This window comes from Salvelinus sp. IW2-2015, linkage group LG31 (genome assembly GCF_002910315.2).
Source record: "Salvelinus sp. IW2-2015 linkage group LG31, ASM291031v2, whole genome shotgun sequence".
Lineage (NCBI taxonomy): Eukaryota > Metazoa > Chordata > Actinopteri > Salmoniformes > Salmonidae > Salvelinus > Salvelinus sp. IW2-2015.
The window spans coordinates 8,707,481-8,775,336 of record NC_036870.1 but is presented as its reverse complement, the minus strand read 5'-3'; the positions used below and the strand labels follow the sequence as shown (position 1 = coordinate 8,775,336).

Here is a 67,856-nt window from a genome sequence, read left to right as displayed (position 1 = left end):
AATCAGAACAATAAAGTTTTCAGCTGCTGCTAACATAATGTTGCCAAAAAGGGTTTTCTAATGATGAATTAGCCTTTTAAAAATGTTATCAACTTTGGATTAGCTAACACAAATGGTGCCAGCTTTGGAACACAGAGTGTGGTTTGCTGATTAATGGGCCTCTCTGTACGCCTATGTAGATATTCCATCGTAAAATCTGGCCGTTTCCAGCTACAATTGTACATATTACAACATTAACAATGGTCTTACACTGTAATTATTCTGATCATTTTTGAATGATGTTATTTTAAGGGCAAAAAAATATGCTTTTCTTTTCAAAAAACAGGAAATTTTTAGTGACTCCCAAATTTTGAAACACAGTAGTGTATGTATGTATGTGTGTGTATAATACAGTTGAAGTCGGAAGTTTACATACAATATAGGTTGGAGTCATTAAAACTCGTTTTTTTCAACCACTCCATAAATTCCTTGGCAACAAACTATAGTTTTGGCAAGTCGGTTAGGACATCTACTTTGTGCATGACACAAAGTCATTTTTTCCAACAACTGTTTACAGACAGATTATTTCACTTATATTCACTGTATCACAATTCCAGTGGGTCAGAAGTTTACACTACACTACAGGTTGACTGCCTTTTAAACAGCTTGGAAAATTTCCAGAAAAGGATTCATGGCTTTAGAGCTTCTGTTAGGCTAATTGACATCATTTGAGTCAATTGGAGGTGTACCTGTGGATGTATTTCAAGGACTTACCTTCAAACTCAGTGCCTATTTGCTTGACATCAATGGGAAAAATCAAATGAAATCAGCCAAGACCTCAGAAAGAAAATTGTAGACCTCCACAAGTCTGGTTCATCATTCCAAACGCCTGGGGTACCACATTCATCTGTACAAACAATAGTACGCAAGTACCAGTGTCCTCTGGTCTGATGAAACAAAAATAGAACTGTTTGGCCATAATGACCATCGTTATGTTTGGTGAAAAAGGGGGAGGCTTGCAAGCCGAAGAACACCATCCCAACCATGAAGAGCATGGGGTGGAGCATCATGTTGTGGGGGTGCTTTGCTGCAGGAGGGACTGGTGCACTTCACAAAATAGATGGCATCATGAGGTAGGAAACTTATGTGGCTATATTGAAGCAACATCTCAAGAACATCAGTCAGGAAGTTAAAGCTTGGTACACCAATGGGTCTTCCAAATGGACAAATGACCCCCAAAGCATACTTCGAAAGTTGTGGCAAAAATTTCTTCAGGACAACAAAGTCAGGGTATGGAGTGGCCACATCAAAGCCCTGACCTCAATCCCATAGAATATTTGTGGGCAGAACTGAAAAAGCGTGTGCGAGCAAGGAGGCCTACAAACCTGACTCAGTTACACCAGCTCTGTCAGGAGGAATGGGCCAAAAATTACCCACAACTTATTGTGGGAAGCTTTAACCAAGCTTAACTTCCTGACTGATTTTGCTTCAATATATCCACATAATTTTTCCTCTTCCCGCTGAAATAAATAATTCTCTCTATTATTCTGACATTTCACATTCTTAAAATAAAGTGGTGATCCTAACTGACCGAAGACAGGGAATTTTTACTTGGATTAAATGTCAGGAATTGTGAAAAACTGAGTTTAAATGTATTTGGCTAAGGTGTATGTAAACTTKTGACTTCAACTGTATGTATGTATACTGGAGGGGAGGCGAGGCTCTATTTCTGTCTTTAATAAAGCCCTTTTGTGGGGAAAAACTCATTCTTATTTTCTGGGCCTGGCTCCCCAGTGGGAAGGCCTATATCATCCCAGGCCCACCCCTGCCCAGTCATGTGAAATCAATAGATTAGGGCCTAATGAATTAATTTCAATTGACTGATTTCCTTATATGAACTGTAACTCAGTAAAATCTTTGAAATTGGTGCATGTTGTGTTTATATTTTTGCTCAGTGTGTACATACAGTGCATTCGTTAAGTGTTCAGACCTCTTGACTTTTTCCACATTTTATTCTAAAATGGCTTAAATTGTATGTTTCCCACCGCAATCTACACACAATACCCCATAATGACAAAAGCAATAACAGGTTCTTAGAAATTTGGGCAAAAAAAACTATTTACATAAGTATTCAGACCCTTTACTCAGTACTTTGTTGAAGCACCTTTGGCAGCGGTTACAGCCTCGGGTCTTCTTGGGTATGACAAGCCTGGCACACCTGTATTTGGGGAGTTTCTCGAACTCTTCTCTGCAGGTCCTCTCAAGCTCGGTCAGGTTGGATGGTGACCGTTGCTGCACAACTAATTTCAGGTCTCTCCAGAGATGATCGACCGGGCTCTGGCTGGGCCAGTCAAGTACGTTCAGAGACTTGTCCCAAAGCCACTCCTGCGTTGTCTTGGCTGTGTGCGTTGTCCATTATAACTATCCTTGTTTTGCAGACTTTAACCACACGCATCAAACAACTATTTGACTTAATCTATTTGTCACTCAGCTAGTACCTCTCTATTAAACCATGGAGCTCCACGACGAAGAGTTTTTAAACTGAGGCAGTAACTGTATAATCTGCATGTTGTATGTTTCAGGTAAGTCCCTTCTCTTGAAATAGTTGGAAAGTGTCCAGAGAGGAATATCAAAACTAGATGCAGTACCAAAGTTGGAAACATGCTGTCAGAAAGACAAGTAGTGAAGGAACAAAATGGCTGCTTTGAAACTACAGTCCGCTTTTGAGTAAATAGTGTTTAAATCCACGCTATCTCTTGGCAWGGTGAAAATGCTAAATATAACTACTTGGTTAGTGATGGGTGGAGTTCCTAGTTTTCTCAATGTCATGTCCCGTACTATTTATTTAACTTTCACTGAATCCAGAGCAAGCAATGCAAACACTTCTGAGAAACAGAAGATGTATAGCAATGTCCTTCAGTACGTTTATCTGCCCTGGGCTGTTTAATCATTTCCATATGGCGCAAAGGAGAACCCTGCTCGTCATGAGGGATTAATGAGGGTCTGTAGCAAAGTCAGCAGGCTTTTATGTATGTATTTTATGCATGCTTTTTCATTAATATTAAATGGTAACAACCGTCCTAACAAGTATAATTTTCCCAGAGACGAATAGCGCTGAGACAAGTTGACGAAACCAGTGGAACCAGTATTTGAAGTGGTTGGACAAAGTGAATGAATACGAATGTACACTWGTAACCTCTCCGTTGGAAGGTTGAGGGTTACTTTGTTACATCTTATTGCCACTAGAGGGAGGTATGCCATCTGTTTTGAGCGGAGCTCATCACTCAAGTCCCATTTTGATTGGTGATCTAAAATGGATCTCATTTCAATGAAACGAAGTGATGAAATGAAGAACCACTGGCTTTAGAGTCTCCATGTGGGAAACAGCAGTGGAGAGATTTGAGCACAGCAAATGGCAGTGTGTTGGTTTGTGTGATTTGATTAAGTGAAAAGAATAGTTCTTCGAGTGAGTTTCCCTGAAACAAAGATCATCTTTAGCGTTAAAGATCACTGTTCATCCATTGTATAGTGCATACCAATGGACTGATCTTACTGGTAAATATGATCTTTAGGTTTTTTGGTGAAACTCAACCCTGGATGGAGAACCTAACTCCACGAATAATTGAGTAAGCAAAGAGCCACAAATGGCCTCCACGGACAAATGAAGGTCCTAGTTCACCTCCATATCTTCAACAGAATGATGTGTAGTGCTATCTTATGCAACAGTCAATGTGTATCAGTCTGACATACTGGTCTCTAGTCTCTTTCACCGTACCTCCATCTCAGACGGGTTTCCCTCCATTACTAAGCTAAACTAGAGCCACTGCACTTTACCTTACATGTTCTTCTCTTTTGTGAATTGAACGTCTTTTAACGTCACAATAGGGTCATTGAAGGTAAAGTCTCTGTCTTTTAAAAAATATATTTTTTTATTTATTTAACTAGGCAAGTCATTTAAGAACAAATTCTTATTTTACAATGAGGGCCTACCCCTGGCCAAACCATCCCCTAACCCGGACGACGCTGGGCCAATTGTGCGCCGCCCTATGGGACTCCCYATCACAGCCGGATGTGAGATACAGCCTGTCCTCACAAGTGAGGCTACACTCAAGATCTCTGTCCTAACGTAAGCCTCTTAACAGCCTGTACCCACTCCTAATGTAGGCCTATGTGTAAATCATTGGGAATGCAAAGTGCTCAGTATAATCCCATCCTGTCATCAGTGAGTGTAGAACCTATACTCTTACTACCCCTGTATCTTCAGTTGGTGCATTTCTAAAGCATCGATCATGATTACTGTGTCTCTGTTATCCAAATACAACGGTCCGGAGAGTCACTCGCCACACAGCCCAAGTGTCTTGATGTGGTTGTGTCTGGTCCACTTAGTGAATGCTACCATGGGCTACTTCGCCTACAAAAACATGTATTGATAGTTGCCTTCCTGTGACTTGTGTAGGACAACCAACTACCTGTCAAATACAATCAAGAGAAGTACAGATGTCAGCTCCCTTTTAGAACTAAGTCGATGAGCTTGATGTTAAGGATTCAAGAAGGGTCTGGTGAAATAAGGGGTCCTTAGTTATCCATAGACGTGTCAGCCTCCTTGTGTGGTCATGTGGGTGGTGTTAGCCGGTGTCACATTGACTGCTGTATGACCCACACTGCCTGAGTCAGATTGGTTAGCGCATATTATGGGTGGCACTTTGCCTCATTATAAGAAGTTGTCAGGGCACAGTGTGTGTGTGTGTGTGGGGGGGAAGAAAAAGGAATAATGGGATAAAAACCTGACCTCTCATTCGAGGACATACGGTTTGCCTAAACAAAAGTACGTCAAACATATTGAAATAGAAGGCATATGTCGATCTTCTTGCATCCAAAGGACAGTACTGTTTACATTGGTGATATAGCATTACATTCATAAAAACATACATGGAGACATCTACAATACACGGTTAACAATGCATTACTTGTTCACCTATGGGGAAATATAATTGTATGTGAACTGCTAAGGCTCATGCGTTGGTTTGTATGTCGAAGTACAGTCAAGCGTCACAGTCCCTCTATCTCTGACATAACCGGTTACCATGATACGGTGACGGGAGGCAGCCAATGTGATATTTGGGATGTTCTTTGTTTGGTCATACGATGGTCCTGGGAAGGGGGGGGGCCGGGGTGGGTAGAATAATGTGACGTGTGTAGGCTCTTGAGTGGACTGGGAGCAGAGAGAAAGCAACCTTCCCCTGGATGTAAGGATCAGCAGATCTCCATGGCATTCTCATAGATAGGGCATTACACATTTACCCATTCAGCCTGTATTGCCTTGGCCACTCCCTTAGGTGACTCTCAAGACAGTCAGGTTTAAACAGCACCCAGATAGCACAACCTGAGAAACACCACAGATTGTGACATGCCACAACTTGAAAATGGGGCCCGATGTAGCCTATGTCTGCGTGGTGGTCAACATACCATACTTGGTTTTATAAAGGCTGCTGAATAAAAGAGAGAAAAAGAAGAAGAACCCTTGGCAGATGAAGTCGTTGCAGACGTCAAAAGTGTATTTTGAGCTTTGGGGCTCCTGTGTGCCCCAGCTTATAAAATTGAAGACACTGTACTCTGTAAGGAGTGCTATGAACAGTAGAGACAGAGCTGGGGAGGGCGAATTAGTCTCCGATTATTATGGGAGTGGCAGGGTTGGGGAGGGAGAGGAGGATGGTGGGCAGCAGCTCTGCATATTATGGGATGCCGGGTGTTGTTAGGGGGGGGAGGTGGGGGGGAACTAAGGGGGAGGAGAGAGGGGGGGGGGGGTGAGAGAGAGGAGGCGGGGTGGTGTGAAGCGGGAAAGGGAAGGGGGGATTAGGGAGGGAGGGGGTGGTTGGTTGAATATTATGGTCTGGCCTAGGGCTGTTTTTGAGTGTTGTGCTGTAGGCCTCCCTCCTCCCTGCCTGAGAATGTGTCTGTGTTACCAAGGCCCTGAGTACGCATCGAGATCAAGGCTCCACTACATGTTGCGTATTATGGGATGTTTATCCTCAGGTGTGGGTTGAATAAAAAAAGGAGACAGACCTGAGAGACAGAGAGGGACTCAGAAGAGAGACATTTGTCTGTCTGGGAAACTCAGTCTGGGCTTGTGGGAAGAAATCTGCCAAAGTACGTCCTCTCCTCATACCGTCTCACTATTCTTCACATAGACCTTGAGCAAGGGTTGGAGATCTCTGCTCTATGAAACCAGAATGTATATATTCATGCGTTCGCCCCATTGATAAGAACAAAGGAAAACATTTAACAAGCCAACGAAATGCCATGTACAATAGCAGGGTGAAACCTTGACACTGAATTCCAGAAGTTATATTGACCAGAAAGAGACATGATCATTGCACTGGTTTTCAGAGTTCTTGTACCACAGAGGAAATTGAACTTGGCATCAACGGTATTCTATTCCTTGGCTATCTGTCTCTGCTATTGTCCTATCTCCATAGATTCATTCAGATGAATTACATCCGTCCTATTTTTGAAGACACATACAGCTCAGGATGCTGGAAATGAATGATCATAATGGCTATGCAAATAGGTAGGCTATACCTATTTTTGTCCATGACAGAAATATGGCACATTGTACTCTTTTCACAATGCAGTATGTGCATTGTCTGGTTATCAAGTCAATACCTCCTAAATACACACCATCACGTGTGTCTACCTGTCCAACTGTCCGTCAAGTAGTTGCTTTCTTATCTCTCTGTCGGTGAGCTTTCTGCTTATATCAGTGGGTGTGCATGATCATGTCCATATGCACTCCTTTGCCTAGTAACAGTGAAACATTAAAGGATGTCTGGAATGGAGAGGGTGTGGGGGTGTGGAGGGAGGGGGGACTGGTGTGGGTGGGGGGGGTGAAGGAGTATTATGGTCTGTATTTTGGCTTACGTGGTAATCTGACCCCGCCTGTAACCCCCACCCCCTCGCGAGTGTTTATCTCCATAGCGACAACCAGGACAAGAAGGAATATTATGGTCTGTACTTTCTTTTTACTCTGAAATTATATTATGGGATGTTTAGTGGTGCGTCCCCCGGTGTGGGGGAGGGGCAGGCTGCGTGCGGGTATCCTTGACAACCACCCCATATCCTTATGATGGGTGATTATGGGATGTTACCCCCCCCCACCGCCCCCTCCCTGCACACATGAACACTGTGTCCACAGTGAAGGAGAGAAAGGGGGGAGGGGAGGAAAGAGAGAGAGAGAGCAAGTAAGATAGAAGAGATAGAGAATGTGCTTGTGCTTCATTTCCGCTGTTCTTTGTGCCAGCACTCTGCCTCACCGTGAGAGAGAGAGCAAGAAACCAGGAAGAGGTGTGAGTGAGAGAGAGAGAGAGAGAGAGAGAGAGAGAGAGAGAGAGAGAGAGAGAGAGAGAGAAAGAGAGAGAGAGAGAAAAAAAATGAAGGTGTGCTTAGTGAGAGTGGAACTGTAGGCTAAAATAGGGAGAGTGAAAGCTGCCAAGAAAGAACTGCAGTGAATCCATCAATCACATGGTTACTTACGGGCTCTTCCCAGCAATACAGAGAGAAAATAAAAAAATAATAACTACATGAGGAATAAATACACAATAAGTAATGACAACTTGGCTATATACACGGGGTACCAGTAGGGTCAATGCAGATAGTCCGGGTAGCTATTGGTTAACTATTTAACTAACTATTTAGCAGGAGTCTGACCATTTTTAGGGCCTTCCTCTGACAGCGCCTGGTATAGAGGTCCTGAATGGCAGGGAGCTCGGTCCCAGTGATGTACTAGTCCGTACTAGTCCACCTTGCGGTCACTTTCAATGGTGCAGCTGTAGAACTTTGAGGAACTGAGGGACCATGCCGAATCTTTTCAGCCTAAGGGGAAGAGGTGTTGTTGTGCCCTCTTCACGACTGTGTTGGTGTATGTGGACCATGATGGTTCCTTAGTGATGTGGACACCGAGGAACTTGAAGCTCTCGACCTGCTCCACTACAGCCCCATCGATGTGGATGAGGGCGTTCTTGGCCCTCCGTTTTCTGTAGTCCAAGATCAGCTCCTTTGTCTTGCTGACGTTGAGGGAGAGGTTGATGTCCTGGGACCACCCTGCCAGGTTTCTGACTTCCTCCCTGTAGGCTGTCTCATCGTCGTCGTGTTGTCGGCTAACKTTAACGATGATGTTGGAGTTGTGCGCGGCCATGCAGTCGTGGGTGAACAGGGAGAACAGGAGGGGACTAAGCACACACCCCTGAGGGGCCCCGGTGCTGAGGGTCAGCGTGGCAGATGTGTTGTGTCCTACCATCACCACCTGTGGGCAGCCAGTCAGGAAGTCCAGGATCCAGTTACAGAGGGAGGTGTTTAATCCCAGGGTCCTTAGCTTAGTTCTTAAAAAAAAATATATATATATATATATTTCACCTTTATTTAACCAGGTAGACCAGTTGAGAACAAGTTCTCATTTACAACGGCGACCTGGCCAAGATAAAGCAAAGCAGTGCGACAACYACAACAACACAGAGTTACACATAAACAAACGTACAGTCAATAACACAAAATAAAATAAAAATAGAAAAATCTATGTACAGTGTGTGCAAATGTAGAAGAGTAGGGAGGTAGGCAATAAATAGGCACTAGAGGTGAAAATAATTACAATTTAGCATTAATACTGGAGTGATAGATACTGGGGTGCAAAAGAGCAAGAGGGTAAGTAATAATATGAGGATGAGGTAGTTGGGTGTGCTATATACAGATGGGCTGTGTACAGGTACAGTGATCGGTAAGCTGTTCTGACAGCTGATGCTTAAAGTTAGAGACTCCAGCTTCAGAGATTTTTGCAATTCGTTCCAGTGATGAGCTAAGGGTGAGAGAGAGGGTTGAAGGATAGACAGAAAGACTGTGGAAGGGTCCATTGGAAATGGATTGTGTGAAAAACTAAATGTAGGCCTAGAGTTTATACAATTCTAACATAAGGTATTGATATAGTTGAATGGCTCTCCACTTACAAAACCCAGAATCTGATCTGGAAAAGTACATGGTTGAAGGTTCATACACAAATCATATCCACACGGGTGGGGTGAAATAATTGAAATTCAAGGCCATCCAAGAAAACTCATTCAAATTCAATTCATGACTTGAAGAATAATAGGATATGTCAGAATGGGAAATGTTCCATTTCAGTTCACTTCCTGAATAGGCTGGAGTTTAATTAGAATGGTTTGAACCCTGACTATATCAGTAATTAATAAAACCGTAACCCCTTTAATTTATGTACATTTCAGGATGGATTTCTGTGAAGGTCTACCCTTTGGCTGTGCTAAATGCGGTGTTTCACACCAACTACATTTGCCACAATGCAACACAAATGGTGGTAGATGCAGTCTGTCTTTTTGCCAGTACTGAAAAAGGCCCATTGCATCACTTATGAGCTAATTGCGTAAGCCTGCATTTCATATCCACATTGTACATTATCAATGCTTTGGCTTAGCTTCATATGCAGTACTTTGRACTCTAATAACCATGCAGTACGTAGCACTACAGAATCATGTTAGGATTCAAACTATTTTCCCACCATTGAGTGCAGTACAGTATAGGCCTTCACAAGGCCTCCTTTGCAGACCCTGGGTCTCAGCTGTTGGTTACGCTTTATAGGCTAGATCTAGGAAGATACAGAGGGCTGATTGAGACATAGCTTTGAATAAGGCTTCATTAGTCTGTGTCTATGATGCATGGTGACCTATCAATATACCTAAGGCCATCATTACACCAGGGTTTCCCTGAGTTAATGGCACTTCTGTCTTTGTGTCTGCTTTGACTGYAAACAACATGTTTTATTTGACGCGTGGTGGTTTGGTTTGTGTGTAGATTCAATTATTGGAGGTTGAGCAAATCATTGGAATCATTCAATGGTTTTCAAGTGGGTCTCCCCAAGTTCACAGTAGAGRGTTTACCTGAGTGTGCCCTGTGGTGACCCTCCACAAGGAATGTATGGTTTATAAGTGTTCATATGGCTCCTATATATCATATGTGTCTGCATGCTTTGTGTCAGTAGATGCTGAAATATGCTCCTAGGCTGTACAGTACAGTGTCTCTACATACATGTAGATTGTGACACAGAAGTTACATGCAGTCATGTGGAGGAGTTGCCATGTGACGTCTTTTTTTCATCCCTCTCTCTTTTTGGAGTTATGCTTATTGTGGGATGTCAGTGACTATGCTCATTATTATTATGGGATGTTGGGTGGGGGTGAGTGTTCCCATAGTAACGTTGGTTGCTAGGGGGGCACGGAGGAATGGGGAAGAGACTCCATGTGAGGGAGGAGGGGGGTGGATTATTATGGTCTGTATGTTGCAAGGTAACTATGCAGAGTGGGGGAGGGGTGTGCGTGTGTGTATGTGTGTGTGGGGGGGGTTATTATGGGATGTCTGCCCCCTGATCTCTTTGTGTGTGTGTGCGCGGGTGTTTAATGCGAGAGAGGGATACGGCGACGTCGTGTGCATCGCCAGGCAACATAAGACAAATACTGCATTTTAATTATTGGAACTAACGTTAGCTAGCTATTGTAACCCAAAAAGAAAAACTGTTAAAAGAAAGGCAAACGTCCCCTTTCGTTGTTTCTGTTTTCAAACAGTGGAACCATTCAACTTGTGAGTAACGTTACTGTAGTTTGTTTATAATTGTATTTGTGATATTAGACCATTCAATTATCAAATTAAACAATTGAAATTCTTCATTTATTGATATGTTTTGGGACGAATGTGTGACTCGTTCCTGAACCTAGCCGGTGATTGAGCTGGAGTTAGCGGGCTAGCTAACCAAGTGTGGGACGGAAAACTAGTAGCACGACGATGGCATGTCTAATGGCTAACTACCTAGCTATATGTAGCGAGACTACGCATAGATTGAAAGGCTGATAATCTTGAGTATCCTAGTATTGGCTAAAACATTTGACATCAGAAGTTATTTTACCTACTTAAGAGGCAATTCATGTATTTATATTGTTCAATGCACAAAATCAGTTCTGAATATTCACTTCTGTTTTGTTGTTTCTTTTATTTCCACCTCCTTGCCGACCTGTCCTCCCCGACTCCACGCTCGACCTGGACGGACTCAATACTGGGACAGGACTCTGGAGGCAACACGGATTTAAACTTTTTTTTAGTTAGCTAACTAAATTTTAAAGTTAGCTAGCATTATGTCTGGAAGCGAGGACGATAGGGATGATTTTGGAGCCCCAGAGGACCGGTCTCTAATGCAAGGTAGGACCACTTCAACAAATGTGTTTATTGCAACGAAATTAATTTATAGAAATGTTATATACTTTATGTAAATAATGCGAGTTAATCGTAAAACTGAGCCAAAGATGCCATGTATGGCTTTGCACTGAGTAAAGAACTTGAAGGTGACGTGAATTTGAATATGGATAACTAGTTAACATACCGTAGGTTGTTAGTTGATACTGGTTGTGGTTAGTTAACTTGGCAGTTTGTGGTAAGTTAGTTAAGCAAGCAGAATCACAATGATTACGGTTAGTTGGTCAACCAGTTATGGAAAAGTTAACTAACTAGTTAAGTAGTTGCTGGAACAGTGGACACCAGCCTCTAAGCTGTGATAGTTGAGTGACTGACTGCTGTAGCTAGCTGGCTGAAGCTAACACGTTATCCTAGCTTGCGTGTGCTAACAATGCTAGTTAACGTTTTGTTTTATTGCAAGCTGTAGCCGTTTAAATGTAAGTTTGTAAAATGGACAGATGTTTTTCCACACCGAAGCAATTTACAGAACTTCAACTTTTGGTTYCAAAAATCATGCCGACCCACCGGCATATTCTTGCGGCCTAGCAAATGTTACCGGTATTTTTACGTGCCGATGACAAGATGGAGCCAGCCAGTTAGCTTGAAAGATGGCAGATGACGACGGTGACTTTCTCCTCCTATCATCGGGTGCTTGGTAGCGCCGCTTTGCGTGGTAGAAACAAATGCAATCATTCACTCTATCTGTACATTTATGGAACGTTTCACTGAATTGTACTTATATAACGTAGATGGCTACATTAGCTGGCAAGGACAATAAAACCGTTAGGCTAGCTGGCTACTTTGTTTACACAACAGGTTCGGATATGACGGTAATGCATATTCCATTAGAATCCTTGATAGGGAAGTTAAGGCGATGGAATTTTCCGATTTTAGACATAGCAGGCGTCACTAGGCCACCTTTTAGATAGTCGTTAGTAATTACATGTTTTTTCTTCATTCAAACCTCTCACGTGAAAATCATTGACCATATATAACCCTACTCTAATCCAAATAATAACTTGGAAGAGCCATCTTTTCCAATTTGTTTGTGGGACATCAAATTCTACAATTGGYCTAACTGGACTCAACCATAACCCAGATAATGATGACACGGCATTCAGGTGGCATTTAATTAGACACCCAGCACCCCTCATTTTGACTTGCAGACAGCTTATCACACGTCAGACCATGGTAACTTGGTGCTGATTTCATTGCCAACAGTCATTTGCTTACATCTACCATGAGCAATTACATAATAGGTCTTGGAACCCGATTCCATATGACTTTGCAGCTACCAAGGTTGCAAGGATATTCAATTGACATTCTTCGTTACAGCTATTATTAAGCTGTGTCTCTGACCTCATTGCAGATGAGGAAGAGGAGATGTCAGAGAGTGAGGCCCCGAAGGTGAAGAAGAAGAAGGCCAAGAAGAGCCGGGAGAACAAAAGCAGCAAGAGGCGGACCTCTCGCAGAGAGGTAGGCTACAGTGACATGACCACGTCTCTAATCATATCTGTACGTTCTTGGGACGCACCATGTTCCGTTTGTCTGCCAGTGGAGAGACCCGCCACCTGTCGGAAGACAACGGGCTTACTCATAAGCCCCCCCCCCCATGTGTCCTCTCCAGGATGTGCCTATGAGCTCCCCTGAGCCCATGGAGACCCCCGAGGTGGACAGGAACGAGGAGCGAGCGGCACCCCGCTCGGACAGCGAGGGCAGCGACTACAACCCGGGGAAGAAGAAYAAGAAGAACAGGGGGAGCACCTCCAAGGAGAAGAAAAGGAGCAGCACCAGCACTGACAGAAACGGCGGAGGAAAGGACAAGAGGAAGGACCCTGAACCTGAGGAAGAGGAGGATGAGGACGATGACGATGATAGCTTGGTGAGTTTTCAGTTCAAGGATGGAGAGAGTTGTGGAGGGGGGGAGGTGCCATTAAAGTTGACCAAATAATTTGTCATGGTGTTAATTGAATTGTCATTATGCAACTAAAACTCAGAGCTCCATAGAAAGTGATTGAATAAGCTACCTGTAATCTCTAGATGTAGATAAGTTATCAATACTACCATGCTGAGTTGACTACCACTAGGGTGACTGGTAGTGGTAAGTGCACTTATGGAAGGACATACTGTCACCGTGGCAACACCGAACTACCTGCCATTGGCCCTTTGTCAAGGCAAGCACTTGCCACATGGTATAACTGCATGCGGCTTAAAATAGTCGATGGTCCCCAATGGTGGGAGGAAAGTGCTTTGTCCAAAGCCATGCGAGAGTTAACAAAGCCCTAGTAGCAATTGAACACAATGGCAACACTCAGAGGGCAAGAAATAGTCCCACCACAATAGGCCAGTCAGTAAGGAACAGACTGGAAAGAACCACATTTTAAGCAAACGTTCATGTTGAATTGTCTCATCTAGGAGCCTAAGACGTCGTCCCAGCTCCTGGATGACTGGGGAATGGAGGACATTGACCACGTCTTCAGCGACGAGGACTACCGCTCCCTCACCAACTACAAGGCCTTCAGCCAATATGTCAGGTAATGAGCTTGTCCTCGTCAATGCTTGCTGCATGAATTGTATTTTAAGCTTTCTCTTTCTTACCCCCCACTCATTTGCTGTTCAACTTTTTTGCTCTCAGCTATTTTGTCTCCTTTCTCCCCCTGATCTTGTCTACCGTTTCACTCTTTTACGTATTTTTTGTTGTTGTCCTCATTACTCACCATCCACCCCATCTCTCCCTCAGACCACTCATCGCGGCCAAGAACCCCAAGATCGCCGTGTCCAAGATGATGATGGTACTGGGTGCCAAGTGGCGTGAGTTCAGCACCAACAATCCCCTGAGAGGCTCCGCCGCCGCCACTGCCGCCTTGGCCGCCGCCAACGTGTCTGCCGCAGTGGAGAGCATGGTGGCGGAGGTCGCTCCCGCCCCGGTCGCCGAGCCCCAGGCACCGGTCGCCCCGCCTCTGAAAAAGGCCAAGACCAAAGAGGGCAAAGGTCCTAATGCTCGTAAGAAGTCCAGGCCCACCCCCAAGCCTGCAGAGAAGAAGAAAGTGGCTACAAAGAAGGTGGCTCCGCTCAAGATCAAACTAGGAGGCTTCAACAGCAAGAGGAAACGCTCCTCGGTAAGTGCTTGGAACATCGAGTCGCAATAAAAATCGCAGTATCGAATCGTAATGCATATAGAATCGTGAGAATCGCAATACATATCTTATCAGGACYTACGTATCGTGGTAATAGCGTATCGTGAGGTCCCTGGCTGTTCCCGGCCCCACTGTTTAGTCACCTCTTTCTCGGCTCATATTGACTTCGTTGTTGATGACAAAAATGTTTTTGTCATTTGGCATAGAGGCCTTCAACCTAGACACATTTCTCCTTAAAACGAAGTTCCTAACCGTTCTCTATCTGGCTGTTCCTATCAGAGTGAAGAGGATGAGCCTGACGTGGAGAGTGACTTTGACGACGCCAGCATGAACAGCGTGTCCGTGTCGGACGGCTCCAACAGCCGCAGCAGCCGCTCCAAGAAGCCCAAGAGCAAGCCCAAGAAGAAGAAGGGTCTGTACTCTGCAGGTGTGTGTGTGTGTGTGTGGGTCTCTCTTCCATGCCTCGATACATATCTCAACACCAAGAAGTTGTGTGTCATCCATGGCTGTGACGCAGTATGTCTCAAACCCAATAAAAAGTGGTCTTGAGTTGCTAGACTCCACAGCTGTAGTTTGGATGTGAATGCATGTCCAATTAGCTATGACTCAGCCAGTACCACTCAGTTTTACTGAGTCACGAGAAGATTATACGTTTTCAGCAGGGCAGCATCCAGCATCATCTGCCTTTTTAAAAGAAATAGTTTGTCACACACTTTGACGTATTCAGTAGACAAGCTCTTCTGTCAGAGTATCGATACACATCGCCCAGGAGTTTGAAATGCTTCCTAGATTGCATATGAATGACTCCACCAACACAGTAAAAGGGAGCAACGAACAGCAATGTCCATTCCATAACGTTTCATTCTACAGCACTTTTATAAAATGGTTCGTTTCGGCCATACATTCTGATTGATTAAAATGTGCGTTCCTCACAATATGTAACCGCTAAAGTGTTATAGCCTCACTGGTATTTCATTAGGGTGCTCGTTAAACAACAAAAATAATGTTGAACATGCGTTCCTTTTTTTGGGGGGGGAGTTTTGTTGAGGAAATGTACCGTATCTAGTTTGAATTGCTCTCACCCACTTCTGTCCTTTTTTTCCTTCCCTCCAGTCGAGGAGGACGGTGACGGCTATGAGACAGACCACCAGGACTACTGTGAGGTGTGCCAGCAGGGAGGGGAGATCATTCTGTGCGACACCTGTCCCAGGGCCTACCACATGGTGTGTCTGGACCCCGACATGGAGAACGCCCCAGAGGGCACCTGGAGCTGCCCACACTGCGTGAGTGACACCTCCTTTAGCCAATGAATGGCTCTGTGGAGTAAGTGACAGGGCAATATGGTACAGGTCAGCCAACCAGAATGATCAATCGGAGTGACAACAAAATACAGAGGAATCTGGTCGAYGGTAATGCGGAGCTATTGATATTGACAACCATTTGTCAATGATCATAAACCGCTAGCTGGTAGTACTGCGGTATATGCTGGTACTGTTAGCTCTTAAATTGCTCCAGTGTGTAACCATCTTTGCTTCCCTACTAGTCAAACGGTTAACCCTTTCCCGTTGCTCAACTACCATTCACATGAACCCCTTCCCTCTCCCATCCACAGGAGAAGGAGGGCAAACAGTGGGAGGCGCGGGAGGAGGGCTCAGAAGAAGAGGAGGAGGAGGTGGAGGCAGAGCCGGAGGAGGATGACCACCACATGGAGTTCTGCAGGGTGTGTAAGGACGGTGGCGAGCTGCTCTGCTGCGACTCCTGTCCCTCCTCCTACCACATCCACTGTCTCAACCCGCCCCTGCCTGAGATCCCCAACGGAGAGTGGATCTGCCCACGCTGCACTGTGAGTAAATCAATGGGGTGGGACCCGGAGGGTGATTGACACGGGGCACAGCCAGTTACACAGGGTACAGTGAATTCTACTTCCCAAATTGAAACCTAGCCCCCTACCCCCTTGGGTAGTGTATTGGGAAAACAAAACGACTAAATGGTTCAACACCATGTAACATTACCTAGCTTATCTGTAGACAAGGAGTATTCACCATGTCGTTATGATCAGTTTGTCCTGAAAAGCGAGCGGGTTTTAAAAACATTTGACCTATTCACTGACACTTTCCTCCCCTCTTCAGTGTCCACCCATGAAGGGCAAGGTGCAGAAGATTCTGACGTGGCGCTGGGGCGACCCCCCTCCGCCCACGCCCATCCCCCGCCCCCCAGACCTCCCGGCTGACCAGCCTGACCCCGCCCCTCTGGCCGGGCGCCCTGAGAGGGAGTTCTTCGCCAAGTGGAGCAACATGTCCTACTGGCACTGCTCCTGGGTGTCTGAGCTGCAGGTATGTACACACACAGGTACACAGACTTACGCTCGGCCACCACGTTGCAGGCAATCGCACCCATACACACCTACCTTCATTTTGAGTTGTTGCGCATCTTATTTTTGCTTTTCAGAGGCGTGGCGCACACTGAAACAAARACACACAAAAACCGTTCAGACGCTCTCTTCTTTCTCACTGAAATGGATTAGAGAGGAGCGTTGTCGCACCAACGTTCGACAACACACACACACACACACACACTTCCCCCTCTCACCCACCTTTTCCCTGTCTCCAGTTGGAGCTGCACTGTCAGGTGATGTTCAGGAACTACCAGAGGAAGAACGACATGGACGAGCCTCCTTCAGTAGACTTTGGCGAGGGCGACGAGGAAAAGAGCACGAAGAGGAAGGCCAAGGACCCGCTCTACGCCAAGATGGAGGAGAAGTACTACCGCTTCGGCATCAAGATCGCCTGGATGATGATTCACCGCATCCTTAACCACAGGTCAYACGAGACTCCCGGACTGGCTGCTAAATGGGATTCAAATGTGTTTTTAGTCTCATTGAGAGTTAACATTTCCATTATAGCAGCAGATTTTGAGTTGCAAGGCCAGACACATAGTCGTACACTTTGTAAATGAGTGTCTAGTCAGGATTTTCCCTTCAATGGAAAGGAGAACTCCTACACACTTGATGAAATCTGCATGTTTTGTTTGTCAGGTAAAGGGTTTCTCCTTGTGGTGCAAATGTCCCATTTGTCAAAGCAATCATTTTAACCAATCAGTTGCAGATACACTACATGACCAAAGGTATGTGGACACCTGCTTGTCGACCATCTCATTCCAAAATCATGGGCATTAATATGGAGTTGGTGCCCCCTTTGCTGCGATAACAGCCTCCACTCTTCTGGGAAGGCTTTCCACTAGATGTTGGAACATTGCTGCGGGGACTTGCTTCCATTCAGCCACAAGCATTAGTGAGGTCGTGCACTGATGTTGGGCGATTAGGCCCGGCTCGCAGTCGGTGTTCCAGTTTATCCCAAGGTGTTTGATGGGGTTAAGGTCGGGGCTCTGTGCAGGCCATTGTCATGATTAAACAGGAAAGGGCCTTCCCCAAACTGTTGCCACAAAGTTGGAATCACTGAATCGTCTAAAAAGTCATTGTACGCTGTAGCGTTAAGATTTCCCTTCACTTGAACTAAGGGGCCCAGCCCGAACCATGAAAAACAGCCCCAGACCATTATTCCTCCTCCACCAAACTTTAGTTGGCACTATGCATTGAGGCAGGTAGTGTTCTCCTGGCATCCGCCAAACCTGTGATTTATCACACCYGGGTTTCCACTGCTCCAGAGTCCAATGGCAGCGAGCGTTACACCACTCCGGCTGACACTTGGCATTGCGCATGGTGATCTTAGGCTTGTGTGCGGCTGCTCGGCCATTGAAACCCATTTCATGAAGCTCCCAACAAACAGCTCTTGTGCTGACGTTGCTTTCAGAGGTAGTTTGGAACTTGGTAGTCGGTGTTGCAAKCGAGGACCGATGATTTTTAAGCGCTATGCGCTTTAGTGCTTGAAAGTCCCGTTCTGTGAGCTTGTGTGGCCTACCACTTAGCGGCAGAGCCGTTGTTGCTCCTAGACGTTTCCACTTCACAATAACAGCACTTACAGTTGACCGGGGCAGCTCTAGCAGGGCAGAAATTTGACGAACTGACTTGTCGGAAAGGTGGCATRCTCTGYCGGTGCCACGTTGAATGTCACTTAGCTCTTCAGTACGGCCATTCTACTGCAAATGTTTGTRTATGGAGATTGCATGGCTGTGTGCTCGATTTTTATACATCTGTCAGCAACAGGTGTGGCTGAAATAGCAAAATCCACTAATTTGATGGGGTGTCCACATACTTTTGTGTGTGTATATATATATATATATATCTGTGTGTGTGCATGCATGCCTACTGGATTTAAATGGCAATGTTGCTAACCAAGTTTTGTCTGTTTGTGAGCTGCAGTCAGGACAAGAAGAATAACGTACACTACCTCATCAAGTGGAAAGACCTTGCCTACGACCAGGCCACCTGGGAGGCTGAGGACATGGACATCCCAGAGTTTGACGTCTTCAGACAGCAGTACTGGAACCACAGGTAACTAATGCATTATTGCCACCTTCTCTACATTGTATAGGTGGAATGGAGGAGGTTCTTCATTGTCTGTTTCCGAGGGTAACGATGTTCTCTCATCTGTTTCAGGGAGCTGATGATGGGCGACGAGGGTAAACCAGGGAAGAAGATCAAGGTGAAAGGCAAGACGAAGAGGATGGACCGGCCTCCTGAGAATCCTGTCGTTGATGTAAGTGTTGACTGTTGTCATTTTTATTGGATTGGCGACACGGCTTGTCTTTTTTATCAGAGATAGTGTTTCTCGTGATTTATCAGGTATTCCTGATCGTCATAAATTGCTCAGTATCTTACCGTTAAAATGGACTTTTAGRATCTCTTTTTCTGCAGCTTTGTGTTATGTCAAACACATGATAAATCCCTTATGGTGCATATTTCCTGCTTAGTGGTGTGTCTTGACACCAACAGTAACTCACCGTTCTTCTCTATCTTCCCCCTCTTCAGCCCACCATCAAGTTTGAGCGGCAGCCTGATTACATAGACAGTACGGGGGGCAACCTGCACCCCTACCAGCTGGAGGGTCTCAACTGGCTGCGTTTCTCCTGGGCACAGGGCACAGACACTATCCTGGCTGACGAGATGGGACTGGGCAAGACTGTGCAGACTGCCGTGTTCCTCTACTCACTCTACAAAGAGGTGTGTGTGTGTGTGTGTGTCCTGGGAGAGAATAAGGGTGAATGTGTATGTGGGTCTTTCTGTTTACTAGGGTACCAGGGAGGATTTCCTCTGCTGGATAACTTGTTACAGCTGTTGACAAGTCATTGATAAAAGTCWGCCAATTTTTTTCATGTCATTACARTAAAATATAAGGGGGAACCATGACTATATTCAGTAAAATTCCTGAGTTGATTTAAACCCTATGTMTAACCCTTTATCGTGGTTGCTGTCTTGACGGATTTGTCCAAAATCGTGACGTAAAACATAACTTTTCTGTCCTTGCGTTTACTTATAACATACACTACGTGGCCTGAAGTATATGGACACCCCTTCAAATTAGTGGATTTGGCTATTTTAGCCACACCTCTTGCTTACAGCTGTGTAAAATCGAGCACACAGCCATGCAATCTCATAGACAAACATGGGCATCAAAATGGCCCTTACTGAAGAGCTCAGTGACGGTCAACTGTAAACATCTAGGAGCGCCATTTTATGTTTCAWTTATTTTATTTAACTAGGCAAGTCATGTAAGAACAAATTCTTATTTTCAATGATGGCCTACCCTGGCCAAACCCGGACAATGCTGGGCCAATTGTGTGCTGCCCTATGGGACTCCCAATCACGGCCGGATGTGATGTGATGCAACAACGGCTCAGCCGTGAWGTGATGTGCCACACAAGCTCACAGAACGGGACCGCCCAGTGCGTAACAATCGTCTGTCCTCGGTGGCAACACTCACTACCGAGTTCCAAACTGCCTCTGGAAGCAACATCAGCACACAAACTGTTCCTCTGGAGCTTCATGAAATGGGTTTCCATGGCTGAGCAGCCGCACACAAGCCTTAGATCACCATGCGCAATGRCAAGCGTCGGCTGGAATGGTGTAAAGCGCACCACTATTGGACTCTGGAGCAGTGGAAACTCGTTCTCTGGCGTGAGGAATCATGCTTCACCATTTGGCAGTCATAAGGACGAATCTGGGTTTTGCGGATATCAGGGGAACACTACCTGCCCCAATGTGTAGTGCCTACTGTAACGTTTGGTGGAGGAGGAATTATGGTCTGGGGCTGTTTTTCATGGTTTGGGCTGGGCCCCTTAGTTCCAGTGAAGAGAAATCTTAACGCTACAGCGTACAATGACATTCTAGACGATTCAGTGATTCCAACTTTGTGGCAACAGTTTGGGGAAGGACCTGACAATGGCCTGCACAGAGCCCTGACCTCAACCCCATCGAATACTTCTGGGATGATTTGGAACGCCGACTGCGAGCCAGACCTAATCGCCCGACCTCACTAATGCTCTTGTGGCTGAATGGGAGGAAGTCCCTGCAGCAATGTTCCAACATCAAATGGAAAGCCTTCCCAGAAGAGTGGAGGCTGTTTATAGCAGCAAAGTGGGGGACCAACCCCGTATTACTGCCCATGATTTTGGAATGAAATATTTGACGAGCAGGTGTCCACATACTATTGGCCATGTAGTGAATATTGAACATTTAATCAGTATATTAGGCCCTATATGTACAATTGTGTAAACTATTGAGGTCCTTAAATTATAATTAAATGCTTGAAGAAGTCCTTGAATTTGACTTGCCAATGTCTGTATGAGCCCTGCTTAAAGGATGTATAGTCCTAGGCCTATGTTGTTGCATTGGTGGAGTTATGGCCAATTTGCATATATTTTTCTAAGTACACATGTGGAACTGCATACATTTTATTTATGTTTCGTAACAATCCCAATATCACACATTGGCCCCATTTTTATTTATAGAATGACGCATGTTCAACTATAGTTTTTTACGTTTTACTTGTTGATTAAATGTCATTGTTTACTTTTAGTATTTTTTACAAGGCCAAATGGTGGCGTGGTAGCCATTATTTCAACAGGAACTGATCAGAAATGCCAACTAGGCATCCCTTTAGACCAATAGCAACCAGCCCAGCCAGTTTGTATAATATGTCAGGTGAAATCTGACGGCATGTAGCTTGAGCTTTGTGTTAACACTCTTTGGGGGTGATCACATGGAGACTACTGCCACCTATTGATCGGAGTGTAGAATGCAATGTCTGTGACGACACAATATTTTAACATTAGAATGATAGAAATTTAAATGTTACATGAGAAATTATATTTATTTAAGTTAAATTAGCTGTGGTTCAGTTAGTAGAGAATGGCACTTGCAACACCAACGGTAGTGGGTTTGATTCCCGCTGGGGCCACCCATACAAATTATCTTATTTTAATTAACTTTTTTCTTTCCACCTTATAGGGTCACTCCAAGGGCCCGTTCCTGGTGAGCGCCCCCCTGTCTACCATCATTAACTGGGAGCGAGAGTTTGAGATGTGGGCCCCGGACATGTACGTGGTGACCTACGTAGGAGACAAGGACAGCAGAGCCGTCATCAGAGAGAACGAGTTCTCCTTCGAGAACAACGCCATCCGTGGAGGCAAGAGGGCTTCTAAGATGAAGGTGAGAATTACGGGGGCAAATGTGTTTAAAAAGAACCGATGAAATAGAACTGTTTATCGACAAAGGAAATTATTATTATTTTTGTTGTTGTCAATATATCACTCCTTCAATGATATGCTGGTGTGTGTCACATTTTAACCTTTCCCCCTGTCGTGTCCTTGTAGAAAGACTCATCGGTGAAGTTCCATGTGCTGCTGACGTCCTATGAGTTGATCACCATCGACATGGCCATCCTAGGTTCCATAGATTGGGCCTGTCTGGTGGTCGATGAGGCCCACAGGCTCAAAAACAACCAGTCCAAGGTGAGAGATTAGAGTTGAGGGTTTAAAGGACTTGTGTTATGGAGGTAGTTTACCTGTTATGTGCAACATATTCCCGTATTCAGGAAACATATACATTTGGAAGTATAAGGGCAATGAGGCATCCCAAATTGTACTTCTCATTAGTTGGATACCCTCATTGCACAATGAAACTCCACCTAAACTGGTATGGCTGAAAGTACCATTGACAAATACAGAAGTGTTGTCATTTTTAGTTGAATAATACTCTGTTTTCTCTCCCCTCCAGTTCTTCAGAGTGCTGAACAACTATCCTCTCCAGCACAAGCTGCTACTGACCGGTACACCTCTACAGAACAACCTGGAAGAGTTGTTCCACCTCCTCAACTTCCTCACGCCAGAGAGATTCAGGTGTGTGTGTACACACATTCTGACCACATCACTTTCTACACTTTCCCACTCAATCCCAATGACCACTTCATACCCCACTCAATGACCACTTCAATGACCACTTCACACCCCACTCATCTTAGATCAGTTATTATAGAGTTAACCGTTACTTACTTACCTGCAACTTCCTCTCTCTGTGTAGTAACCTGGAGGGTTTCCTGGAAGAGTTTGCTGACATCGCCAAAGAGGACCAGATCAAGAAGCTGCATGACATGCTGGGACCCCACATGCTCAGGAGACTGAAGGCTGACGTCTTCAAACACATGCCCTCCAAGACGGAGCTCATCGTCAGGGTGGAGCTCAGCCCCATGCAGAAGTGAGTGAAAGTGCATGGAGGGATGGGGGGTATATTTAAATAGTGGTGACCCAGTTGTATGTGCTGTCTAACTTGGCCAAGGGGGTGACGTGATCAAATATATAGTTAGAATGATTAGTCATCGTCCATAGACTGTTACTTTTTTCTCTCTCTTTTTTACCCCCTTTTCCTCCCCAATTTCGTTGTATCCAATTGTTAGTAATTACTATCTTGTCTCATCGCTACAACTCCCGTACGGGCTTGGGAGAGACGAAGGTCGAAAGCCATGCGTCCTCCGAAACACAACCCAACCAAGCCGCACTGCTTCTTAATAACACAGCGCGCATCCAACCCGGAAGCCAGCCGCACCTATGTGTCGGAGGAAACACCGTGCACCTGGCGACCTTGGTTAGCGTGCACTGTGCCCGGCCCGCRACAGGAGTCGCTGGTGCGCGATGAGACAAGGATATCCCTACCGGCCAAACCCTCCCTAACCCGGGCGACGCTAGGCCAATTGTGCGTCGCCCCACGGACGCCCCCATAGACTGTTAATTAAACACAATCTTCCCTTGGGATACTCAACTCATGAGAACTTTACAATATAATTGGACTGTGGAAGTGGTATTAAATGTGGATTTTCTTGTTTTTTTCTTTTCTCTTTTTAGGAAGTACTACAAATTCATCCTCACCCGTAACTTTGAGGCCCTGAACACGCGCAGTGGTGGAAATCAAGTATCCCTGCTCAACGTGGTGATGGACCTCAAGAAGTGCTGCAATCACCCCTACCTCTTCCCTGTGGCTGCCATGGTATGACCCACTTATTAATACATTTTAATGGGAATGGACCATGCTATTGTGATGGCTAAGTGGTGTAGTGGTGCATTAATTTTGTACAGTCTATACAGTCTATTTTATACAGTCTTAGATACTATTTGCGTCAAGCAATTTCATGATATGCCTTATAACTTTTGTAGTATTTTCCTGTAAGGGTCTATATAGCTGAAGCTCTGGCTCTTGATTGGTTCCCCCCTACCCCAAACAGGAAGCCCCAAAGATGCCCAATGGGATGTACGACGGTAGCGCCCTCACTAAGTCTGCCGGGAAACTGACGCTAATGCAGAAGATGATGAGGAAGCTGAAAGACGGAGGGCACAGAGTACTCATCTTCTCTCAGGTTAGTTAACCAACACACACACACACACATTATCAATATTTTATTTGAGTCCACGAATCACATTACATCAAGAAGGATCCAAACATTTCAAAGGTCTTGGATACGAAAAGCACACACCTCACATGGGCACTGCTTACTCATGTAGATTGTGTTATAGATTGAAGATTGTTTTTCCTCTTGTGCGTGAGCTTTATTTGTTTACTCCCCGCCCATTCACTCCCTCTGTCGTAGATGACCAAGATGCTTGACCTGCTGGAGGACTTCCTGGAGAACGAGGGCTACAAGTACGAGCGTATCGACGGCAGCATCACCGGGGGCATGAGACAGGAGGCCATCGACAGATTCAATGGTGAGGCTCACCCCACACTGACTTCCTCATTCACTCTCTCTTCACTCTCATTCACTCTCTGTGTATACTGCAATTTCAAGTGACTATTATATAGTTGTAGTCTTCTAAATTAGGTGTATATATCCTATCATTGTTTAATTTCAAGAGGGATTTATATACAGTATCAGTCAAAATGTGGACAACGGGTTAAGGGTTTTTCTTTAGTTTGACTATTTTCTACATTGTAGATTAATAGTGAACACATCAAAATTATGAAATGATGCATTTGGAATCTTGTAGAAACCAAGAAAGTGTTAAACAAATCAAAATATGTTTATTTAGATTCTTCAAAGTAGCCACCCTTTTTCCTTGATGACAGCTTTGCACACTCAACCAGCTTCATGAGGTAGTCACCTGGAATGCTTTTCTTGAAGGAGTTCCACATATGCTGAGCACTTGTTGGCTGTTTTTCATTCACTCTGCAGTCCAACTCATCCCAAATCATCTCATTTGGGTTGAGGTTTGGGTGAGGCCAGGTCATCTGATGCAGCACTCCATCACTCTACTTGGTCATATAGCCCTTACACAACCTGGAGTGTTTTTGGTCATTGTCCTGTTGACAACCAAATGATAGTCCCACTAAGTGCAAACCAGATGGGATGGCGTATCGCTGCAGAATGCTGTGGTAAGCCATGCTGGTTAAGTGTGCCTTGAATTCTAAATAAATCAGTGTCACCAGCAAAGCACCATTACACCACCACCTCCATGCTTCACGGTGGGAACCACACCTGCAGAGGTCATCCGTTCACCTACTCTGCATCTCACAAAGACACGGCGGTTGGAACCAAAAATCTCAAATTTGGACTCATCAGACCAAAGGGCAGATTTCCACCAGTCTAATGTCCATTGCTCGTGTTTCTTGGCCCAAGCAAGTCTCTTATTATTGGTGTCCTTTAGTAGCGGTTTCTTTGCAGCAATTTGACCATGAAGTCCTGATTCACTCAGTCTCTGAACAGTTGATGTTGAGATGTCTGTTACTTGAACTCTGTGAATCATTTATTTGTGCTGCAGTTTCTGAGGCTCGTAACTCGAATTAACTTATCCTCTGCAGCAGAGGTAACTCTGGTTCTTCCATTCCTGTGGCGGTCCTCATGAGAGCCAGTTTCATCGTAGCGCTTGATGGTTTTTGCAACTGCACTTGAAGAAACTTTCAAAGTTCCTGAAATGTTTCGGATAGACTGACCTTCCTGTCTTAAAGTAATGATGGACTGTTGATTCTCTTTGCTTATTTGAGCAGTTCTTGCCATAATATGGACTTGGTCTTTTACCAAATAGAGCTATCTTCTGTATATCACCCCTACCTTGTCACAACACAACTGATCGGCTCAAATGCATTAAGAAGGAAAGAAATCCCGCAAACCTGTTAATTGAAATGCATTCCAGGTGACTGCGTCATGAATCCGGTTGAGAGTATGCCAAGAGTATAAAATATATTTTGATTTGTTTAACACTTTTTGTTGTTTACATGATTCCATATGTGTTATTTCGTCATTTTGATATCTTCACTATTATTCTACAATCTAGAAAATAGTAAAAATAAAGAAGAACCCTTGAATGAGTAGGTATGTCCAAACTTTTGACTGATACTGTTTATTTGAAATGTTTATTTTATTTTTTTATCAAATGAAATGCCATTTATGGTGGAACATTTGAATGAACGAGTCTGTAGGACTATTAGGCTACTCCTATTCTTATAGTAAGCTATTTTACATTCATCAGCCTTATGTTTTCTGGAGCTCCTGATAGTTCTTTATTTCAATTGTGCGGGAATAGACAACCTAGATGGCGAAATTGTCCGCTGTCTGATATCAACGCACGATTATCTAAAGCACTGTTTTATTCTTGTGGGGTTTTCGTTGAAATCGAGCTTGTTTTAGCACGCAGGTGCGTGCAATCTCAAGTTAATTTTGTTTTAAGAATACCAGCGATAAAACAGGGCTCCAAAGCAGTTGCAATAGTTTTGGGGGGAATTTGTTATCCTCCCTGACTGTCTAGCTTTGGTTAGTTCTCAAACATGATATTAATACAAAATTATATAGGTCCTTTTATCTTTTTTACACAGTTTATATCAGGTTTTAGTTGTTTTTAGAGATGGAATTCTCAGTAGGTGGAAACGGAGCCACTAGCCGCCCCACAACCCGCTATTGTTGGCGAGCTGAGGYGTGTCATACTTTATATTGCAGAACATATTGTGCTCTTCTATCGCGCGTGCAATGATGTCAGAGGAGAAAACCAGTGTTCGTTGTTTACTTCTACACACATTTTTCCATCCCGAAAGTTTTTTTTTTTGTTGTTGTTTTTTTTTGCCTTTTGGGATTTAGGCGGGCCAGAACAAAAATGAATAATCCCTGGAAAGTGAATGATTATAGAGAGAAAGCAAGTGATTGATTGTAAATATAGATTGTTATTGATGTAGAAAGTGATTGATATATATATATATATATATATATATACGTATAGTGATTTTGGTCTGAGTGGTTGATCTTTTTTGTTCCTTAGCTCCTGGAGCGCTGCAGTTTGCCTTCCTGCTGTCGACGAGAGCTGGAGGTCTGGGTATCAACCTGGCCACCGCCGACACCGTCATCATCTACGACTCCGACTGGAACCCTCACAACGACATCCAGGTAACACACTTGGAACCATCACACACAAACCCAATCCCAAATCAAGCCCAATGATCTTTGAGAATTTGATTAGTAGAAGTACTATGGTGAACCTTCCACCTAGCCTGTCAGAGGGCAAGGTGGAGCTATTACCATATTGCTTACACCTGTCGAATCCAATCAGATCTTCACAAGTGCTTATGGGTCAATTTATGATTGGACCATTCACCATCTCCTTGTTCTCTATTATATCAACTTTTATTAAGGTGGTTGCAAGGATGAAAGGGTCATACTGTTTGTCTCTGCGTCTTCCTCTACTCAGGCGTTCAGCAGAGCTCACCGTATCGGACAGAACAAGAAGGTGATGATCTACCGCTTCGTCACAAAGGCCTCTGTGGAGGAGAGGATCACTCAGGTAAAGAGGCTGTCCCCTCTCCTGCAACATCACAATGACCTCTTCACAACGCAACACAGCAGTCTATATCATAGAATTGCTACCTTGTTGTTGGATCCAATGAATGTCGTGTGTGTGGAAGCGAGCCTCGTCTGTCGTCAACGCTACTCATTTCATTTCCTTGGCCTATACGGGCAGGAAGAAAGTCAATGCAGACATTGAAACGTGCCACGTTCCCTCCCTCTCCAGGTTGCCAAGAAGAAGATGATGTTGACCCACCTGGTGGTGCGTCCTGGTCTGGGCTCCAAGACGGGTTCCATGTCCAAACAGGAGCTGGACGACATCCTCAAGTTTGGCACGGAGGAGCTGTTCAAGGACGAGCTTGGAAAGGGGGACAAAGAAGGTAAAAAGAACTAAACATCTCCTGCTGTTGTAAACATGGATGGGTGGAAGGATGGAGTGGATAGTTGTTCATCTGTCAAATCACTTTTCAGTTGTCTTGAACGGGAGCAATGAAATGTTGTCTTATTGTATATTTTTTATTTTATTTTTTTACCTGCCCACAGCAGGTTACTGGAAGCGTGTTGCAGGTGAACAGAAAACAAGCAAATGCCAGCAGATACGAACAGTCAAATAAGATGATAGTTTGTTGGTTATTACTTATTTGTGCTTATTGGATGAAATTATCAACATTTTGGGTAAACCGATGTGAAGATGTCTAGAACAGATTAAGTTCAAGATAAGGTCATGACAATGTTTACAACACATTCATTCTAACGTTCTGATCATGTTTAATGTTCCCCAGGTGAGAACAAGGAGGAGGACAGCCAGGTGATCCACTATGATGACATGGCGGTGGACAGACTGCTGGACAGGAACCAGGAGTCCGAAACCCCGGAGGAAACGGAGATCGGGAGCATGAACGAGTACCTCGGTTCCTTCAAGGTGGCCCAGTACGTGGTCAAGGACGAGGAGGAGGCGGTAAGTTGTGTTGGTTTTGGGTCAAACGCGCCATTTAGCAGACACTTTGGCCCAAAGTGACGTTTTGCATTTTTAGACYGTCGACTCCCAAGTGGCCTCGTTGTAGCCCAGACGTTGCGAGTGTGTGTGTGTGTGTAACTGACGTGTCTCATTTGACACCGGCACACTTGATCATTGACTCTCCTTTCGCACCTCTCTCTCTCTCTCCTTTCCCTCCCTCCCTCGCTCTCGGCCCCCCCCCCAGGAAGAGGAAGTACAGAGGGAGATCATCAAGCAGGAGGAGAGTGTCGACCCAGACTACTGGGAGAAGCTGCTCAGGCACCACTATGAGCAGCAGCAGGAGGACCTGGCCCGCAACCTGGGCAAGGGCAAGCGCATCCGCAAGCAGGTCAACTACAACGACGGCTCCCAGGAGGACCGAGGTAGTAGACGAGGTAACAACAACAAGCGCCAACGCCATTATTTACTTACGTGTGTGAGAGAGAGTGTGGTGGGTGTGAGTTTCACCGGTGAAGTCTTAGTAACTGTGTGGTGTCAGGTGTTTGTGCTGGTTTGATTACTCCTCACCTCCTGCACGAGGCATGCCTCTTCAGTTGTGGTGGCAATTAGAATTTTCCTCCCATTTGCATTACCTCTTTAGAAAGGCTCTGTGTCAGTCCTCAGTCCTTAGTGATCTTCTATTCCCAGCAACAATCCAAACTCTTCAGAATTACATTAATGTGAGTGGATATCTGTTCCAAGTCCTAGTTAGTTTTATGTCGGAATGGCAGCTTTCCTTGTTAACTTTTGATGCCTGAATACAATGCATTGCAATGGCGTGAACTACACTACCCACAATGCACTGCACAGCCACCATGATCTCAGGCACCTCACCAAGAGGATGAAAATGCCAGCACCCACCCCCGCAAAATGTGGCCCTCTTTAATCCTAGTACCCTAAGAGATTTGAAGAATGAGTTGGCGTGTGTGACTGAATTGCGGTTGTTTGTTTTGTACCACTTCCCTGTTTTGAGTCGGGAAACAGTGCATCTCTTCTCGGCTCCTAACTGTCCACATACTAGCTTAAACAATATCCCACATGTGGTTTGAGTCAGCTACTCACACTCGGGCACTGCTTGTGGGCAAGTTGACACATCACCCCCATATCTGTGACGTTGGTTTCCTTCTAGCGCTCTGTGCTTGGTCTGGTTGTCAACCTTTTACTCGAAGTCCACTTCCTTGTAAAATCTTCTTCCCCCCTCCTTTTAAATGTTCATCTTTTTAATAAGTTCAAAGAAGTTTCTGGACTGTGTACTGAAATTGCGCCCCGTGTCTTCTGTCTCCAAGCAGATTGGCAGGATGACCAATCGGACAACAACTCGGACTACTCTGTGGCCTCCGAGGAGGGCGACGAGGACTTTGATGAACGGGCAGAAGGTAAGCGAAAGTGTGTGTGTGTGGACAGATGGTGTCTCTGTCGGTGGTGTTTACATTTACATTTAAGTCATTTAGCTGACGCTCTTATCCAGAGCGACTTACAAATTGGAAAGTTCATACATATTCATCCTGGTCCCCCCGTGGGGAATGAACCCACAACCCTGGCGTTGCAAGCGCCATGCTCTACCAACTGAGCCACACGGGACCAGAGGTTTACAAGAGTGGGGTGGTGTGTGTTTTGTATGTGGTTTGTGAAGCTTAAGAGAATAACTTTTCATGTTTTCCTTTTTTCTGGCGGTGCAGCCAACTCTCGCAGACCCAACAGGAAAGGCATGCGGGGCGACAGGGACAAGCCACTGCCCCCCTTGCTGGCCAGAGTGGGAGGCAACATTGAGGTCAGCTTTCAATGTCCATCGATCACTYCACTCTGAACCAATGCCCTGCATGATCCTGAATGTGTTTTGCAATTTAGCTTATCTACAGATGGGCCAACCCACCACTTGTCTCTTGGCATTCAATTGGCTTGTATAGAAATAGTTAGAGGTTGGGGGTCGATCTGTAAGACTACCTGTTAACTCGACACTAACACTGTCTGGTGTTCAGGTGTTGGGCTTCAACGTTCGCCAGAGGAAGGCCTTCCTGAATGCAGTGATGCGTTACGGGATGCCTCCCCAGGATGCCTTCACCACCCAGTGGCTGGTCAGAGACCTGCGCGGGAAAGCTGAGAAAGAGTTCAAGTGAGTAACTAACATGTTATAGTGTAAATGGTAATGCCCTGATATTTGTTGAATTTGTCCCTTTTTTTTATACATCAGATCCACTCATCTCTCTTCCTTCTTGGTCTCTCTCAGGGCGTATGTCTCACTCTTCATGAGGCACCTGTGCGAACCCGGCGCAGATGGAGCCGAGACCTTCGCCGACGGCGTCCCACGCGAAGGGTTGTCGCGGCAACACGTCCTCACCCGCATCGGCGTGATGTCACTGATCCGTAAGAAGGTAAAGCCCAGTTCCTGTTTGGGATAGTCGATCAATTCAACTGTCATACTTTTTAAGTCAAAGTCTTAACGGTATACTGGTCTCATGATCATGTACGACCCTGTGTTTCATTATCTGTCCTGGCTGCGTTCTGACCATGTTTTGGACCAGGTCCAGGAGTTTGAGCACGTCAACGGCCAGTGGTCCATGCCCTGGATGATGGAGCTGGAGGAGAGTAAAAAGGCTGCGGCCGCTGCATCTGGAGCCCACCCCGACTCCCCAGGGAAGACCCCATCCACGGGCACGCCTGCAGACACACAGCCCAACACACCCGCCACAGGTACAGACCGCTACGCCCTCTTCCACAACCCTCTCCCTGATCCCTGCTCTTTCTGCATTCCTTATGGACAATCTGTCTTTCTCTGCTGCCGCTGCAGCTGCAACCCCCCCCATTTCTGCAAGTAGACCCTCTCCTGCGATAATGCTTTTAACCCCTGTTCTCCTCTGTGTGCTCGACCCTCCCCAGCCCCCAAAACTCCCTCCACAGGCACACCCGCAGACACGCAACCCAACACGCCCGCCCCAGGTAAACCAACTGCCCCACCTCCACACCCTCTCACTGTTCCAGGACTCTGACCCATGCGCTGCTGCTATGCTGGTTTTAGTGAAACCACCCTAGATTAAGAGTGCTTGGTGTGTAAAATGTGTAACTGTCAATCAACGCTTAGAGATGTGGAAGGTGGATTAAAGAGGATGATCTGTCGGTTTAGCAGACGACCCTTCAAGGACTGAGGACGCCGTGAAGGATGGTGAGAAAGAAGAGAAGAAAGACAGTGAGGGGGAGAAGGAGTCCGGAAAGACGGAAGACCCAGAGGTAAAGAATTTGATCTACATTGGTCAATAGACTAGAATAGGGCAATGGATAACAACCAAAGCCACCCAATGTATCATACCTGTACATTGGGTATTGATACTACAGTATATCATTGTTGTGAAGTCGGAGATGGAACTCCTTTTCCAGAATGGTTATACTTAGTTAGTTCTCTGTGCTTCAGGCTCTAATGAATCTAGCTCTTTCCCCTCTCTTTCAGATAATTGCGATCCCTGATGAGGGTGAGAAGACCCCTTCCCCTGAAGAGAAAGCAAAGGAAAAAGAGGAAGAGGAGCCCATGGAAACAGACGAGCCTACCAACGGAGAGGCGGAAAAGAAGGATGGAGAGACTGCGGAGAAGAGTGCTGAGGTAGGAGAGGGGACCAAGTCTCCAGCAGCGGAGGAAAAGACGGACGTGTCGGAGGTCAAATCTGAAGACTCTGAGGCCAAAGGTGAACTTTTCTGTCAATGTCATAATAGAATATGGCTCAGTACTATTTTTCCCATAGTACCATTTCTATTACACTTGTTTGCTAATGTCTCCCCCTCTTTCTCTTCATGGATTTGCAGCAGAAGATAAGAAAGAAGAGAAGATCGAAAAGATGGACACCACTCCTGCCTCAGAGGAAAAGAAAGGTAGCTCGTCCATCATTCGCTCTCGTTTTGTCCCTTGTCGATCAACAAACTGCAGTAAGAACATACTGTAGGTTCGGTGCCTTGGTCGATATTTGGTCAACGTTTCTGCTTCACGCCATTCTCTCTTTGGCCCCATTTTTATTTGTTCTGTCTCGTTCTGTCTGCAGAGCAAAAAGAGGAGAAGGATGGAGTGAAGGTGGAGGAGCCGGCCAAGCTGCAGAACGGGGACAGTGTGAAGGAGGGAGCGGCGGCCGGAGTCAGTGAGGAGAAGAAGAAAGCCAAGACGAGATTCATGTTCAACATCGCCGACGGAGGATTCACAGGTAAGAGGACTGGAGAGTGTCGAGGGACACGCATGCCCAGATCTCAACTCCGTCTCAACTGAGTTTTGGTTGGTTTCAAACATGGTTAAGCGCTACTCTTGGACTAAACTGCATTTTCAATAGTCTCAATTGTTACAGGGAATCACTAACAATCTCTTCTCTCTGATACAGAGCTGCACTCCTTGTGGCAGAACGAGGAGAGGGCCGCCACCGTCACCAAGAAGACCAACGAGATCTGGCACCGTCGCCACGACTACTGGCTGCTTGCTGGCATAATACAGTATCCTTTTATACCAGTGTTGACTTACTAGGCTGCCCACTGTGGCTCTTTGCAAACAAACATTAGGACGGCGCATTCCAACTGACAGAACTCAATGATTTACTGTCAAGTCTTTCTCTTAAACGTTTGACCGGTACAACACCATCATTGGATTGTTGCCTCCAGGGTGGACTGCCTGTAGCATGATCTGAACATTTCTATGAACAGCTTCAAGTATAAAGGTCACATACATTAGGCCAGTATTGGTCATAACACAAACAGTGGGGCTTGTTTTGTTTTTCCCCTTGACTCTGGCGCCCCCTAGACARGGCTACGCGCGTTGGCAGGACATCCAGAACGATGTGAAGTACGCCATCCTCAACGAGCCCTTCAAGGCTGAGATGAACCGAGGCAACTTCCTGGAGATCAAAAACAAGTTTCTGGCCAGGAGGTTTAAGGTACAAAGTCCTTTATTAGCCATTTATCCTTTTTATGAGCGTCATTTCTAAGCCAACTCTTCTAGTACAGTTGTTTGTCAGCAGTTCTCATTTTCACTCTTATAATATACAGGTTTGTTGTGCTCCGTGTACACGCCGCGCGTTTTGTATTCATGTATTTTCAACCACCCCTTTCCTTCCCCATTTCCTTTCCTACCCCATCTCCTCTTCTCTTCCCCTTTCCTCTTCCCCTTTCCTCTCCTCCTTTCCTTCCCCCTCTCCTCCTTCCCCATCTCCTCCTTCCCTCCCACTAGCTGCTGGAACAGGCCTTGGTGATCGAGGAGCAGCTGCGCCGGGCGGCCTACCTCAACATGTCGGAGGACCCTTCCCACCCCTCCATGGCCCTCAACACGCGCTTCAGCGAGGTGGAGTGTCTGGCCGAGTCCCACCAACACCTCAGCAAGGAGTCCATGTCGGGGAACAAGCCTGCCAACGCCGTTCTGCACAAAGGTAAGCTAGCCAGCTGGCACTCACCTAGTACGCCCGGATCGAGTTCATTAGGGCACACTGTAGAAAAATGTTTGGCAACGGAAAATTTAAATGGTTCCTATGGGACCTCCCCATTTTTTAACTTTGTGTCTGACCGTTTTGTACCTACTGAACGTGACCCTGTGCAAAGGAATAGTGTCTCTGCTGACAAACAGACCGTAATACATTTATCAACCTAAAGTACCTTGAGGCTTAGTTGAAGATTTGTAAAGTTAATAATAATAATAATAGATGTATTTTATACAGCGCTTTTCATTCCAAGTCAGAAAGGAAGTATCTTAACAGGAGGGAGCATAATGGTGTAGAGCCGGGCAGGGAGGTAGAGATATCATTCATCGGGCACCTCGTCGTCTTCCATAGTCACAGTTCCTCCTCCGTAGATTTRATTATTTCACCTTTATTTAACCAGGTAGGCCAGTTGAGAACAAGTTCTCATTTACAACTGTGACCTGGCAAGATAAAGCAAAGCAGTGCGACACAAACAACAACACAGAGTTACACATGGAATAAATAAGCATACAGTCAATAACACAATAGAAGAAAAAATAAGTCTATATGCAGTGTGTGCAAATGGCGTGAGGAGGTAAGGCAATAAATAGGCTATAGTAGCGAAGTAATTACAATTTAGCAAATTAACACCGGAGTGATAGATGAGATCCAGATAGGCTGGATCGTCCACTACTGAAGTGTAGCACCCACCTGGGTGACTCTTCGGCGACTGGAAAAGCACCAGTAAGACCCCCACACCTCAGCAGTGGTCCAGAAAAGCCCCCCACAAAGCGAGCTTCTGCATCCGCACACCGCTGTCCACTTACCTCTAGGAACTGGGGCAGGAGGCAAAAAGCCAATGCTGTTGATCTGGTGTTGCTGAGTCATTCAAATCATACTACAAGCTAGCTAGCTAGTTAGCCAAGCCAAATATAAACTAACATGCCATAATCAGTCCTGCATTTCCACGGGTCACCACCAGATATTACAGTTCATCTATTAACATTCTACATTCTATAAACCTCTACAGTCCTGATCAGCACAGCAGAAGATGATGCCCTCCAAGCTTTGAAACCACGGCCCTTTATGTGTATATATACAGTARCAGTCAAAAGTTTGGACACACCTACTCATTCAAGAGTTTTTCTGAATTTTTCTATTTAGAATAATAGTGAAGACATCAAAACTACAAAATAGCACACATGGAATCATGTAGTAACCAGAAATGTMTMAAACAAATCGAAATATATTTTAGATTGTTCAAAGTAGCCACCCTTTGCCTTGATGAACGCTTTGCACACTCTTGGCATTCTCTCAACCAACTTCACCTGGAATGTTTTTCCAACAGTCTTGAAGGAGTTCCCATATGCTGAGCACTTGTTGGCTGCTTTTCCTTCACTCTGTGGTCCAACTCATCCCAAATCATCTCATTTGGGTTGAGGTCGGGTGAAGCCAGGTCATCTGATGCAGCACTCCATCACTCTACTTGGTCATATAGCCCTTACACAACCTGGAGGMGTTTTGGGTCATTGTCCTGTTGACAAACAAATGATAGTCCCACTAAGCGCAAACCAGATGGGATGGCGTATCGCTGCAGAATGCTGTAGTAGCCATGCTGGTTAAGTGTGCCTTGAATTCTAAATAAATCAGTGTCACCAGCAAAGCACCATTACACCCCTAAACCATCACACCTCCTCCTCCATGCTTCACGGTGGGAACCACACATGCAGAGGTCATCCGTTCACCTACTCTGCATCTCACAAAGACACGGCGATTGGAACCAAAAATCTCAAATTTGGACTCATCAGACCAAAGGACAGATTTCCACCAGTCTAATGTCCATTGCTCGTGTTTCTTGGCCCAAGCAAGTCTCTTATTATTGGTGTCCTTTAGCAGCGGTTTCTTTGCAGCAATTTGACCATGAAGTCCTGGTTTCACTCAGTCTCTGAACAGTTGATGTTGAGATGTCTGTTACTTGAACTCTGAAGCATTTATTAGGGCTGCAGTTTCTGAGGCTCGTAACTCCGAATGAACTTATGCTCTGCAGCAGAGGTAAATCTGGGTCTTCCTTTCCTGTGGCGGTCCTCATGAGAGCCAGTTTCATCATAGCGCTTGATGGTTTTTGCGACTGCATTTGAAGAAACTTTCAAAGTTCTTAATGTTCCGGATTGACTGACCTTCTTAAAGTAATGATGGACTGTCGTTTCTCTTTGCTTATTTGAGCTGTTCTTGCAATAATATGGACTTGGTGTTTTACCAAATAGGGCTATCTTCTGTATACCCACCCTACCTTGTTACAACACAACTGATTGGCTCAAGTGCATTAAGAAGGAAAGAAATTCCACAAATGTACTTTTAAGAAGGCACACCTGTTAWTTGAAATGCATTCCTGGTGACGAAGCTGGTTGAGAGAACGCTAAGAGTGTGCAAAACTGTCAAGGCAACGGGTGGCTACTTTGAGGAATATAAAATATATTTTGATTTTTAACACTTTTTTACTACATGATTCCGTATGTGTTATTTCCTAATTTTACGTCTTTATTCTACAATGTAGAACATTTCTAAAAAGAAAGAAAAACACTTGAATGAGTAGGTGTCCAAACTTTTGACTGGTATTATATATGTGTGTGCATTCATAAAGTAATCAGACCCCTTGACTTTTTCCACATTTTTGTTACGTTACAGCCTTTTTCTAAAATGTAGTAAATTAATCCCCCCCTCTCAATCTACACACAATACCGCATAATCACACAGCAAAAACAGGTTTTTAGAAATTTCTGCAAATGTATTAAAAATATATCACATTTACATAAGTATTCAGACTCTTTACTCAGTACTTTGTAGAAGCACCTTTGGCAGCGTTTACAGCCTCGAGTCTTCTTGGGTATGACGCTACAAGCTTGGTACACCTGTATTTGGGGAGTTTCTCACTCTGCAGATCCTCTCTCAAGCTCTGTCAGGTTGGATGGGGAGCGTCGCTGCACAGCTATTTTCAGGTCTCTCCAGTGATGTTCAAGGCCGGGCTCTGGCTGGGCCACCCAAGGACATTTAGAGACTTGTCCCGAAGCCAATCCTGCCTTGTCTTGCCTGCGTGCTTWGTGTCGTCGTCCAGGTGGGAGGTGAACCTTTGCCCTAATCTGAGGTCCTGAGCGCTCTGGAGAAGGTTTTCATCAAGGATTTCTCTGTACTTTTCTCTGTTCATCTTTCCCTCGATCCTGACAAGTCTCCCAGTCCCTGCCGCTGAAAAACATCCCCACAGCATGATGATGCTGCCACCACCATGCTTCACCGTAGGGATGGTGCCAGGTTTATTCCAGATGTGACCCTTGGCATTCAGGCCAAAGAGTTCAATCTTGGTTTCATCAGACCAGAGAATCTGGTTTCTCATGGTCTGAGAGTCTTTAGGTGCCTTTTGGCAAACTCCAACCAGGCTGTCATGTGCCTTTTACTGAAGATTGGCTTCCGTCTGGCCACTCTACCATAAAGGCCTGATTGGTGGAGTGCTGCAGAGATGGTTGTCCTTCTGGAAGATTCTCCCATTTACACAGAGGAACCCTGGAGCCATGTCAGAGTGACCGTTGGGTTCTTGGTCACCTCCCTGACCAAGGCCCTTCTCCCCCGATTGCTCAGTTTGGCCAGGCGACCAGCTCTATGAAGAGTCTTGGTGGTTGGAGGCCACTGTGTTCTTGGGGACCTTCAATACTGCATACATTTTTTGTTGTTGATACCCTTCCCCAGATCTGTGCCTCGACACAATCCTGTCGCTGATTTCTACGGACAATTCCTTCGACCTCATGGCTTGGTTTTTAATCTGACATGCACTGTCAACTGTGGGACCTTAAATAGACAGGTGTTGCCTTTCRAAATCATGTCCAATAAATTGAATTTACCACAGGTGGACTACAAGTTGTAGAAACATCAAGGATGATCAATGGAAACAGGATGCACTTGAGCTCAATTTTGAGTCTCATAGCAAAGGGTCTGAATACTTATGTAAATAAGGTATTTGTGTTTTTGTGTGTTTTTTTAAAATAAATAKATTTGCAACAATTTCTACACCGGTCTTTTGCTTTGTCATTATGGGGTATTGTGTGTAGATTGATGAGGAACATTAATCACTTTTAGAACAAGGCTGTAATGTAACAGCATTTGGAGAAAGTCAAGGCATCTGAATACTTTCKGAATACACTGTATATACACATTTGTATGTTGGCAAGCACTTCCAGGTTCTCATTCTCTCTTTCCCTCTCAGTGCTGAAACAGCTGGAGGAGCTGCTCAGTGACATGAAAGCAGACGTGACCCGTCTCCCGGCAACCATCGCCCGGATACCCCCGGTCGCAGTGAGACTCCAGATGTCCGAGAGGAACATCCTCAGCCGCCTGGCCAGCAGAGGCCCCGAACCACAGCCTCAACAACCGCAGGTAAGCACCCACCCCAATGAGGGGTGTGTGAATGTTTTGTGCACAAGTCTTGTCACGTTTTGTAATGTGCTTGTTTGCGTCCTTTCTCCTACAGCTGTCACAACAGTAGCCTGGCTTATCCCCCTTGAACCTCACCACCTCTACATTCCTGATRGGCACAGCAGACGATGATGCGCCCAAGCTTGAAACCACGGCCCTTTATATAATATGGACTTGCAGCGTTCCTACAGGCTGACTCCTGGACACTGTGGAAATAATAGCTATTTTAATTTTTCCTTTTGTTTTGACTTTATTAATATTATTGATATAATGTTATTATGATGGTTTTTTTGGGACCTAAATAAAAATGTAATAAAGGATTTTGTTTGTTTTTTTATCATGTGATTTTCTGGGGGGGGGGGGTTTGGAGGGAATGATTCAATGGTGTATAAGCAAGGCTAATGAAAATAGATCCTGTTCTTCCCTGTTCTGTATATCTAGTTAAATTGTCTAAGAGGGAGTCATGAGTGACTGAATGATTTTTTAACCCCTTTTTGTTCCAATCAAGACAATTCATTTTGACATTGAAGTAACAGACTGATGAATGTTTTGTTTTTGCAACAAAAAAAACTGGGGAGGGGGGGAATAAAATCACCTGCAGGCCYCCAGTTGGGGAACCCTGGCGTAGGCTGTACAGGGCCCTTTATATGATAAYGGTAATGGAGTGAAAGGACTATGCACTGCCCGGACCTTAGTGGTACTGTGTGGCTGTTAGGAGCTTGGTGGCAACAACGCCAGTGTTGTGTGTTCAATTCCCACTGGACAGTCATTCAATTGTWTCCATTCACTGATGTAAATCGCTTTGGGTGAAGTCTCAATGACATGAGATAAGATCAAATTCCTGTGAACCRGGTGGAGGCACACAGTCTATTCAAAATGTCTTGTGTTGCACAGACATTGTTCTTTATACGTTGTAAAAAAATGGGTGCGTTTGTAAATTCGTTCTGGAGTGCCAGAGTGGCATCTGGGTGTTCGTAAATTCAGCAGTTATTCTGTGCTCTGGCACACTCAGTAAACTCTGGCTATGTACTCCGATAGCCAGAGCACTCGTCTGAGTGTGCCAGAGCGCAGAATAACTGATGAATTTACAAACGCCCAGAGTGAGGTGTTTTTTCATGTCTGGAAGTAGCTGACCAACGTTAGCTTGGGTGCTGGACTGCCATGAGGTCAGAARGCTCAGATCAACCCTGCTCCTTGGCCAGAGCGTCCAGCGTGCGCTCTAAACGCTATGAAATTATGAAGGCTTACAAAGGCCCAGAGTGAATTTATGAACGCTCATTAAGTAGATTTTGGTTTCAAAACTAAGTCTTAAACACATGCTTAGTACTGTTAAAAAGGTAAACACTGAGATTCAGATAAAGGTGTCAMACACAATGTGATTACTACAGAGCCCAAGATGCAGCAGACCAACAAACAAAATACATTTACTTGGGGTTTTATTTTTCAGGGGGTGAGYGGTCCCCCCCAATTGTCCCCATGTTGGGGAATAAGAGATTTGAAAGTCTAGGTTTGAGATCAAATATGTCACCAATTACTGTTCCAAAATAAATTTGAATGTTAGATATTTTACCTAATAGTGGTGCTTTAAACATGCACAAATTCCCATTGGAACACAGCCACTTTAAAAGTGCAGGGCTTGTGCAACATGCCATACCTTCATCTTACAGGAAGTATATAGATATACACTGCTCAAAAAAATAAAGGGAACACTAAAATAACACATCCTAGATCTGAATGAATGAAATATTCTTATTAAATACTTTTTTCTTTACATAGTTGAATGTGCTGACAACAAAATCACACAAAAATTATCAATGGAAATCAAATTCATCAACCCATGGAGGTCTGGATTTGGAGTCACACTCAAAATTAAAGTGGAAAACCCCACTACAGGCTGATCCAAACTTTGATGTAATGTCCTTAAAACAAGTCAAAATGAGGCTCAGTAGTGTGTGTGGCCTCCACGTGCCTGTATGACCTCCCTACACGCCTGGGCATGCCGTGATGAGGTGGCGGACGGTCTCTGAGGATCTCCTCCCAGACCTGGACTAAAGCATCCGCCAACTCCTGAACAGTCTGTGGTGCAACGTGGCGTTGGTGATGAGCGAGACATGATGTCCCAGATTGCTCAATTGGATTCAGGTCGGGGAATGGTGCGAGCCAGTCCATAGCTCAATGCCTTCCTCTTGCAGAACTGCTGACACACTCCAGCCACACACACGGTCCGTGTGGCTCAGTTGGTAGAGATGGCGCTTGCCAACGCCAGGGTTGTGGGTTCATCCCACGGGGGACCAGGATGAAATGTATGAACTTTCCAATTTGTAGGTCGCTCTGGATAGACGTCTGCAAAGACTAATGTAATGTAATGTAAAGCAAAGAAATGCCACCCACACCATGACTGACCCACCGCCAAAGCGGTCATGCTGGAGGATGTGCAGGCAGCAGAACGTTCTCCACGGCGTCTCCAGACTCTGTCACGCTGTCACATGTGCTCAGTGTGAACCTGCTTTCATCTGTGAAGAGCCACAGGGCGCCAGTGGCGAATTTGCCAATCTGGTGTTCTCTGGCAAATGCCAACGTCCTGCAGGTGTTGGGCTGTAAGACACACCCCCCACCTGTGGATAGTCGGCCCTCATAACCACCCTCTAGGAGTTGTTTCTGACCGTTGAGCAGACACATGCACTTTTGTGGCCTGCTGGAGGTCATTTTGCAGGGCTCTGCAGTGCTCCTCCTTGCTCAAAGGCGGAGGTAGCGGTCCTGCTGCTGGGTTTGGCTCCTACGGCCTCCTCCACCGTCTCCTGATTACTGGCCTGTCTCCTGGTAGCGCCTCCATGCTCTGGAAACTACGCTGACAGACACACGCAACCTTCTTGCACAGCTCGCATTGATGTGCCATCCTGGATGAGCTGCACTACCTGAGCCACTTGTGTGGGTTGTAGACTCCGTCTCATGCTAACCACTAGAGTGAAAGCACCGCAGCCATTCAAAATGAACCAAACATCAGCCGAAGCTAGGAACTGAGAAGTGGTCTGTGGTCACCACCTGCAGAACCACTCCTTTATTGGGGGTGTCTTGCTAATTGCCTATAATTTCCACCTGTTGTTTATTCCATTTGCACAACAGCATGTGAAATTTATTGTCAATCAGTGTTGCTTCCTAAATGGACAGTTTGATTTCACAGAAGTGTGATTGACTTGGAGTTACATTGTGTTGTTTAAGTGTTCCCTTTATTTTTTTGAGCAGTGTATATATATGAGGAGAAAGCTGAAGTATCCATCTATCCATTGATGTAAATATATCCTCTGTCCGATTCCCAGTTCATCCACTAGATAGCAATAGGAGATCACATGACGTCTCTTGGCCACTTGAAACCAGCTGCATCTGGTTTGCATTGTGAGTCACTGTCCCAAAATGGCTGAACGTATTTCTCAGCATGGAGGTTTCTTATAACAGTAGTAAGATTTGATTTCCCAAAAAACAATGCCTGTAGCTTTCAAATAATGTAACTTTCTATTTTCAAAACAACCGCTCAGAGTTCGACTTGTTAATTGGGTTCACTTGATCAATTATTAGGAATTAGATTAAAATCTGATCCCATTTATGCAGAAATACAGAAAATCCTAAAGGGTTCACAAACTTTTCTCTTACCACTAACTCTGCTGGCTAGGTTAATTTAGTAACTGTGTTATACATACTTGCTGTAGATAGATACAGAGGTGGAGGCATCAGAATCAAACTTCTTGGAACTTGTCCAAACTCTTCTAGATGACCCACTTGAGAGGGAACACTTCTTCCAGGTTGGTGTAAAACAGACATTTAAATCAAGGAGGTGAACTGAACAGCAGTGTGTGCACAATCTATTCCACATCCTATTCCATTGAAATCCTTGTTACTGGCTTACTCAGTACTGCTGAACCTCAACTTGTATGCATTAGAGAGGAAACGCGCCAAAACGACGGCGGGACGATTGCTTCTGACCAAAACACCAGTTGTAATTTGATGTCCTGTCTTCTAGGATGTTTTTCAGAGGAATTCMACCCCATGTATGACACATCTCTGATGTGGGAGTTCCTCTCCAGACTGTAGAAGCTGCTTCCAACACCAACATTGCAACAGGTAGGTGCAATTTGGGAAGAGACAATTGTGGCAGTCTTGAATTTCTGATGTCTGGTAGTACTAACAGGAAGTTGCCCCACTGTGTATTATGTCATATTGCTGAGTGTACCATAAATTCTTGTTATTTGGGCAATTGAATTTGTTGCACATTTAAAACCACCTCCRGTTCTTAGACTGCATCATGGCTCAGACCTGCCCCCTCTATGCTTGTTACGAACACCTCTAGGAAGAGGGAACGCAACTGTCAGCCACAGTTGAAAAGCTCCCACTAATCAATGACACTTGTTATACCGGCCGCAGACGACTGATGGAGGTTTTTTGATTTTGATGTGTAAGACATGCCTCTGTTAATGTTAGCAGTCAAACAATTACCCCAATGGACATTTGACAGCATGGAGAGTGTAGTTGCATTCCTTTTCAGAGAAATTAGGCAATTATGTTTTGGTTTTAGTTTAGAAAAGACAAATATTGGGCCTCCCGAGTGGTGCAGCGATCTAAGGCACTGCCTCGCAGTGCTAGAGGCATCACTACAGACCCGGGTTCGATCCCAGGCTGTATCAGAACCGGCCGTGATCGGGAGTCACATAGGGCTGCCCACAATTGGCACAGCTTTGTCCAGGTTAGGTGACGGTACGGCTGGGGGTGCTTTACTTGGCTTATCGCGCTATAGCAACTCCCTGTGGCGGGCCGGGTGCCTGCAGGCTGACCTCGGTCATCAGGTGAACAGTGTGTCCTCCGACACATTGGTGTGGCTGGCTTCCGAGTTAAGCGGGCGGGTGTTAAGAGGCGCGGTTTGGCAGGTAATGTTTCGAAGGACGCATGACTCGACCTTTGCCTCCCGAGTCTTTTGGGGATTTGCAGCGATGAGACAATTGGTCAGAAAAAGGGGGTAAAAATTCAAAATAATTAAAAGAAAAATATTTGATTGCGTATGTTTTCTTTTTCATTTCAGGTCAGGTCATTCATCTTGTGTCAATGAGTGCTTCCTCTCTTCTCTGTCTCACTCGCTCTCAGAGAGAGTGGAAATGGACATTGATGAAGCACACTCACATAGCCAGTCTYWAGCCACATGRGCACCCAGAAAAGAAAGGGACACTTTGATAGAGCAAGATAATGCAGAGAAGGAGCTGGGGATGAGTTTGYACACGGTTAACAAGGCAGTGGAAATGACGGATAGAAGGAACGAAGAATGGGGAGAGAAGAACTATGAGGAGAGACTGCAACATCAGTTGGCTTATAATGTTTTACAGGTCGAGATTGTAGATGGAGAAGACGTGTCCTCAACYTCATCYATYACAGCTGACAATGTCGGACGGACCTGGTCTCCGGAGGAGATAAAGGTGCTAATCTCCATATGGTCAAACAAACAGATTCTTCAGAAGTTTGAGCAAAGTTATAGAAACAAACACGTGTATAGCAACAGTTTGGAGTGGTGAAACGTCAATAGCTTCAAATGGACTTGGAAGCATATGTTCAAACAAACCGATTCTTCAGGAGTTGGAGCACAGTTATAGAAAAAAAACATGTGTACAGCAACATTTCAAAGCAGCTAAAGGACCTTGGTTTTAAAAGGACTTGGAAGAAGTGTCAAGTTACAATAGAGGACATGAAGAAGAGCGACAGACAAACACTGAGGACCCCTAGCAGTAGTGGCATTCCTAATATGCCTGGTTCCAAGGAAACTCTCAAGGTTTCAGATGGAGTCATGTCTTCAGATCAGGATGAAGGGCCTTCTGTGGATGTCGAGTCAGAGCATCTAAATGAGTAAATGGTTTCTAGAAAGGGGAAACTCAAGACACTCACCAGAGAGCAAACAGAAGAAAGAAAGGGCCATGAGGTGTTTCATAGTCCTCAACGTCACAGTATGAATATTGGAAGAAAAGTATACTGTTACCAACAGGTGGTTGACGACATGTGATTTAGACCTTAAGCGCATAGTGCTGCTGACCCAACTTGATGACAATGTTCTGATGACGGGATGACAATGTTATGATGACATTTCTCCAAAAAGTACAATCTTTGTCCCCATGTGCAGTTGCAAACCGTAGTCTGGCTTTTTTAATGGCGGTTTTGGAGCAGTGGCTTCTTCCTTGCTGAGCGGCCTTTCAGGTTGTGTCGATATAGGACTCGTTTTACTGTGGATATAAGATACTTTTGTACCTGTTTCCTCCAGCATCTTCACAAGGTCCTTTGCTGGTGTTCTAGGATTGATTTACACTTTTCGCACCAAAGTATGTTCATCTCTAGGAGACGGAACGCTTCTCCTTTCTGAGCGGTATGACAGCTGCGTGGTCCCATGGTGTTTATACTTGCGTACTATTGTTTGTACAGATGAACGTGGTACCTTCAGGCATTTGGAAATTGCTCCCAAGGATGAACCAGAAGTCTACAATTTATTTTCTTGGCTGGTTTCTTTTAATTTTCCCATGATGTCAAGCAAAGAGGCACTGAGTTTGAAGGTAGGACTTGAAATACATCCACAGGTACAGCTCAAATTGACTCAAATGATGTCAATTAGCTTATCAGAAGCTTCTAAAGCCATGACATAATTTTCTGGAATTTTCCAAGCTGTTTAAAGGCACAGTCAATTTAGTGTATGGAAACTTCTGACCCACTGGAATTGTGATACAGTGAATTATAAGTGAAATAATATGTCTGTGACAATTGTTGGAAAAATGACTTGTCATGCACAAAGTAGATGTCCTAACCGACTTGCCAAAACTATAGTTTGTTGACAAGAAATTTGTGGAGTGGTTGAAAAACGAGTTTTAATGACTCCAACCTAAGTGTATGTAAACTTCCGACTTCAACTGTATCTCTCTGTAGTTTTCTCGGTTAATCTTCCCATAAAACATAAGAACACAGGCCTGCCGCTGAAAAACATCCCCACAGCATGATGTTTCCTCCAGAACGTCGATCTTGGCATTCAGGCCAAAGGTTCAGCCTTGGTTTCATCAGACCAGAGAATCTTGTTTCTCATGGTCTGATCTTTTAGGTAATTTTGGCAAACTCCAAGCGGCAGTCGTGCCTTTTACTGAGAGTGGCTTCCGGCTGGCCACTACCATAAAGGCCTGATTGGTGGAGTGCTGCAAAGATGGTTGTCCTTCTGGAAGGTTCTCCCATCTCACAGAGGAACTCTGCAACTCTGTCAGAGTGACCATCGGGTTCTTGGTCACTCCATGACACGAGGCCCTTCTCCCCCGATTGGCTCAGTTTGGCCGGGCGACCAGCTCTAGGAAGAGTCTTGGTGGTTCCAAACTTCTTCCATTTAAGAATGATGGAGGCCACTGTGTTCTTGGGGACCTTCAATGCTGCAGAAATGTTTTGGTACCCTTCCCCAGATCTGTGCCTCAACACAATCCTGTCTCGGAGCTCTACAGACAATTCCTTTGACCGCATGGCTCGGTTTTTGCMCTGACATGCACTCTCAACTGTGGTACCATATATGGACAGGTCTGTGCCTTTCCAAATCATGTCCAATCAATTMAATTTACTACAGGTGGACTCCAATCAAGTTGTAGAAACACCTCAAGGATGATCAATGGAAACAGGATGCACCTGAGCTCAATTTCAAGTCTCATAGCAAAAGGTCTGAATACTTATGTAAATAAGGTATTTCTGTTTTACATTTTTCTTTTGTACATTTGCAACAATTTCTAAACCTGTTTTCGCTTTATCGTTATGGGGTATTGTGTGTAGATTGATGAGGATAAATAAATAATTGTATCAATTTTACAATAAGACTAACGTTACAAAATGTGGAAAAAGTCAATGGGGTCTGAATACTTTCCGAATGCACAATATACAACAATACAGCAGTTTGTTAATATCAAAAGTGTCACTACCGCAACAAAATACAATACTGTATCGATATTAACCAGTTTTGTATCAGTATTGACCATTTCAGGTGTGGCAATTTCTGCCTATTTTCCACTTTTCCAAATCAATAGATGCACAATCCGAAAACCATATGATACAATCCAGAATATCCGAATGTGTATACAATTGAGAAATGATACATGTACYGTTTTGACACTTCTTGACCACATTTAGATTTTCAGAGTTTAGCTCATTCTCAAGCAGAGGCACACATATAAATAAAGKTAAAGAGATAAAGAATGATGAGATAATGAGATAAAGAATCTCAGCTCAGTGACCATAAGGTCAGTTGATCCTCTTAAAGGGGCAGTGCAGTCCAAAATGTGATTTTCCTGTGGTTTATATATACTGTATATGTTTCTACAGTATGAGGTTGGAATAATACTGAACTTGTGAAAAGTATAATGCCCTTTAGTGTAAGAGCTGTTTAAAAAGACCGCCTGAAAGGTCTTGTTTTGCAAGGCAGCGGGTTTGGACGTATAAGTTAACAGACCAATAACAAAGAGAGTTTGCCCACCTGCCAATAATAGCTATACAACAGATTACATGTCCCTCCCATTAGGCTCAAATTAAACACAAGAATGGAGCTATATACAGGGAGTACCAGTACCAGATCCATGTGCAGAGAGGTACGAGGTATTTGAGGTAGATATGTACATGAAGTCAGGGTAAAGTGACTACGCATCAGGATAGATAATAATACGAGAAATAAAAAAACAGCAGCAAATGATGAGTGTAATGTGTGTTTGTGTTGTATGGGTGTGTTTGTGTGTGGGAGTGTCAATGTAGTGTGTGTGTGTGTGTGTGTGAATATCAAGTCTAGTCTAGTAAGTGTGCATAGGATCAGTACAAGATAGTCAGTGCAAATAGTTTGTGTACCATTAATTGACTATATAGCAGTATGGCTATTTAGCAGTCTTATGGCTTGGGGTTAGAAGTTGTCTTGGAGCCTGTTGGTCCAAGAGCCGACMCTCTGGGACCATAGCCGCAGGAAGAAGTTTGGGGGCGCTGCAACTTTTTTTCTGCCTGCACTACATATGGCCATATCGGTCCGATAATACAGGACTAGTAAAGGCCCAGTGCACTACTGCAGCACCCCTACTTCCTGTGGCTATGTGCCGGAAGGTAGCAGAGTGAACAGTGTATGGCTTGGGTGGATTCTTCGGCAATTTTTCGGTCCTCCCTCTGACATAGAGGTCCTGGATGTCAGGGAGCTCGGCKCCGGTGACACACCTCTGTGTCAAGGTTTTCAGAAGGCACTCCAGAGTATTTTTCAAAGTACATAATATACATAAAATGTGGAGCAGAAATGCTTCTCGGTAATGTGGAATTATGTCAGACATCACCTGTTCTATAGAATACATTTACTATGATTGGATMGATACTATCTACTTGGCTGTTTTACAGAGAAATGGTCAACAGATGCTGTCCTTCGGCAAGTCAGTTTGTATTCCTTTCGTTCTATTTCCTAACATCTTTCGATATAGCAATATTCAGATACGCAGGACGACTTCAAAGAGGACCACCTGGAACTCGACCATTGCTTCTTGTAGATGACGTCATGTTTGGAAGTAGCCCACCACTTTGTTTYGGCGACCAAAGGTATTGAATTTAYSTACTACCACTGATATTAACCATGTGCTAACTTACTAGATTCTGTAGGCTACTATCAACAAAACTAGACCAGACGATGTCGAATGGCCATGGTCGCCGGAGGAGACAAAGGCGCTGATCTCCGTATGGTCAGACAAACAGAATATTCTGAAAATGGAGCGTGAAAATGGAACGTGTAGAAACAAACATGTTTACAGGGAKATTTCGGAGCGGCTAAATGACCTTGGTGTCAAACGGACGTGGAAGCAGTGCCAAAATAAGATGAAGGCCTTGAAGTATAAATACAGACAAACACGCAGAGACCCAAGCAGTAGTGACCGATCAACCTTTCCATTATTTTCTGAACTGGACGAATTTCTCGCCGCCATGCCTGATATGACTGAGTCCAAYGAGACTGGCGAAGAGGAAGATGGTAAGCAAAGGTTAAATGTGTASTTTTCAGGGACACACCATCATCGCTAATTGTTTTCTTGAACTATGTATGGATATAAATTACAAAAAAATGGAGTAATATTATTTTATATTTCATCAATATTTTCAAGAGTTTTGTTGTCACCGGGTAACGTTAAGTGTCTGCATTATAGTGTGTGAGCGATGTCACAAMTTAGGCCAGTATTTGGGTGGGTATAATTTGTAAAACGTTCCAACAGGAATCTGTTCCAAAAACTTCTAAATTCCCAGGTTGCCKACAAACAACACATACAAAGTAGCTTGATCAATTCACCTAGCTAACTAGTTGCCGCMTAGGCATCAACTCACCACGTAGCTTATTCTTAATGTTTGTCCAGAGTGAGGACAGAAATGTTTAGGAATAAACGTGGCGAGTGAAAAACGTAATTCAATAGCCACTCACTTCCCGGTATCTTATTCTGCCAAAACGTTACAACTTTGTATTTACGAAGTTTTTGGAACGTTCCACAAATTATACCCACSCTTGTCACTAGGTTAGAATGGAAATTCGTCCTCAGCCTTTCCCAACACCCCAGACACACACGTTAAAGGTCCAATACAGCCGTTTTTTAAAATCTAAATATCAAGGTGCCTGGATTGGGACCTGCGCCGTTTCTTGTGTTAGGTAGTAGAGTCATCCACGACCCATGTTGTAGAGCATGAACCTGCAGTAGCGAGTTACTGCTTTGATGTTTGCGGTGAACAACAGGGTGMTGTCCAGGTTCTTTGCACTCTGGGTGGGGGACACTGTGGAGTTGTCAACCATGATGGAGAGMTCTTGAAGAGGGCAGGCCTTCCCCAGGAGGAAGAGCAGCTCCATCTTGTTGAGATTGAGGTGGGTGTCCCACATCCAAGCTGAGATATCTTCCAGGCAAGCAGAGATGTGTGTTGCCACCTGGGTGTTAGAATAAGGGGGGGGGGAAGAAAAAAACGTAGTGTCATCCGCATAGCAATGAAAGGAGAGACCYTGTGAAAATATGACTGAGCCAAGTGACTTGGTGTATAGAGAGAAGAGGAGAGGGCCTAGAACCAAGCCCTGGTCACCTGATAGGAGCGGCCTGCCATGTAGGATGCAATCAAAGAGCCTGAGACGCCAAGCCCTGGTGGTCCACAGTGTCAAAGTCAGCGGAAAAATCTAGGAGGATGAGAACAGGAGAGAGAGTCAGCTTTGGCAGTGCTGAGAGCCTCCGTAACACAGAGTCTCCGGTTGAGTGACTCGTCTTGACYTTTGACTGGTTCGGGTCAAGAAGATTGTTCTGAGAGAGAGATAGCGAGAGAGTTGGTCAGAGAAAGTATGCTCAAGTGTTTTGGAAAGAAAAGAAAGAAGGGATACCTGTCTGTAGTTTAAGTCAGAGGAGTCGAGTGTTGGTTTCGTGAGGAGCGGATGTCGTGTCAACCTTTTCAAAGGGATTGACCATGTCGTCCGCAGAAAGGGGGGGGGTTAAGAAAAGAGGAGAAGATGGAAAATAGTATCCAAGGGTTAGAGGCAGAAGCTTGACATTTTGTGATAGGAAGTGGCTTTGGCAATGGATACAGAGGAAGAGAAGCTAGAGAGGAGGGAGTGAAAGGATGACCGGTCCTCCGTAAGTTGAGTTTTCCTCCATTTTCGCTCAGCTGCCAACCGCCCTGTTCTGTAAGCTCGCAATGAGTCACTCAGCCAGTTTGCAGTGAGATTAGTAGGCAAAAGTATTGCCTGCCTTGTGAGTGGGAAGGGACTGGGAAAGGGTGAGGTCAAAAGAGGCAAGGATGGGAAAGAGAGCATTGAAATAAGTTAATTGAAGGCAGACGTCGGGAGGTTGAAGTCGCCGAGTACGAAGAGCAGTGAGCCATTGTCAAGAAATTAGTATATCAAGGTGACCTAAAATTCCATCCCACCAAAACAGGCTGAAATTTCAGGTGTTATTTTCAAACAGCTTTTACACTAAAGGGCATTATCATAATTGTCACAGTATTATTCCATCCTCATAGTGTGGAAATATACACTGAGGATACAAAACATTAAGAACACTTGCTCTTTCCATGACAGACTGACCAGGTGAAAGCTATGATCCCTAAATGATGTCACTTGTTTAATCCACTTTTTTGGGGTTTAAGCCTTGTGACAATGGAGACATGGATTGTGTATGTGGGCAAGACAAAAGATTGAAGTGCCTTTGAACGGGGTATGGTAGTAGGTGCCAGGCGCTTRGGTTTGTGTCAAGAACTGCAACGCTGCTGGGTTTTTCACACTCAACAGTTTCCCGTGTGTATCAAGAATGGTCCACCAATATTAGGAAGGTGTTCTTAATGTTTGGTATACTGATATATACTGAACAAAAATATAAATGCAACATGCAACAATTTCATGAGATTTACTGTGTTTTCCCCACAAATGTGCTTCATTACAGACAGAAATACTCCTCAGTTTCATCAGCTGTCCATGGTTACACATCGTCTGCGGTTGTGAGGCCGGTTGGAAGTACTGCCAAATTCTCTAAAATGAAGTTGGAGGTGGCATATGGTAGAGAAATGAACATTCAATTATCTGGCAACAGCTCTGGTGGACATRCCTGCAGTCAGCATGCCAATTGCACGTTCCCTCAAAACATCTGTGGCGTTGTGTGACACAACTGCACATTTTAGAGTGGCCTTATTGTCCCCAGCACAAGGTGCACCTGTGTAATGTTCATGCTGTTTAATCATCTTGATATGCCAAACCTATCAGGTGGATGGATTATCTTGGCAATGGAGGAATGCTCACTAACAGGGATGTAAACAAATTTGTGCACAAAATTGACGACAAGTAAGCTTTTTGTGAGGGATCTTTACTTTCAGCTCATGAAACATGAGACCAACACTTTACATGTTGCGTTTCATATTTTTGTTCYGTATATAAAACATAGGAAAATCAAGTTTTTGACTGCACTGGGCCTTGGCACAGGGAGGGATTGTGAGCAGCTGTGGGGGGGGCTAAGTGCCTTGCTCAAGAACACAACAGCAGGGCCCAGTTTTTCAAAACTGTAGTTTTAGAAATCGAATTGGATATTAAATGTTAGAATTGGGTATTTCAACACAGAAAAATGTGATGCTGATTCTCGGAATAGGGATTCATGTTTGTTTGGTAATCCAATCTGACCTTTTATTCAGGAATAAATGATGTTTTTGCATTTTTCAAAACCCAAAGGCTGTGATTAGGATTGTTTTGATGCCGTTAATCTTGATCCCGCTGGAAGGGTGGCCACAGCATGGATTTAGAAAGTTGAAAAGCACCACAAGCAAGATATTTTCAATTTACCTAAGGTTCATCTGAAAATCAAAGCTTCATTATGTTAAATTGACTGCAGTATAGGTACAGTATGTGGTCAATTGTTATATTGAGAAGTATCAAATAAAGGCATGTACTTACATGTAAGTGGAATGCAGGCTCTATTTAAACCCCAAAAATCTCAGTTACCTATATTCATGTAGGCTCAAGTCTGTTTCACTATGAAAGTGGAGAAGTAGTTAGGCTATATAACCTGTCCAGTAGAAGGTACATCTCTAGGCTACTGCCACCCACATTTAGCTAGCCAGCAACAAAACACCAGGATGTGTGAGATCTGCTCATCTGTAGGCTGCAATTTCAAAAAGTGTGACCTGGAACGTCAACAATGTGTTTCTTTCCTACCAGGTCGTCCTCTTCCTCTGTCGTCTCTGCGTCTTCTGGTTCCTCCACTGCGGCTGGTGTCCGCAGCTCTATGGCAAGTTGTTCAGGCAGAGACACAATGGACTACGGGTTGGTGGAGGAGTTGTGACCACTGTGTTGGAGATAACCCCCGATCTGATGAGTTACAGAGAGAAAGTCCAGCTCGTCATGGGGCTGCGAGCACAGGTGAGGAATTAAGAGGGGTGTGGTTGAGGTAGGAAATTGGTGACATTGTGTTGTCAAAATCCCCTACAGACTGAAATCGATGTTCGTTTCGTCTACGTAAGGGCCTGACAACTATACCTATTTGTATTACTAAGTGGAGGTATGCCATATAAGATTTACAATGGGTTTTGCAGGAGGCGGGGGCACTAGTCTCACATGGCCAATCATATTAGCTGCACACTCTGATCATACCGTCTGTTGTCAAGGTCTGGATGGCTAGGCGCAGGAGAAGGACTAGTCGGATAAATCATTTTATCAAATAACAACATTAATTGTTGCAAGACACTAAACAGAAGCTTTCTATGCTGTATTGTATTGACGTCTTAATTCGTTTTGATTTAGCTCGCACGCTAGGTGCCCATGCTAGCCAAACAGCTGTGGTCTTCTCTCAAGAAAATAAGCGCTTGTGGGCGTAGCCAATATGACGACGGAGGTGACGTGGCTTCTCTAATACAGGCTTCGGCTGTACTTTAGTAATACCACCGACTGTAACATTCCTATATCGTACTCCACTGCCAGATTGGTTGCGTCCAAATGTTTCAGTGTTACCTGTTTGTTGTTGACAGCTGGTTCTGGAGTTGTGTCGCTCTGATCATTCAGCCGACCCGGAGACCATCAGCCACACTGAGCAGGATGAGGACGCATCATCACTCATAAGAAAAGGAGGTGAGTGCCACTCTGGGATCAAGACTTGTACTCTACCGGCAGGTTAATTTACTAACTGTGTTATGTTATACTGCTGTAGATAGATACAGAGGTGGAGGCATCAGAGTCAAACTTCTTGGAACTTGTCCAAACTCTTCTAGATGACCACTTGAGAGGACCACTTCTTCCAGGTTGGTGTGAGAACAATTTCTGCTAAACTGACATTAAACAAGGAGGTGAACTGAACAGCAGTGTGTGTATGCACAATCTTGTCCTCATTCTGAATGGTGTGGCTGGTGAACAGTTAGGGCGACTAAATTACTTGGTTACCTTAGATAGTAAACTGTCATGGTAACATAAGATTCAGGGCTGTAAAGATGGAGAGGTCTGTCCATAATAAAGAGATGCTCTGCTTTTTTGACACCACACTCCAAAAGAAAGTCCTGCAGGCCTCTAGGTCTTAACGTGATTATGTCCAGTCGTGTGGTCAACTGCTGCAAAGAAGACCTAGTTAAGCTGCAGCTGTCCAGAACAGAACGGACGTCTTGGGTACGTCAGAGAGGCTGATATAAATACTATTTCATGCCAGTCTCTCTTGGCTAAGAGTTGAGGAGAGACTGACTGAATCACTTGTGTGAAAATTCACGTTAACATATTCAACAGCACTGACACGCACACAGTTACCCCACCAGACATCCACCAGGTGTCTTTTTCACACTCCCCAAATCTAGAACAAATCAGGAAAGCCGTTTATGCGTGGAACTCCCTTCCATCTCATTGCTTAAATGAAAGCAAACACTGGTTAAAAAAAACAGATAAAGCAACACCTCGCGCTCAACGCCTCTCCCTATTTGACCTAGATAGTTTGTGTTATATATTGATATGTAGGCTACATGTGCTGTTTTAGATGTATGTAGTTTGTCCTTGACTGTTCTGTCTATTAATGTTCTGTATTATGTCACGTTTCAACAGCTAATGAGGATCCTAATAAAATTCCAAAATAACAGAAATGATATTCCATTGAAATCCTCATCACTACTCAGTACTGCCGGATCTCAACTTGTATGCGTTAGCTAATATTGAGTTGACGTTGTTAGGTTCTGAAACAAACGGAGTTAAAAACTCAAAGGACAACTAGGAAAAAGCTCAAACCAAGTTTATTCACCCATGGGTACACAGCTGCAAAGACGGTATGATTACACAGCACATGTATTTATAACTTCAACTCTTTGCACGTCTAGACAGCCAGTGCATCTCCGTTGCTAGCAGGAACTTAACTGGGTGCTCTCACTGCCTGACGCTAGAACCTTCGTGGTGGTGTGAAGTGTATGTATGTGAGAGGACGTTAGTAGGAGAGTTGTGGTGGGCCCTCTGCCCCCCCCGAGGTTTCTTTCACTTCATCAGTTGATCTGACTCGAGACGCAATCGTCGCCCCTCCCTAGTTCTGCAGCTGGCTGCCTTATCAGAGACTTAACGATTTCCCTTTGCCTCCTCCTAGAAACAGTTCAAACAATAAGTTCTAGTATGGAGACATGAAGAAGTATATTTCAAGCTAGAATCCAACAATGTATAGCTACTAATGATGTCAATAGGATGCCTCACTCAATTAAGAATGCATTTCATCTGTTGTACACCACTCAGATGCACTTTAATGTGTCTTCTAGGATGTTTAATCCAGAGGAATTTGGCCCCATGTATGACACGGCACTGCAGACTCTGATGTGGGAGTTCCTCTCCAGGCTGGAGAAACTGCTCCCAACACCAACATTTCAACAGGTATGAGCAATTTGGGAAGAGCCAGCGGTGTCAACTTTGACTGATTTTTGAATTGATGTTGTCATATTGCTGAGTGTACCATACGTTCTTGTTGTTATTTGGTCAATTGAATTTGTTGCACATTTTAAAACCACCTCCCGTTCTCAGACTGCATCCTGGCTCAGACCTGCCCCCTCTATGCTGAAGGAGTGTGCACAGTCTGTGACTCAACCTCAGCCTTTGAAGACTCTCCTCCAGCACCACACATGCCATGGCCATTTGTTCGCTAATGGTAGACTTTTTTTCCAGCTCTGTTTTCATAACAGTAGAAAATAAATGTTTTGTAACATTTTAAATCATGTTTGTAACCACCTGCTCAGAGACGAACAAGCCTGTTACACTGGACGTGTAACGTTTGCAGAGCGTGAGATGTTCCTGGTGTTTGAAAGGAAACCTGGGCGTAAGCAGTGTGGCTCTGCATTAATTTACACTTAATATATTATTTTCAAGATATCGATTTGGTAAAGAGCTGAGGCATGGGGCTGGAAAGATTAAATCATTCATATTCCTAAACAGAMCTATGGATGCAAGGACTGACCATCTGTGATACCAAAATAGTTTTAACCATGTTTTGAGGCTATACAGTGTTTTTACAATTACGTTGTTTACAAACAATCTTATATTTGGGGTTCTGATGGGGTACGACAGTTGAACTAAGCTCATGAAGCATTTATAAGTTATATTCTTCAAGAATCAATGGGTGTATATAATGAATTTAAAGGTAAAAACAAAAAACATGTAGCAATCACAATAAGACATTTTATTGTTCTCTCTTTTCCACTATTTCAGCTCATTCATCTTGTGCCGATGATCGCATCCTCTCTTCACTGTCTCACAAGTTTCCACCCTCAGAGAGAGCCACATGRGCACCCAGAAAAGAAAGGGACACTTTGATAGAGCAAGATAATGCAGAGAAGGAGCTGGGGATGAGTTTGYACACGGTTAACAAGGCAGTGGAAATGACGGATAGAAGGAACGAAGAATGGGGAGAGAAGAACTATGAGGAGAGACTGCAACATCAGTTGGCTTATAATGTTTTACAGGTCGAGATTGTAGATGGAGAAGACGTGTCCTCGACGTCATTGACAACAGCCGACAATGTCGGACAGACCTGGACCCCAAAGGAAACGGAAGCGCTGATCTCTGTATGGTCAAAGAAACAGATTCTTCAGGAGATGGAACGAAGTTACAGAAAAAAACATGTGTACAGCGACATTTCAAAGCAGATAAAGGACCTTGGCGTCAAAAGGACTTGGAAGCAGTGTCAAACAAAGATAAAGGACATGAAGTTCAGCTACAGACAAACACTGAGGAACCCAAGCAGTAGTGGCCGAGTCAGCTGTCCGTTCTTTTCTGAACTGAACACATTTCTCGCCGCCACAGCTGATGCAACTGATATCCAGTTGCCCGAGTCGAAGGAAACCGTCAAGGTTTCAGATCCAGAAGTCATGTTCTCAGATCAGGGTGACGGGCCTTCTGTGGATGTCAAGTTAGAGAATCTACACGAGGAAATGGCTTCCAGAAAAGAGACACACAAGACGCTCACCGGAATGAAAACAGAAGCGAGGAAAGGGGATGAGGCTGTTCACAGCCCTCAAAGTGACAGCAGGGTGAAAATCGGAAGAATATCCCACCGTTGCGAACAGATGGTTGAAGACAAGTCAGATTTGGACCTTCAGCCCGTAGTGATGTTGACGCAACTTGATGAAACCCTTCTGATGACAGGTGAGTAAAACATTTGATGTATCACTTAAAACAATATATTAATTTATGGGTGTTTTACGTGTGTAGAAAATGAATTCCAAGTCTCAAGTTAGGGGTGAGTGACTACCCTCTGTATCCTCCTCTCAACACCAGGTGGTGATCCTCGTCCTGTTTCCCATACCACAGGGCAGTCTTCTAAAAGAAGCAAACGTGCCAAAATATGCTCCTTTTGTGGGAAGAGTTTTGTTGAAGCAAAAGATTTGACGACACACATGAGAACTCACACTGAGCAGAGCCCTCACCAGTGCACCCAGTGTGGGGAAGGCTTTGAACATCCGGACGACTTACAAAAACATTGGCAGAATGATTGTGAGGAGATGATGAAACAGGAGGTCAATGAACACCGGCATGGAAAGGACAGGATCTCTGGAGAGTCCAGTAATGCAAGTACTGATCCAAAAACATGCCATCTATGCCATGAGACTTTTGAATTTCAGTATGTGTTGAAAAATTGCCTTATTGTATTTCACAAAGGCAAAAGCCTTTATAAGTGTCCTCTGTGTATGAAGGGTTTTGGGTTCCTCAGTGATTTGAAGAAAGACCAGATTAACAAAAGAGGTTGTCCTACAAGTGAAGCCGTCAAAAAAAGGAAGGAGTTGGGGTCAAATGAAAATGTTGTCGGACTGAACTCGACCCCCAACAAGTGCCCTGACGTCTTCAAGTGCTCCTTTTGTGAAGAGATCTTTTCTCGGTGCATGGACCTGAAGAGCCACTACAGTCGTACTCATCAATTTACGGGACCGTTCCCCTGCCCTTCTTGTCAGACGACTTTTGTTTCGTTAACTGAGCTGCGCTTACATCAGAGAAATGAGTCCACTCCTTACCAATGCTCTATGTGCCAGCGATCATTCTTATCACTCGATAAGCTGACTGTTCATGAGAGAATTCATACAGGGGAGAAACCGTACCTCTGTGCTGAGTGTGGAAAAGGTTTCCGGGATGCAAAAACCCTGGAAGAACACTCTAAGATTCATATTGAGGGAGAACTCCACACCTGCTCCCATTGTGGGAAAAGTTTCAAGCGAAAAGAGCTATTGAAACAGCACATGTTAAATCACAAAGATGCCGCTTTCATCTGCCCAGACTGTGGGAAGAAGTTTTTTCGGTTGGTATGGTTAAGAAGGCATATGTTAATCCACACTGGCGAGAGACCGTTCCTCTGTGATCTCTGCGGGAAGGGTTTCAAATCTACAGTTGAATTGAGGTTGCACACCCGGACACACACTGGAGAACGGCCGTTCAAGTGTCCAGAATGTGGAAGAAGTTTTAAGCAGAAGTGTCATCTGCAGATACATCGGCGGACACACACAGGGGAGCGGCCGTATCCGTGCACCGTGTGCGATAAACGCTTTTATGTCAGCAAAGATAGAAAACGACATATGCTCATCCATACTGGAGAGAAGCCGTTCAAATGTCAAGTATGTGGCATGGCTTTCAACCGTAAAGGGCATTTGAGGGTACACCAACAAACCAAGAGGTGTTCCTATAGGCACACAAGTCCCCTGCATAGCACATCATTATAATAAGTGGTTTCCTGACTGACAGAACTGGACCTGATTCTTTAAGCCACATTTTAAGATGGGCGTCCCATCAAGTAATAATATGAAGCTAAGAAAACGTATTAGTTTACAAAGTGACAACAATATAAACCACGGAGTACTAGCCTATGTTAGTTTTTTGTTACAATGATGGATTTTGTAAAAAACTTCAAGGACGTGTTATGTATGTGACTGTTATTAAATTGTTTTTTTAAAGGCATGGGCACAGCGTCTGGTTATTTTAGTTGTTAGTTTGGTCATTCCTAGTCTGCGGTGCTTTTTGGACCTAACTTTTGGGGGGAAAGTATCTTTAGATTTTTTGTTGTTGTATTCTATCAGAAAAAGGACATGTTTGACTTTATGAAAAACATATTGGCCAAGCTCAGGCACTTAAATGTTTAGGTGCATTTTCCAACCGGTTAGGTGCATAATCCTAACAGGGTCAACATAACTGGGAATTTGAAGCCTAAATTAGCCATAGCTCTGTGAGTGAGCAAGATTGAGGTAGCATAATGGTGAACACTTGAACCGGATTTTAACTTCCCTGTCAAAACGTTTTAACATTTTGAGGAATTTGAGTGAGACATACAGAATAACAACATGGAAAAATAGATAAATGTTTATTTATTTAGCTTTGCACCATTGTTTTCCCACCAAAGAAAGTATGACACTTCCTGAATAGAGAGAAATAGTAAATATTGGTGTCTTTTTGTAGGCACTAACTCCTCCATGGTTCGTTGGATAAAGCCTATGGGGAAATGAATGGTGTCTTTTGTAGGGTTTTTGGATAAACGCTGAAAATAAGGTCTGTGGTAAACACAGGCTCTGGAGATCTGACCCGTTCTTGTTCTGAGATAATCTTCGTCAGCTAACTAGACTTTGAGGTTTGAAACATTTATGTAATAATAAACAAAACGTATATAAGATCTCCTAAGCCTGTGTTAACCGCCGACCTTATTATCGGCATTTAACCCAAAACCCTATTCTTTCCCCATTTTAATTTTCCCCATAGGAATGTCTGAACGAACTAGAGGTAACTCATTTCCGCTTTAAAGGACTACAAGCTGGCAAGCTCTGTGGTGGCATTGTAGGAAGGGGCTGTTTTAAAGGACCATTACAACAAAATAACAGGGTGGGAAGTGACATCAGGGACACACAGAAAACCTTAAATAAAATAATAAATACAATAACCGTGAAAAAAACTTTTGAAAAGAGAGAAATGAACTAGGACTATAAAATAATAAAGAAAGCGTTTAAATATTTGATGGGGTTCTATTTCTCATGGACGTTGATGGATAACACTCGAGTTCATGGCAAAAAAACACCTACATTCACTGAAAAAAAGTGTGCAAAATGCATAAAATTCCCTTTCAAAATCCACATTTTTGTGTTTTTAAGGTAAGACACTTGACCTTTAAATTTAAAGCTTTTTGGAATCAACATTTTACACTAAATAAGAAGTGATATTTCCCAGGAACAGAAAAAGCACCACATTGTAGGAATGACCCTGATGGTTTTGGCCGCATTTCAGGGCGCCTGTATTTCAGTCATATTGCACAGATTATCAGACTCGAGTCATATCGATTGGGTGCTTGAATTGTTCAACACCACCTCAACATCCATTTTTTGGGTGACTGAGATAAAATGATAATAAAGGATTATTGGGAGGAGGGGGAGTATGATTCAATGGTTTATGATCAAATTCAATGTTAAAGTCCATTTTCAGCTATTCAACACATTTTGCTATGAGTAGAGAAAATATTGTAGTTTAAAGCTACTTTCCTGGAATACTGCAAAATTTGCTATGTGGTGAAGAGAAACATATGCAATTTTAAAACTAATTTCCTGCAATTATACACATTTTGCCTTGACTTATGCCATGTTCATACAATATCTGGTTGAATAACAAAATCAAGAGGGGCCCCCAAAAGGCTAGAGGGGGGCCCCTGGAGGTGCTCTTCGTGCCCGGTCGGTAATTCATCCCCGATTACTACAAGGTTTAGATAGCTGGCGAGACTAATTTACCTAGGAATATATAACATTTTAACTGATGTGGGCTAACTGAGTGACTGTCAACTACTGATGCACTACCAATTTAGAAATTGCAACCTTGTGTATTCTACTACCAACAGTAAATTGAGACTGGATTCCTAAAAAATATATAATCATTTTCACGAGGCCCCTTGATAGAAAGTCCGCCACTGATAACTAAACCATAGGACAAATGGTAAGCCTTCTTGCYTAAACATTTTTATTCATAGGTCTATGATGGAACATGAAGGCACTCTTTCATTAAAGTTTCCAAGTACTTCATAAATATAAAATTGCCTAGTTAAATAATAAATAGACATGCTTCTCTGTAATGTCTGAAATATGGAATTACCTCACCACTTCTATAGAATACATGTATTATGATCAAATTGAACTCCGTGTGCAGACATTGATACCAGCATCTGGACTGTTTTACAGAGACATTTAAATCGAACTTGCTTCGGTAAGTTAGTACGTATTCCTTTCAATTTCTAACATCTTTGGCAATATTCAAACACGCAGCACGACTGCAAAGAAGACCCCCTGGAACTCGACCACGGTTCCTTGTAGATGACGTCAATACGTCACGTCTGGAAGTAGCCAGCCAAAGAGGGAGTAGTCCACTGTTCAGGCGACCGAAGCTTTTGAATTTAGCTAGGTACTACCACTAATATTAACCTTGTACTAARTTACTAGCTGCTGTAGGCTATTATCAACTAAACTATATCAACAATGTCATTGGCAGACGATGTCGGATGGACATGGTCCCCGGAGGAGACAAAGGCGCTGATCTCCGTATGGTCAAACGAACAGATTATTCTGAAGATGGAGCAAACGTACAGAAACAAACATGTTTACAGCGAAATTTCGGAGCGGCTAAAGGACCTTGGTGTCAAACGGACGTGGAAGCAGTGTCAAAACAAGATGAAGGCATTGAAGTGGAGATACAGAGAAACACTGAGGAACCCAAGCAGCAGCCGACCGTGTCCATTCTTTTCTGAACTGCACGAATTTCTCGCCGCCATGCCTGACATGCCTGAGTCTAAGGAAACTGACGATGAGGAAGATAATAGTAAGTACATTGAAATGAATAGTTTCAGTGTCACACTATTGATGTAAAAAAGACCTAATGTAATTGATCAAAAGACCAATTGGTGTAAGAAATTGGGTTGCCTGTGTAACCCAGTCACACCGACCATCATCTTCAAGAGTTTAAGGATACATTTAGATGGGCAGCCCAATTCAGATTTTTTCCCACTAATTGATATTGTGACCAATCACATCAGCTCTTCTCACAGTAGCGCTTTTACGGAACTGATCTGATTGGTTGAAAGACCAATTAGTGAAAAAAAGATCAGAATTGTGCTGCCTGTCTAAAGAATGTAACCAGGCTTAATTGCGACCACATATAGGTTCAAAAGAGAGAGCGCTGGCTGGAGGACAAGTTTAGTTGAAATGGAAATTCGTCCTCTGTCTTTCCCAATATCCCCTAGACACACACACATGTTGAGAGGCACAGTGTGCAGCACCCCTGGATGGAGAACAGTTGGGGGAGTTTAAGTGCCTTGCACAAGAAACTGGGCCCTGCTGTTATCCCCCCCCCAAAAATCGGATTTGGGCAAGGTGGGGAGGTTTAAAAAAAATAAATAAAATAAATAAATAAAATAAACTGTCTGAACCAAAGCTTCATTATGTTAAATTGACTGCAGTATAGGTTAGTTGTTATATTGAGGAGTGTCAAATAAATCCATGTAAGCAATTTTTATTTWTTTATTTTAGTTACCTTCTTTCATGTAGTTTACTCATTTCTGTTTCACTGACAGTGTAGAAGTAGTAACAAACTGTTCTATAGATGGCAAGCTTCTAGGCCACTGTATGGAGTGAGATAGCTGCCAAAAGGTTGAACATACACTACCGTTCAAAAGCTTTGGGGTCACTTAGAAATGCCCTTGTTTTTGAAAGATTTTTTATTTTTTTTGTCCATTTTTAAAATAACATCAAATTGATCAGAAATACAGTGTAGACATTGTTAATATTGACCTGTTGCACCCTCGACATCCACTGTGATTATTATTATTTGACCCTGCTGGTCACCTATGAACATTTGAACATCTTGGCCATGTTCTGTTAATCTCCGCCCGGCACAGCCAGAAGAGGACTGGCCACCCCTCATAGCCTGGTTCCTCTCTAGGTTTCTTCCTCGGTTCTGGCCTTTCTAGGGAGTTTTTCCTAGCCACCGTAGTTCTACACCTGCATTGCTTGCTGTTTAGGGTTTTAGGCTGGGTTTCTGTACAGCACTTTGAGATATCAGCTGATGTAAGAAGGGCTATATAAATACATTTGATTGAATATGATTGAAACAGCTGTTTTTTTTAAATGGAATATCTACATAGGCGTAGAGGCCCATCATCAGCAACCATCACTCCTGTGTTCCAATGGCACGTTGTGTTAGCTAATCCAAGTTTATCATTTTAAAAGGCTAATTGATCATTAGAAAACCCTTTTGCAATTATGTTAGCACAGCTGAAAACTGTTGTTCTTAATAAAAAAGCAATAAAACTGGCCTTTAGACTAATTGAGTATCTGGTGCATCAGCACTTCTGGGTTTGAAGAAAGAACTTTCTTCTGATACTCGTTAGTCTATTCTTGTTCTGAGAAATGAAGGCTATTCCATGCAAGAAATTGCCAAGAAACTGAAGATCGCATGCTCTGCACTTTATTTGGCTAGTAGGGAAATAGTCCTACATTAGGGTATAATGACTCTATGACTGCATGCCTCCAGAAGAGGTGCTTTTCCGAAGGCGCATGGTGCTGTGGTGCTGCATGGAGATCACAAGTTCTTTAACTGGGCAGCAGTGTGTCGATGGAGGGAATAGCCTATACGGTGACTACCTAAAGACCACTGCAACAGAGTTATTGTAAAGTGTGGGAATAAGCTTATGCCAGACTATGTTTAACCTCTCTCATGTTATTTTCAAAGTCCATATGTACATGACCCGATTGATATAAATCATGTCAAATTATTTTAGATTCATATTGACCCCTCCTACAGAATATGCTTTGGCAAAATTTTGTGATGAAATAAATATCAAAATATTCAAATATATTTTGAGTGTCAAAGACTCCAGTGGCCGTACATAATTCATAGATTCACCAAACATCTATTATGGTTCCATGTTTTCTTATTCCTGGTAGATACTACTGGTTATGAACCATTATTCCTGGTAGATACTACTGGTTATGAACCATTATTCCTGGTAGATACTACAGGTTATGATTCATTATTCCTGGTAGATACTACTGGTTATGAACCATTATTCCTGGTAGATACTACTGGTTATGAACCATTATTCCTGGTAGATACTACTGGTTATGTTTCATTATTCCTGGTAGATACTACTGGTTATGTATGTACATGACCCGATTGATATAAATCATGTCAATTATTTTAGATTCATATTGACCCCTCCTACAGAATATGCTTTGGCAAAATTTTGTGATGAAATAAATACAAAATATATCTCAAATATATTTTTGAAGTGTCAAGACTCCAGTGGCCGTACATAAATTCATAGATTCACAAACATCTATTATGGTTCCATGTTTTCTTATTCCTGGTAGATACTACTGGTTATGAACCATTATCTTCTTTGGTATCACAGGTTATGATCTATCATGGGTTATGAAACCATTATTCCTGGTGATACTACAGGTTATGATACTATATGCATTCTCGGTATGGAATTATAGCTGGTTTATGAACATTATTACCGTAAAGGTAGAAATTACTAACTGGTTATGTTCTAATTCACTGGTAAGATACTACTCTGGTTATGTTTTCATTATTCCTGGTAGATACTACTGTTGTTATTCATTATTCCTGGTAGATACTACATGGTTATGTTTCATTATTCGGTAGATACTACTGGTTATGACATTATTCCCTGGTAGATACCTACTGGTTATGATTAATTATTCCTGGTAGTACTACTGGTTATGATTCATTATTCCTGGTAGATACTACTGGTTATGATTCATTATTCCTGGTAGATACTACTGGTTATAGATTCATCTATTCCTCTGGTAGATACTACTGTTTATGATTCATTATTCTGGTAGATACTACTGGTTATGATTATTATCCTGGTAGATACTTAACAGGTTATGTTTCATTATTCCTGGTAGATACTACTGGTTATGATTCATTATTCCTGGTAGATACTAGAGTTATGATTCATTATTCCTGTAGATATACTACGGTTATGATTCATTATTCCTGGTAGATAGCTACGGTTATGATTATTATTCTGTAGTATACTCATGGTTTATATTCCATTATTCCTGGTAGATACTACTGGTTATGATTCATTATTCCTGGTAGATACTACTGGTTATGATTCATTTCCTGGATGAATACTACAGGTTATGATGTTCATATTATTCCTGGTAGATACTACGGTTATGATTTCATTATTCCTGGGTAGAGTATCTACTGGTTATGATTCATTATTCCGGTAGATACTACAGTTATTTTCATTATTCCTGGTAGATACTACTTGGTTATGTTTCATTATTCTCTGGTAGACTAACTTACTGGTATGACATTATTCCTGGTAGATACTACGGTATATGTTTCATTATTCCTGGTAGATATACTACTGGTTATGAACCATTATTCCTGGTAGATACTACATGGTAATATCGAGTAGTATACTGTAGATTCTATACTGTTATGTTCATTATTCCTGGTAGATACTACAGGTTATGTTTCATTATTCCTGGTAGATACTACAGGTTATGTTTCATTATTCCTGGTAGATACTACTGGTTATGTGTTATACATTATTCCTGGTAGATACTACTGGTTATGTTCATTATTCCTGGTAGATACTTAAGGTTTATAATTTATCCTGGTAGATACTACAGGTTATGATTCATTATTCCTGTAGGATATTACTGGTTATGACTTCATTATTACTCTGGAATATGATACTACTTGCCGGTTATGATTCATTATTCCTGGTGATAGTACTACAGGTTATGTTCATTATTCCTGGATATAAGACTACCTAAGACTGGTTATGTTTCATTATTCCTGGTAGTATACTCGTATGATTCTATTTATTCCTGGTAGATATACAGGTTTAGTATTCTTATTCCTGGTAGATACATACGTTATATGTTTCATTATTCCTGGTAGAATCTACTGGTTATGAACTATTATTCCTGGTAGATACTACTGGTTATAGTTTTATATTCCTTGGATAGATACTACTGGTTATACTAAGACCCATTATTCCTGGTAGATACTACTGGTTTTTTATTTATTCCTGTAGATACTACTGGTTATGATTCATTATTCCTGGTAGATACTACTGGTTATGATTCATTATTCCTGGTAGATACTACTGGTATATGTTATTATTTCCTGGTAGATACTACTGGTTTATTCTTATTATTCCTGGTAGATTCTGCTATTAGCCTGTAGTATGTTATCAGATTCATTATTCCTGGTAGATACTACTGGTTATGATTCATTATTCCTGGTAGATACTACTGGTTAGATTCAATTATTTCCTGGTAAATACTACAGGTTATCGGTATCTCATTATTCCTGGTAGATACTACTGAGTTTGATTCTTCTTTACATTCAGTATCAGTTACTGGTATGATTCATTATTCCTGGTGATATACTCAGGTTATAGTTCATATTCCTGGTAGATGTACTACTGGTTATGTTATTCATTATTCCTGGTAGCATACTACTGTTTGACCATTATTCCTGGTAGATACTACAGGTTATGTTCATTATTCCTGGTAGATACTACTGGTTATGAACCATTATTCCTGGTAGATACTACTGTTATGATTCATTATTCCTGATAGATACTACTGGTTATGATCATTATTCCTGGTAGATACTACTGGTTATATGATTCATTATTCCTGGTAGATACTACTGGTTTATGATCATTTATTCCTGGTAGATACTACAGGTTATGTTCATTATTCCTGGTAGATACTACTGGTTATGTTTCATTATTCCTGTAGATTCTACTGGTTATGTTTCATTATTCCTGGTAGATACTACTGGTTATGATTCATTATTCCTGGTAGATACTACAGGTTATGATTCATTATTCCTGGTAGATACTACTTTTAGTTTAGTTTATTATTCGACCATTTAAAAAAAACAGGCACACATAAAACTTAAAAGCCATACATGCACATTAATAAAATAATCGAGGATAAACACACAATGAAGTCTGGGACTTATTTCCATTGTGGTCCTCTTGAGACAAGATGGCTATACAAGTCAATCCACACAGTATGGCAGTGAAATAATAAAACAAAACATAAAAGAAGAACATCTATCATCATTCCAGTTCCATCATAGGGGTTATTCATTTGGGTACAGAAGACATCAAACATATTTTTACTTATTTGTAAAGCTGTCCAGAGAGGACGTTGTTTTTATAGGCAGAGGCAACTCATTCCATTCTGAGGCTCCAGTATACAAGAAAGTACCTTTCCCAGCATTACTCCTGAACCTGTATAAGCACACATCAGCAACACCTGATTGGTGCTGTGATTGTGTATCCTAACACGAGGAAAGTAATCACTTAAATATCTGGGCGCAGGACCATAAATACTCTTGTAAACCAAACCTAGTAATCTGGGACACCCTAGCCTCAACAGGCCACCAGTTTAGTTCCTGAAAGCAGCTCCTGCCTATGTGAGTACGTGGACTCACCTTCAAAACTACCCTGATACAACTTATTCTGGGCTATCTGGAGCTCCCCTTCATAAGTTTACATAAGCCCCCAACCATAACTACAGGTTATGTTTTCTTATTCCTGGTAGATACTACTGGTTATGATTCATTATTCCTGGTAGATACTACTGGTTATGATTCATTATTTGTAGGTAGAGTACTACTGTTGTATGATTATTATTCTGGTAGACTACTGTTATGATTCATTATTCTGGTAGATACTACGTGTTATGTTTAATATTCCTGGTAGATACTACTACGGTTATGATTCATTATTCCTGGTAGATACTACTGGTTATGATTCATTATTGCTGTAGATACTACTGGTTATGATTCATTATTCCTGGTAGATACTACTGGTTATGATTGCAGACAGAGCCCAGAGAATGGGGGGTGCAATACTGAATTAGTCATATTTTGATAAGGTGCATGCAGGGATGTCTACGTATTTTTATAAATAGCTGTATGTGCTGTTCTCGTGTGTTATGTTTGTTCGCGTAGCACCCCTCACAGGCCGTTTGGTGTACGTTTTTTGTTGTTGGTGAGACGAAACTGCCCAAACTCTGAAAGGTATTATTGTATATGTCAGAATTGCAACACAAGATTTGTTCAAGACTACAATGTTAGTCCGTAATCGTAACATGGTGTTTGTATGTTCACAGATAAAATTTCACGTTTACGTTTCACGCATGGCTTTTTTACGATCCTAACGATACATACGTTCAACCTTTTGGCAGGTATTTCGCTCCATACTACTGCCACCCACATTAGCCTACCCAGCAACAAAACCACATGACCTATAAAAGTCTGATAGTCCGCAATCGCAATAAAGGTGGCTTGGAACGTCAACAAAAGTGTTTC

At 43.5% G+C, this 67,856-nt stretch overlaps 3 protein-coding genes and 1 long non-coding RNA gene across 22 annotated transcripts in view; all 4 read left to right on the top strand.

The window, feature by feature from the left end:
* The first annotated feature begins 10,295 nt into the window (after positions 1-10,295).
* On the top strand, positions 10,296-38,799 carry LOC111955660 (chromodomain-helicase-DNA-binding protein 4). 17 transcript variants are annotated; one of them, XM_070436422.1, is made up of 42 exons: positions 10,296-10,614; positions 11,093-11,226; positions 12,629-12,735; positions 12,887-13,141; positions 13,675-13,793; positions 14,000-14,378; positions 14,676-14,808; positions 15,510-15,679; positions 16,009-16,239; positions 16,526-16,729; positions 17,007-17,215; positions 18,715-18,846; positions 18,952-19,051; positions 19,324-19,515; positions 21,802-22,002; positions 22,167-22,304; positions 22,570-22,691; positions 22,873-23,046; positions 23,691-23,832; positions 24,068-24,199; positions 24,431-24,548; positions 27,087-27,211; positions 27,513-27,605; positions 27,834-27,987; positions 28,151-28,174; positions 28,390-28,565; positions 28,810-28,999; positions 29,891-29,981; positions 30,276-30,375; positions 30,584-30,717; positions 30,832-30,976; positions 31,127-31,295; positions 31,482-31,541; positions 31,726-31,829; positions 32,047-32,278; positions 32,397-32,462; positions 32,630-32,785; positions 32,957-33,065; positions 33,370-33,502; positions 33,796-33,991; positions 38,271-38,440; positions 38,535-38,799. In XM_070436422.1, the coding sequence occupies exons 2-42, from the start codon at positions 11,163-11,165 to the stop codon at positions 38,547-38,549; spliced, it is 5,964 nt and encodes a 1,987-aa protein (XP_070292523.1). In that variant the 5' UTR covers positions 10,296-10,614; positions 11,093-11,162; the 3' UTR covers positions 38,550-38,799. The 17 variants fall into 17 exon arrangements, with proteins under 17 accessions (XP_070292523.1, XP_070292521.1, XP_070292519.1 ...); XM_070436420.1 differs by having other exon boundaries at positions 14,676-14,823; positions 28,154-28,174; XM_070436418.1 differs by having other exon boundaries at positions 14,676-14,823; positions 29,894-29,981.
* An 8,799-nt stretch (positions 38,800-47,598) lies between these two features.
* Positions 47,599-53,045, top strand: LOC139023356 (uncharacterized). Its single transcript, XR_011474493.1, has 3 exons — positions 47,599-48,500; positions 52,188-52,388; positions 52,994-53,045. It is a non-coding gene; the product is annotated as an uncharacterized lncRNA (long non-coding RNA).
* Positions 53,046-54,472: 1,427 nt separating this feature from the next.
* LOC111955479 (zinc finger protein 878-like) lies at positions 54,473-59,845 on the top strand. Of its 2 annotated transcripts, none has more exons than XM_070436346.1 (4): positions 54,473-54,848; positions 54,996-55,119; positions 55,677-56,612; positions 56,778-59,845. In XM_070436346.1, the coding sequence occupies exons 1-4, from the start codon at positions 54,666-54,668 to the stop codon at positions 58,172-58,174; spliced, it is 2,640 nt and encodes an 879-aa protein (XP_070292447.1). In that variant the 5' UTR covers positions 54,473-54,665; the 3' UTR covers positions 58,175-59,845. The 2 variants fall into 2 exon arrangements, with proteins under 2 accessions (XP_070292447.1, XP_023990482.2); XM_024134714.2 differs by having other exon boundaries at positions 56,745-59,845.
* Positions 59,846-60,750: 905 nt separating this feature from the next.
* The window catches only part of LOC139023338 (uncharacterized), an 18,283-nt gene continuing 11,177 nt past the window's right edge, over positions 60,751-67,856 (top strand). Inside the window, exon 1 of one of the 2 annotated variants that reach the window (XM_070436308.1) lies at positions 60,751-61,292. In XM_070436308.1, coding sequence (XP_070292409.1) covers positions 60,953-61,292 — 340 coding nt within the window. In that variant the 5' untranslated portion in view covers positions 60,751-60,952. The remainder of the gene's footprint in view (positions 61,293-67,856) is intronic. The other variant, XM_070436307.1, reaches the window with a different exon arrangement.